General features: G+C 43.9%; 2 long non-coding RNA genes across 4 annotated transcripts; one reads left to right on the top strand and one right to left on the bottom strand.

Moving 5' to 3' along the window:
• Positions 1-23,764: 23,764 nt before the first annotated feature.
• Positions 23,765-30,768, top strand: LOC133257425 (uncharacterized). Its single transcript, XR_009739548.1, has 3 exons — positions 23,765-24,022; positions 26,123-26,261; positions 29,296-30,768. It is a non-coding gene; the product is annotated as an uncharacterized LOC133257425 (long non-coding RNA).
• On the bottom strand, positions 28,137-70,915 carry LOC133257426 (uncharacterized). Of its 3 annotated transcripts, XR_009739550.1 has the most exons (5): positions 64,011-70,915; positions 39,992-44,383; positions 37,801-38,037; positions 34,703-36,789; positions 30,795-31,893 (listed from the first exon to the last, which is right to left on the bottom strand). It is a non-coding gene; the product is annotated as an uncharacterized LOC133257426 (long non-coding RNA). The 3 variants fall into 3 exon arrangements; XR_009739551.1 differs by lacking the exons at positions 39,992-44,383; positions 64,011-70,915 and adding an exon at positions 28,137-28,526 and having other exon boundaries at positions 31,743-31,893; positions 37,801-39,981; XR_009739549.1 differs by lacking the exons at positions 39,992-44,383; positions 64,011-70,915 and having other exon boundaries at positions 30,781-31,893; positions 37,801-39,981.
• Between the last annotated feature and the right edge of the window lie 1,174 nt (positions 70,916-72,089).

Here is a 72,089-nt window from a genome sequence, read left to right as displayed (position 1 = left end):
TATTGTTATTATTATATTATTTTTACTGTCCATCCTTCTTTCACAGACAAAGAGACTGAGATTTTGAGATGTGAAATCCCCCTCCCAGATATATGCAGGTTCTTTCTTTCCTCTGTTGAAGTCATTCAATCAATCACTGGATGTTCTTGATCATTTTTCCATCTGTGGCTCATTCTGAGAAGGGCACAATACTTAGGTTTTGTGTCTAACTGACTTGATTTCCCATTCAGCAGGCACCAATCAGAACGATCAACTGAGAGGACAATTGAATTCATTTGTAAATAACAGAAACAAAAACTGACCTAATTTACATTGTTGAGTCAGGCTCCAGGGCGCCCAGCTCTGCTTAAAGGGAGCTAAGTTTGCCAATGGGCTTTGTTTCACGTGGACATCATCTATTCATTTACTGATTCAACAGGACATTATGCACATATACTGTAATGTTATATGCCTAACACAGGGCTTAACTTTGAAGGAACCCAGAAAAGTGGAGAACATTAATGAGGGTTGAGTTCTTACATTCACCTCATTATATTCACATGTATGACCTCATTTTATCCTCGTTTTATTTTAAGCTGGGCTCAACTTTGGGAGATATGAGTCTTCCTGGTTTTGTTTATTTGTCTTCACTGATGAGTAGGTTGTAAAAGGGCAGGCTGCTGCCCTCCTGTCTCATGATTACACGAATGGAAAGTGGAAACATTGGCATAAGTGTTCAATTGCTGCCCTGGACGAGCAGTGAGGGGTGGGAGATGCAGGCGGGTCAGGGGACCAAGCACCCAAGAAAGTGGTGAGAAGAGGGCAGTGCAGAATTGTATAGATCCATAAAGCCAGATTCACAAGAACCAGCCCCTTTGGAGGGCCAGAGAGGTCCAGGAACTAGCCCGATTCATCCTGCACGTGAGTAGCAAAGGCAGAGCAGAGCAACCGCAGACACCGATAGGATGCACTTCCTCTGGCTAATGCCCTAACATCCCTCCAGCCAAAGGCAGCTGTACCCTGCCCTGTATCTGTACCCTGAAGACAGAGGAACAGACCTCTGGCTGAAGAGTAAGCTCTGAGTCGGAAAAGAAAAAGGCCTTGAGTCCCAGCCCTGCTGTGGGCTCTTAGGTAAGCAACTTGCCCATCCTCTAGAGCAAGGCTAAGCATGCTGGCTTTGCAAAACTTGCCCGAGGAAATGATGGCATGACTATAGACAATAAATCGCTCAGCGCAGTGCCCAGGACATCCTAGGTCTGGTACCTCCTCACCTCAATCACGGATGGTATTCTTAGGGAGTTCTGGAAATGAAATTTCTGCTTTATGAAGAATTCAGCTATTATTACCTCTCTCTCTGAAGAAAGCCATCATCTTTGATCTGAGGCTGACAAAGAGGCCACAATGAGAAGGACTAATCACAGAACACATGCAGTGAGTGCCCCTCTTTAGCCCACACACTGTTGTTGGAGCCATGATGTGACAAGCAGCGTGGGCCCAAACCTAGGGTACCTGTTGGCAATGGTTGCCCATAGCAACAGCCAGCTGGAGGAGGGGAGCTGTGAGGATGGAAGTCACTTATTGTGTCCATGTTTGGTTTTCTTCATAAATTCTTTTGTTCTTTATATGTATACAAGTGAAGAAAGGTGTAGTTGAAAGTGGGGGAAGTCACATGGGGAGCAGTGGTGGGGGGGTATTTCCTGTTTGTGCTAATTGTAATGAATAACTTCTAAAAAACAAAAACGTCCAGCTGGAAACTGCTCATGCCATTTGTTTGCGAATATGGGTGTAAGGAGTGAAGAGCCTTGTTTCGTTTCACCCCAAGTCAGGCTATTCCTTTCCAGAGGATAGTTCTGGGATTCTCTGAGCCTTCAGGAAGGTGAACTTGGAGAGAAGCAAAGCTGAAACAAGGAAGATGGAAGAAGCTCGTTCCCAGTCCTGTGCTGTGCTTAGCCGCTCAGTCCTGTCAGACTCTTTGGACTCCATGGACCGTAGCCCTCCAGGCTCCTCTTTCCCAGCCCAGTAACAATTAAATTATAAGTGTTCATTGGCCTAATTATTCAACAGGAATGTATTTTAGTATATGGCATGTGGTAAGAATTCATTGTAATTAGAGAAAAATTCTTAGCCACATTTCTAAGCCTATCTTATTGAATAACACATCCCTTTTCTGGGTTTATTATATCCTTGATTACATACTAGAGTCTTCTATGCAGCAGGAGTCATTTGACTGCTATACTTTTTTGTGCCCTACCTTTTATAGCCAGTTTTGTGCAGCTACTCTTTAATTTTGTAGCTGTATAACACATTATTGCATATGATAAAGTCCTACATTTTGCACTTGCTTTCCAATTTCTGTCCTGCTCTTGTTAATTTTTTAAGATGAAATTCAGAAACTTTGCCTTTTAAAAACTCTAGAATTTCAATATAAATTGTAAGTCTATAAATTAACCTGAAAAGATTGATGTTTTTGCATCACTTACTACTATATTATTGCTGCATTGTGGGTCTCAATCACCTGATGCTCTCTTCTCTCTAGTACTCTGAGCAGTATCCATTCCTGGCTGTTGTTATATAGTTGCTAGGTCACGTTCGAGTCTTTATGACTCCATGGACTATAGCCCCCCAGGCTCCTCTGTCCAAGAATACCAGAGTGGGTTGCCATGCCATGCCCTCCTCCAGGGGATTTTCCCAACTCAGGGATCAAACCTGCATCTCCTGCTTGGTAGGCAGGTACTTTACCACTAAGTCACCTGGGCAGTCCATCCATTCCTCTTATCCTTCTCCAAATCAGTGCTCAGTATCTAACCCCATGGCTCTCATTCAGTAAGTGGTCATTACATATGAGACAAGAGAGCTCCAGGAATACGACTTTTCTGGCCATAGTTCTACTAGAGTCCATATGTCTAGAATTGTCTAACCCCATAATCCATGATCATTTTAAAACTGTGCGTATTTTTTTCAGTGTGAGTTGATTGATTTTATTTACCCTGAGGAAAAAGTATGAACATATCAAAGTTTCAAGAAAATTATCCAGAAGCACCTCCCTCTCCCCGCCCCAGAATATCACACATAGCACAGATAACACACGGCACATTGCAGCCATAAAAGCTCTTACTATGGCTGCTTTTTATATTTGTGAGTGGATTAGTTCTGAATCCATAAAAAACTTTTGAATGAAATTTCATAGATACATTATATTTATCTGAACCCAATAGTTCAGAAACTGACATGGGGAATTCTTACTCCAGCACACTAAATTCCAATGATATTTAACAATTTAGATGACCAAGCAAATAGCATTGTGCTAACCAAGACCTACCTGGAAGCCATATCCATTTTCCTGGAGCCTCAGTTTCTTCAATAGGAAATGCTGAGATTGGATCCAAAAATTTTCACTGAAGTATCTCAGGCCAGTTATTTCTCCAGAGCTGTTTCCACACCTATGCGTGTGTGCCTGCCTGCACACTCAGTCGCATCTGACTCTTGGCAGCCCCATGAACTGTAGCCCGCCAGGCTCCTCTGTCCAAACGGTTATCCAGGGCAAGAATACTGGAGTGGGTTACCATTTCCTCCTCCAGGGGATCTTCTCTGACCCAGGGATCGAACCCACGTGCCCTGCATTGCAGGCAGATTCTTTTATCACTGCACCACTTGGGAAGCCTCCCTCACCTATGAACTGAAGTTAATCTCTAAGGGGATCTTCCAACTCCAGCATTGATGAAATTATATCTAAAGCTCGGGCAGAGCCCTCAGGGGACCTCCCACTTCCTGTCCTGGTGGCAGCTGCGTAGAGATAAACCCAACATCGCAACAATCCACAAAGACATGCCAAATCTCAGGGCCACCCAAACAAAACCCAGAACAATTCGAAGTCACTTCTTAGTTTTGAAGACAGTCTCAGACTGACATTGTATTTTCCTTGTTAAAAGAAAAAAGAATACATATGTAAATCACAAAAGCCAAATGGCTTATTATTGTCAAGAAAACAAAGATGGAATGATGCTGAAGCTGAAGCTCTAATAATTTGGGCCACCTGATGCAAAGAACTGACTCATTGGAAAAGACCCTGATGCAGGAAACGATTGAGTGCAGGAGAAGGGGGTAACAGAGGATGAGATGTTTGGATGGCATCACCAACTCAATGGACATGAATCTGAGCAAATTCCGGGAAACGGTGAAGGACAGGGAAGCCTGGTGTGCTGCAATCCATGGGGTCACAAAGAGTCGGACATGACTTAGCAACTAAACAAGTTATCTGAATCCACACAGGTGAAGGAGAAATACACATGGCGCTACCTCTCTCTCTCTGCCATCCCTTTCTGCTTCAATAGGCACTGAAGTACAAGTGGTACTGCACACACTGAGTGCCTACTGTGTGCAGACCTGGAGATTGTAGAGACAAAGATGAACCATCCCCCGAGCACTCCTGCCCCCCGAGCAGACTGGCAGTTGAGATGGAACTGAAATTCAAAGTAGATGGTGAGAGAGATTTACACAGTTCAGGGTCATGGGAGGTGCAGGCTCTTTGGGAGCAGAGGTTAGAGTGATTACCTATACCTGGAAATTTTTTAAAAGGATACAGGGATTTACCAGAAGGCAGGGGTAGAAGGAAAAAGTCATGTCAGGCAGAGTGTATGATATGAGTAAGTGCACAGTAAACTTTCCTGTAAAGAGGCAATTCTGGTTAAGCATGTCAAAAAGGATTTCCATTCTCAGAAAAGGATTGAGTTATCTTTGTAATGATCAAATATCAAGGCAATCATAGTACCTATTAAATGATCACCATCCTTATGTGGATTTGAATTGAATCTTACACTTTATTCAAAACACTTTGGGACATATAGGTTCAGGGGGAGCAAAGATCACAGGCTAGGAATTCTTTCCACCCCTTACCAGCCCCGTGATTATGGTCGAGTTAACCTCTCTGACTCCATTTATTTACTGCTCAGTAGGAATGAGCCAGAGGATGCTTCCCTGGTTGCTCAGCAGTAAAGAATCTGCCTGCAATGCAGGAGACACGGGTTCGATCCCTGGGTCAGGAAGATCCCCTGGAGAAGGAAACAGCAAGCCACTCCAGGATTCTTGCCTGGGAAATCCCATGGACAGAGAAGCCTGGTGGGCTACAGTTCATGGGGTCGCAAAGAGTCAGATATGACTTAGCAACTAAACAACAACAAAGGAATGACCCAAAGCATCCATTTAAGGGCTGCTGTCAAGGTCACGGGTGATGTAGAGTCAGAGGACAGTATGTGGCCCACCATGGAGGCAGTCCCACGCCTTCATACAATACACGACACACAGCGTGAGCAGGACAAAGCGCCAATGCCAATTTCAGAGACATATCAGCAGGTTATGGCTAAAAGATCTCCATCCAAATGCTGCCTGAGCTCCGCTCCTTACTATAGAACAGTCAATTTCACCGCCTTCTACAGCAGCACTGCTTTCCCAAGGAGATTATTCTTCAATTGATTTCACAGTCCTCCCTGGTATATAACCCTCCTGGCAGTGACAGCAAGCAAGCTCTTATAAAGACATTGGACATTACCATCAAATGAAACTGTATCATTTGTATCCAAAGGTGAAATAAGCACAGTTTTGAGTAGCGGAAAAAATGGAGCCCCCAGAAGAAAGCTACAGTCAGCTGGAACTATAGCCTTTAATTGTCTGGAAAGGTGAGCAGCATTCTTTAAAATGAAACACTAAATAGTTACTATCATCCATAGGAGCATAGTCCCTCAGGCAAAGTCCCCAAGACAAAGATGTGCGTGTTTATTATTTATGACAGAAAACATCAGAGCTTGTGGTTGACACCTCTTTTCTTCTCTTAGTTTACTCTTGCTGATAGATATCTTAAAAATTGTCATGGTGTTTCCTGGGTGTAGGGGACACTGGAGTGAGTGAGTGATACTCACTTAGTCGTGTCCAACTCTTAGCGACCCCATGGACTGTAGCCCGCCAGGCTCCTGTCCATGGAATTCTCCAGGCAAGAATACTGGAGTGGGTTGCCAATTACTTCTTCAGGGGAGAGGACACTGGGGTATGCTATTAATATATATATATATACACTGGCCCCAGAGGGAAGAAAGCTTTTCCAGCAGAGACTGGTTCACTCTCCTTAAGGGTTTATGATTTGGACAATAGATTATAACAACAGCAGGTCTGTATGTTTGCAGGGATCAGCACTTTGGACTTTGATGGTGTTGAGTATTGTGTGCTTGAGTTAGTCTCTCAGTCGTGTCTGACTCCCCAACCCAGTGGACTACAGTCCACCAGGCTCCTCTGTCCATGGAATTCTCCAGAATACTAGAGTCGGTTGCCATTTCCTTCTCCAGATGTTGGTTATTATTGATCATATATTTCTTAATTTTTTTTTCTAAATTGAGTTGCTCACGTCTCCTCATTATCTGTACTGTGAGCTCCCAAAGGGTGGGAGCTATGTCTTATTTTATTTTTCAGGATCTTTTTTTTCTTTTTTCCCTTCTTTTAATCTTCTCAGCAAACCAATGGATAGGTGCCGATACTGTCCCCATTTTACAGATGAAGAAATTCAAGCTCTAGAGGCAGTCAGCTAGTAAGTGGAATACACTGCACCAGGTCTCCTTGACTGCCAACCTCTGAATTTTTATTGGTTCTTCTGCTGAGAATATTCTTTTTCTGCACATCTACCCAGTTGCTACTTCTTATCCTCCGGGACACAATTCCAAAGATATTTCTTCAGAAGTGGAGGATGTGGACCTGGACCAACCTGCTAAGGCAAAGCCAAGTTTCCCCTTCCAAGTTATCCAGTCACTCAGTCATGTCCTACTCTTTGCGACCCCAAGGACTGCAGCACACCATGCTTCCCCATCCTTCACCATCTCCTGGAGCTTGCTCAAATTCCTGTTCATTGAATTGGTGATGCCATCCAACCATCTTGTCCTCTGTCATCCCCTTCTCCTCCTGCTTTAGTTTCCTGGTCTCATCTGTATGCAGTATCACCTTATTCATTTGGGGATTTATCTCCCATCACAGGAATCAAATCTCTATCTGCAGAAAGACTCCATCTCATTTTTTGCTAACCCAGGTGCCTCGATCAGGTGAGATACACTACGAGGGTCTGATAAATCCTCAAAGATTGACCACCTCTGTTTGCTGCTCCAGGAGATCTCTTTTCTTTTTGCAGCAAGACTTTTGTCTCCTGGGCTTCAAGGATCCATGTGGTATAAAGGGACCTGAAGAGGTTGCAAAGTTAAAGCCTCAGCTTCTTTGACGCAGAGGAAACTGGCTCTGATTTTCTCATCCTCCGAAGATGAAAATTACAACTCTGCTCAAGAACGTGTCCTATTGTCTCACTGCCGTGCCAGGAAATTCTTCTGCAGATCTGACCTAAATTTGTCCAGCTGTGGCTGAAGCTGACTTTGTCCTGGGTGGTCCTCAGTGGGGGCAGCTGATGAAAGAGCTCTTTGTGTCAAGTGACACATCAGCCCCCTCAGACCCTGAGAAGGAGGATGGGCTTAATGCACAGTTACAGCCTAATGGAGTTATCCAGCTCCAGGGAGGCAGCCAGAAGGTTGTCGACAAGGCCCCCAGAGGCAATCTGGGGAGAGCTGAACTTGGCTCCAGCTCTCTGCCTATACGCTGGGTGACCTGGGCTAAGTTATTAACCTCCAGGAGATTCCTTTGGTCCTTAGAAACATGCATCTTAACACCTACCTGACAGGTATGTGAGATGACGGAGGGGAGTGGTCGGTTGTTTCTTCATTTATTTAAAAGAGGCTACTAACTCATACCCGGAGAAGGGCATGGCAACCCACTCCAGTAGTCTTGCCTGGAGAATTCCATGGACAGAGGAGCCTGGTGGGCTACAGTCCACGGGGTTGCAAAGAGTCGGACACGACTGAAGCACTAACTCATAAGGGCAATGAGTCCAGAAAAAAAAAAAAAAACAAACCTCTCCAAGTTTGCTGAGCAAATTAAAGGTCCTGTTCAGAACATCTCTGTCTTCAAAGTCACGACATTATTTTTGTGATTCTCCCTCACCCCTCATACAGGTTTCAAGCTCCCTTTGGCATTTTCAAAACAATAAGAGGAGAGGGTTTTGTTAAATAGAGGGAGGACTTTAAAGCAAGATCACTGTCAAGCCACTGGCAGCTGCGCCCAGGACTGCAGGCTCTGGGGCTACCTGGCTGACACCTGTCGGGCTCCTTCCATCTCCCAACAAACCCAGAGCTCCACTAGCTGAACTTGCCTCAAGTCCTCTCGTCCCCATGGCTCCATGGAAACTGACAGCGTGGGAGCTGATGATGCAAAGGATCCAAATGGGCAAGGCTTCAAATGTGGGCTGTCTTGGCCTCCGTTGTGGGTTTATGCAGTCATTTCAGATCCTTCCAGCAGCTAAGCACCCTCAGCTGTGACTGGCATTGTCACTGTTTCTGTCAAAAATACACACACTTTTCAACATTTCTCCCTACAGGCAACAGACGCAGAATAAATCCTTAGTGCCAGAAGGCACCTTAGCATGTCATACAGATGGGGAATCTGAGGCAGGGAGCGATCGGCTCCTTGATTTTATGACAGGGTGGGGCCAGATCCCAGATCCCTGATGTCCAGCTCTGAATCCTCCCCACAACACTGCACTCAGGCCACTAGATGAATCTGACTCAGCAAATCTCAAAGGACTATTGTACTTCCCTGCTTCCCTTTAGTTTGGAATCACGGAATTCTTGAACCGTTGGATTCTAGCCCTTGGTGTGGCATTTTCCTAAAGGCTCATTTATTACCTGTTGCTAATACCCTGTGTTTTAAGAGTGCGGGCTCTAGGGACCATTGACAGGGTTTGTAATCTGGTCATAACACTTACCTGCTGTGTGTCCGTAGGTGAACTACTTCATCTTTTCTGCCCCAATGTCCTCATCTACAAAATAGTGATAATAACCATAATTGCCCTCATAAAGTTGATGTATTAGATGAGTTACTAGACATTCAATGGTTAGAATGCCCAGCTTTAGTAAGCTCTGAGTAAATGTTAACTACCGTTTCTATTCTCTAGATAAGGAAACTGAGATGCCCAGAGGCAATGTCAGAAGGTGAATTAATGAAAATGCAGAAATTAGCATCAGGCTTTCCGATTCCGGCTGCCATGCCTTTTCCTCCATACCAAATAAATTGAAAGAATCACAAACCAACTGTCAAGGAGAGAAATGGTTTACACTCTTTTGTGCCCAGTTTCGCTGTTGTGCAGCAGGAGAACTAACACCCAGAAAGAAGTACTCCTGGCTGTTCACTCTGAACTTAAGCACTTTCCAGAAGTGGCACCTGAAATTTTGTGTTTTGAATATTCATTTTCACAAAGCCAAATCAAAGCAGATTCATAGAAAGATGTTTGAGAGTCACTGGATTAGAGTATTCCACCCTGGCTTAGAATACTCGGTTGACTAGATTTGTATCTCTAGACTAGAAATATATAAATGGTCTTATTTTTACCTCTTTAATACATATATTTGTTTACAAATTATATACTCCCAACTACTGTACTCAAAATGTCCTGTTCATTATTGAACTGAAACAAAAAAAGAGTAAAAATGTCAAAAAGGAGGGTGTACAAGATCAACGTAAGTGAAAGTTCCAGTATCATCATTCCATTAATAATGGGTCATCTTGAGCATCGCCTGGCTGAGCGTGGCCTGTTTTTCCAGACTACAGCTCTACAAACAAGATATTGCTTGTTACAAGGCCCCAAGGAGCACATAATCAAACCCCTGCTTCCCAGTCTCCTGACCTATTCCATCATTTCCGAATGCGCAATTGTGAAGGAGAACCTGCCATGTTACCCTCATCGTTCTGGCTTCTCCAACTGAAGGAATCACCAGACTGGTCACTGGGACCCAGTGTGACTTGGGGAAGCTCTGCAAACCCCCCACTCCCTGTGGCTTCCCCCAGGGAGCGGCACTAATCTAATTGGTCACACATTGAGTCACATCTGCAAGTGGGTAGGTCACTGTGCCTGCAAAGGTCAGACACATGGGCGTGGTTCTTCCTGCTTTGTCCACATCTAGCTAGAGGGGAAACTGACCTCAGGACAGAACAACCCTATGCCCTTGGCCCTTCTTTCTTTAATTCCAGATATTCAGACTTACCTTTTGAGATTTAAAGGCGTTTATCTTCAGCCAGAGTTAACTTGAGCTCTGACTAGAGCTGTACCCAGCAGAGCGGACCCTGCATCTTGACAGAGGCACTTGGCTGTGCCCCCTGGGTAGCTGACTCAGGGAGACTTTGCTTCCAGTCCCACCATCAGTCCTTCCCTTTGCATCATCCAGAAGGATCTCTGCTACTGCGTATTCTATATCCACCGCAGAACAGCCCGATTCCAGTAACATTTTCCTAGTATACTTTTTGCCAGGCATCTTAAGTTCCAGACTTGGCTAGTACAAATTCTGCTGGCTTTGAGTCAGATAATGTGGGTTTCACCACTGAATGCTTGGGTGACCCTGGGTAAGTCAATTGATCTAACTGGGTCAATGTTCTCATCTGTGAAATGAAGATGCTAATAACCTCCCTGCCTACCTCATTTGACTGGTATGTGAGATGAATGTGTAAATGTGTTTTGTAAATAATCCCTTCCAAATGAAAGGGATATGAGGCCACCAATGGGCGGCGGGGGTTGGGGGGGTGCGAAATAACACCACGACTTTTGTTTTTAATGCAATGCAATCTGAAACTCTGGGCTTTTTCTCTTTAAACAAATCCTTGTTGGAATGAACATATTAAGAAAATTTGGTAAAGACTTTGAGAGAGAGGGAAATTTGATATTAGGAGAAATCATGCACTCTTCATTTTGTGGTAAACATATTCTGAACTCCTATTTGATGTCACACATGCTCTGTGAAGTACTGGAGGAAGAAAGGGGAGTGAGACAAGGTTCTGGCCCTCAGTGAGCTCACAATCTAACAGGAGAAAGAGAGAGATAACTGTGAAATCCCAGTCCAGGGTGCTAATTTCTGTGATGGAGTGTGAACCCAGAGCTGGTGAGAGTAAACAGCAAGACCACCAAACTTTGCCTGTGATGAGCGAGGACTCACCTGAAATAGACACTGACACACCCAGAGGAGTAAGCCGAACTAAAGGCGGGGAGGGGAGAGTCTGAATAGATGGCAGGGCAGTGTGAATTTGAGATAAGAGAAGGTGTTGCACCTCTCAGGGGTCCTGCGTGGCCATGGCACCTTCTGCACGTGGATCATCCAGAGGGAGGTTAAGAGGGATGGGGAGCAGTGGAAGACTGAACCTGAGAAGGGACATGCTATTGATCTGTGTTCTAGAAAGACTATTTTGGAGATTTCTTAAATTAATGATGTACTGGTCTAAGATCGAGGCAGGGTTTCCCAAATTATGAGATTCATTCAGGGAGAACGTGCTAAATTCAGATTCCTGGACTCCGTGTCTTCTAACCTGAGTCAAGAGATGCATCTTTTGGAGATGCTCACAGGTGCTTCAGGTGAAGCTGCTATTAACTGAAGTTGACTTCATGGTGGCCCCTGAAATGACATGTCTGTATCCTGAACCCCTGGCCCACAAATGTTGCCTTATTTGAAGAAAGGATCATTGCACCTCATCCTGCATTATATGGGTGGGCCCTAAATGCAGCTACATATATCTGAAAGACAGAAGATCAGGAGGATGTGATGTAACCTTGACAGCAGAGATTGGAGTGATAGAGCACAAGGCAAGGACCGCCTAGTCCACCTGCAACAAGGACTGTGTCCCCTCAAACATTCCCACAGCCTAAGGTCCTGCTGGCTCCCTGATCTTACACTCTGGCCTCTGGAGTTCTGATCGAATTCATTTCCAGTCTTTTAAAACACTCAGCTTGTGGGCATTTGTTCCAGCAGCCCTGGGAAACTGATATTTCAACTAGTATCAATTTCGTTTTCTTAGTTTCATGAAGGAGGGAAAAATGTGGCCCAGACTGAGAAAAAAACCTAATAAACTGTTAGAGTTTGTTGAGAAAGAACATAGCAAACTATATCACTAAAACAGAACTTCAGTCTGAGCTACAGTGCAAGCCTGACCTAGGCTGAGCTTTGTGTTGTTTCAGTTTGGGCCGCACGGCATGCAGAATCTTCCCCGACCAGGGATCGAACCCTTGCCCTCTGCCCTGGGAATGCAGAGTGTTAACCACTGGACCACCAGGGAAGTCCAAGGCTAAGCTTTGAACAGAGCACTCCTCTCCCTTCCCCTCCACCCTGCGCCTCAGTCCTATGTGTCCTGCTTTTTGTCTATGGGCCCGAAAGTGGCTAAGCGGGTGGACAACCTTAAATCCAAACCAACCTATTTTGGTCTTGCTGGAAGCCACACTCACCAATGTTCAGGGGGAAACTCCCGGTTATTGTATGAAAACAGACCTCGGGGACACAGTGGGCTGACTGGACAGCTTCATCAGTGCTGGGACTTGAAGCCATCAAAGGTGTGGAACAGGTCAGAAACCACGTCACTGAGTCACTGGGGATCTTTTGGACAATCATCAAGGACTGTCTCCATTCATTATGTTAGGTTACTTGAGAAAAAATTTCCTAAATGGGCTATGTGTGTGTGTGTGTTTGTATCACTGTGTTTCTGCTTCTGGGTGTAGTTCTCTGTGTGTGTACCTGGGTATGTGTGTGTGTTTGTGTCTCTGTGTGTGTGTGTGTGTGTGTGTGTGTTTGCCTCCCTGTATCCATGTGTCATTTGAGCTCAGTCCCTTCCTGGGAGCCATATGTTTCAGAAGCACCTTTCATGATGCTAAAGACATTTCCTGAGCACCTAGTATAGCTCTGTTGAAGGCAGTGAAGACACAGAAGTAAATTACACTCCATATCTTCCCTGAAAAATGTTCACATTTCTCTAGTGGGAAGAGACACAATGCCATGTAAACATGGAGGAAAGCAACTCTGGATCCAGCCAACCCTCCATTCAGGCTCTGCCTTTCAATGGAGGGATTATTAGCACACTTCCTAAGCCCTGGAAGCTTTAGATACGTAAAATGAAAATAATAATAAGGAGATCAGCCTTGGGTTTTCTTTGGAAGGAATGATGCTAAAGCTGAAACTCCAGTACTTTGGCCACCTCATGCGAAGAGTTGACTCATTGGAAAAGACTCTGATGCTGGAAGGGACTGGGGGCAGGAGGAGAAGGGGACAACAGAGGATGAGATGGCTGGATGGCATCACTGACTCAATGGACGTGAGTCTGAGTGAATTCCGGGAGTTGGTGATGGACAGGGAGGCCTGACGTGCTGCGATTCATGGGGTCGCAAAGAGTCGGACACAACTGAGCGACTGAACTGAACTGAACTTGGTTAAGGTCGTTGAAAGAATGTCACGAGTCAATATAGAGCCTGTGAAGTGGTGTCTGCTACATCCTGCTGCTGCTGCTGCTCTGTGCGACCCCAGAGACGGCAGCCCACCAGGCTCCACCATCCCTGGGATTCTCCAGGCAAGAACACTGGAGTGGGTTGCCATTTCCTTCTCCAAGGCATGAAAGGGAAAAGGGAAAGTGGCACGACTCTTAGAGACACCATGGACTGCAGCCTACTAGAGTCCTCCGTCCATGGGATTTTCCAGGCAAGAGTACTGGAGTGGGTTGCCAGTGCCTTCTCCTCATAAAAGCACAGTGAACACGAATTAAGCAGTTGAAGAATTAAGGTATTACTCCTCATCTCAGGAAGGAGCCATTACACTGAAGAAAAGTTCCTAAAAACTGATTTTTATCTTGTTTAGGGTTAAAGCATGAATAGAAGAATAAATGAAGCATATTAAAAACAATTTAAACCCAGCTTTTAAATAACACTCCCCTGGTGAATTCCACGTCTTACTTTTTGCTTAAAAAAAAAACAAAAACATACTATCACATTTCTGAATGACACAGATTACTCATCACACACATGGGTTATGTTGTGGTGCCATTGGTGGAGGGGCTTTCAGCCATTTGATACTTGTGAAGCATCCCTGACGACACAGCTCTTACACAGGCCACATCTCCTCTAATTTGATCATAATATTCTTCTTTATCCCTTTTAACCAGGGCTCAAAAAGTGTTTTATTTTGTCTAATCTTCATCCACATAACAGTATCAGGAAGCAAGTTCCATCGTCCTCATTTTAAGGAATAGAAATCCACCGAAAGAGATGAAAGTAACTCAACCAAGTATCCACAGCTAAGAAATGGTAGATCGAAGCTCAGTCTATTTGACTCAAAATCCAATCTCTCCGCACCAAAGCCTCTTCCATTTATGTTCATCTGTTTATTCACTGAACAAATATTTATTGGATCCAGCTGTGGGGACCAAGCTGGATGCTGATGCTTACCTTCTGTGGTCTTCTTGCATCTTTCACGCTTTTCAGTCCTCATTTTACCTCCTGTGATTTAGCAGATTGTCTCCTCTTTCAGATTCCTGAACTTGAACCCTGGAGGCACACCATCTTGCTCTTCAACAGCATCTCCTATAACTAGGTTTCCAGTTGCCACCCAATCCTGGTACCTTTTCTCTGAATAATCTACTCTTCAAGCTCCTGCAGAGCACAGTGCTCAGATTCACATGCACTCATCCACAGTCTTGGAGACCGATACAGACCCAAGCAACCTGTTGCTGCCTCAGTCTGGGGCAACGGTCCCTAACTCAGGCCAAGAAGATACCAGGAAGATGGATTTTTAGTCTAAAGTGGCCTTCTTCTTCTGTCTCCAGTTACCTCCCTGACACTCATGGGGCCCCACAGGGAGAATGAGGCATATCGAAACGGAGGAGACTCATCAGATGTGAAATTCATTCCCAGCTTCGGAACCCACAGACCTCTGAATGTTTTTTCCATCAGCTCAGTGCACTGAGTTGCAGATTCCACAGTCTACCATATTATTAGAACTTTCTCCAAACATTTCAGTAAATCTCAATGGACTGCTCTTCTGAAAAGCCCAAATGCTCATGGCAGAGGTGTTTAATCATGGCACTCCATGTTTTTAAATGAGGCGAGTGAAAGTAAGTATTCCATAATTCATGGTGTGCACCCTTTCAGAAAACTTTTTTATTAAGAATTTGATGAATAGTCTAATCATACTGCATATACAGATGACTCAGAATAGAAGATACATGGCAGGAAAAAAAGTTCAGAATATTTTCAGAGGCCTTTTCCCCATCTAGAATGAGATGGCCTGGGACTCAGATTGAAAAGGCAGGCTGTGGACACTCATTTATTGCCCTCAGGGAGAAGAGTGTTTAGAAACCTGAATGGGTCTGTTCAGCTAGTTACTTTCCTAGTGTAAGAGAGGCTGGCACATCACAGTGGGTAGGCGGTCCAGTCCCGGAGGGGCTCCAGGCTCTGCCACTCTGAGCTCACCCAAAGGGTTGAGTTTAACTGCACCTCAGTTTCTAATCTTACAGTTGTGAGGATTCAGTCAGACAATACCTGCAGAATTCCATCTTCATGTCAATTGCTCCATAAACGGCAGCTGCTTGTAGGTTCAACATTAACTGAATTATCTAGGCAGAAATTATCTAGGCACTTTCCACTTTTAAAGAAAAATAGGTCACTCTAGATCTCCTCCAGAGTAACAAAAGAAAAAGCTACACAACAAGAAAATGTAGGATAATCCAACAGACACTGAACTGGGAACCAGAAGACCTGGGAGTTGCCAGATGTAGCAAATTCTTATGTGATTCAGAGATAATCATTAACTTTCTCCTGGATGCCATTTTCCTCACCAGAAAATGTTGCAGCCGGAATCCATTATGTCTACTCGGTCTTCCAATGAGATACCAAAGAACTACTTGAAGGGACATTTCTTGCACACACCTGGAGCCCAGATTTTGCACTAAGTTGTAGTTTGTTTCTATGACTATGTCATCCAGTCACTGACTCTTCGTTCAAAGTCCAAACAAAACTTTAAAAATATCATTCAACAAAAGATTTAACTAGATACAGAATCTAGGTCCATCTTGAACCTGAGCAATCAAGGAGAGATTAGTTTTCCAGATAACAATTTGTTCTCTACTATAAGCAAGTTCTTCCTGTACAGATCATCCCTGACATTGGCCATCGCTTTGCAACTAACAAAGCAGCTCAGACGGTAAAGCGTCTGCCCGCAGTGCAGGAGACCCAGGTTTAATCCCTGGGTTGGGAAGATCCCCTGGAGAAGGAAACGGCAACCCACTCCAGTACTCTTGCCTGGAAAATTCCATGGACTGAGAAGCCTGGTAGGCTACAGTCCACGGGGCCGCAAGGAGTCAGACACAACTGAGTAACTTAACTTTCTAACTTTGCAACTAACAAAATGCTGCCAATCACATATGGTGTCCATGGTCAGGGTGTCCATGGTCACACTGCTGGTAGAGATTAGACCAGGATGGAACCCACGCCCTCCAGGAGACAAAACTTTTCTTCTTTCCATGTATTTAGTTGCTGCTGATGACATAGCCCTAGCAACATCATAACACCATCCATGTTTTGATGGCATGAATTGAGAAGAGGCACACAAGCTTGCACTCAATGTCTATTATTTAATAAGCGACAATAACAATTTGTCTTTGAAGGGAATAACTTCATTTTACTTTCCCAGCACTTGGGTGACACTTCCAGAATTTTAATGAACAAATAAAAGATAAAAATCAATTCCTTAATTTGGGAGTGGAAGTCCAGAGAGAGAAAGCCAGGTGACCAGAGTCGCTCTGGCAGTAGTGCCAGGCCAGGATTCACTTCCAGATGCCTCACTGTGAGGACAATGTTTAACCAAATCTCTTTTTTAAAGTTTTCTTCAGTTACATTAAGTGGTATGAAATGTATCTTGTATAAGGACCTGGACAGTTTTAAATTATTAAATTTTATAATATAAATAAAATATGTGTGGCAGAAGCTCAAAATCACCGTGTGTGTAGTCTGGGAAGAAGGTAGTGGAGTATGACAGAAAACTGAGTTTGCATAAGCTGGAAAGTTTCCTATGTTTGTGCTGTGCTGTGATGCTGGGTCCACGGTGGAACGTGTGGCATTCCCTGCTGTGCTCACTAGTTCATCTCTCTTCTAGGCTGTAGGCTCATCTCCGTATGTTTTTGTTTCCTTTAGCATAACTGCTCCACTTGTGCAGTTGTCCCCTTCCTGGTGAGACCCCAGAGGTCACTCACTATAGTGATGTCAAGACAAGGGCATCTTGTGTAAATTGGACAGAGGCAAGAGAGGGCACAAACCACTACCTCTGTGTGATGTTTGCCATGCCCGCTTCTCATCCCGGCTCAGGAGGCTGGCCCTGAGAATTTTAATAGCATGGGGAAATAAGATGTGTCCTGGTAGCAGCTAGAGAGAGGGCTTCCCTGGTGGCTCTGGGGTAAAGAATCCACCTGCCAAAGCAGGAGATGCAGGTTTGATCCCTAGACTAGGAAGTTCCTCGGAGAAAGAAATAGCAACCCACTCCAGTATTCTTGCCTGGAAAATCCCATGGGCAAAGGAGCCTGGCAGGCTACAGCCCATGGGGTCACAAAGAGTCAGATGTGATTTAGTGATTGATCGAGTGAGTGAGCATCTAGAGAAGGAATGCCAGCTGCTGCATCTCCCAGAGGAACATCAGAATGAGAGAAGAGGGAATATTTTTTTGACACCTGGAACTCACCCCAAAGGGAGGCTGAAATATTTGGGGGCCGAGGTGAAAGAGGAAATGAAATTGACCAGTTTCGCCTAGCCTGACCATCTATCCTGTCCAGAAATAATGACAACATTCCAGAGATGAATTTGTCCCCAGAGACCTGTTTAATACCTTCATTTCCTTTGCCGAGAGAAGAAAAAGGAAATACCTAAGGTCACCTGGTGAATCTATGGCAGTTAGGTCCAGTCCCATTTTCTCAGAGTGCTCATAACTGATTCAAATCTGCCAAAATGAAGCCAATAACAGGGTATCAGGTCTTCAGAGTGAAGTATTTAATGCATTATAGAGTTAAGCTTTCTATTTCCTTCTATCTTTAACAAAATTGGCAAATTGCAGTCACATGTATGGACTTGTGGGCTTCCCTGCTGGCTCAGTGCTAAAGAATCTGCCTACAATGCAGGAGACCAAGGCTCGATCCCTGGGTGGGAAAGGGTCGCTGGAGGAGGGCATGGCAACCCACTCCAGTATTCTTGCCTGGAGAATTCCATGGACAGAGGAGCCTGGCGGGTTATAGTCCAAAGGGTTGCAGAGTCAGATACAACTGAAGCGATTAAGCAGCAGCAGCATGTGGACACGCATGCATGGTCTACCATGTTGATTTAAAATAAAAATAATAATAATCAACTAGAACCTACTGTATAACACAGGAAACTTTGCTCAATGTATGTGGAAGCCTGGATGAGAGGCAGTTTGAGGGAGAACGAGTACATGAATATGTATGGTTGAGTCCTTTTGCTGTCCATGTGAAGCTATCATAACATTGTTAATTGGCTATACTCCAACACAAAACAAAAAATTTAACAAAAAAAAGAAAAGAGGGTGACAGTATACACAAGCCACATGAAGTCCCATACCTGTTTGTCTACTCCATTCTATGCCATCCTCTATCTTCCTCACCTCCTTTTCCCCAACTACACTCCCTAAATGGCTTTCCTGATTTAATGATGCTACCCCATTTCTCTTATTTTGAACCTTGATGTCTACCAACAGTGATTCTGTTAGTTCAATTTTTTTTATCCAGACCCCAAAACTCCAGAACCTACTCACTGAAGAGAATCAACAACTCTGATCTGGGCAGGACTACATTAAACTGGAGTCATTACATCCCTTTCTCCAGGGGATTTTCACTACCCATTTAAAAGAGTAAAATGATTCTCTTTTATGTGACTCATAAAAGAGAATCACAGCAGTAACCAGGAAATTCGGACTCTGGCCCCACTGCTTTCTTTGGTAAACCTTCTATCTTAATCTATGTTTTCTTCATCTGTTAAAGGAGGCAGGGAAACTTGAATTTTTGCTTCAATATTGGATGAATTTATGAATTGGAGGAGATCAGACAGGTAAAGAAAGGCTTTTCTGAATTAATGATGTCTCCTGTAAAACCCATCACAAAGAAATTAACTCCCTGAGGGAGAATTATTTAGCTAAGCAAATGCTGTGTAAATATGAGAAATGGCATTGATTTTCTTAACGTCACAAACTGTAAGCTAATTTATTAAAAAAAAAAAAAGAAAAAATGAATCATCCTTGTTTACTGGGAGTCATTTCTCTTGTGATGTTTTTGTTTGTTTTTTTTTCCCTTCCTCTGAATAGAGTATTCCAGGACTGGAATATTCTGGAGAACTATTGAAGAAACTCATTCTGCCATTGGAAGAACAGATGAAGGAGAATATTGTCCTGGACTCTCAATCCCATTTGATGCCTACTTTTTCATTGTTTATGCATCCTGTATATCTCAAAATAAGAGATGACACTCTTTTTGTCTAAATAAACCTGGCCTCTTAACTCTGGATGCCCATCCTGTCATTAAGTATCTACCTCTCTTACTAAATGGGCTCTCTTGGTGGCTCAGATGGTAAAGAATCTGCCTGAAATGCAGGAGATGGTGGTTTGACCCCTGGGTCAGGAAGATCCTTTGGTGAAGGGAATGGCTACCCACTCCAGTATTCTTGCCTGGAGAATCCCATGGACAGAGAAGCCTGGTGGGCCACAGACTTAACACTCAGATTCTTTGCGACCTCATAGACTAGCCTGCCAGGCTCTTCCATCTATGGGATTTCTTAGGCAAGAATACTGGAGTAGGTTGCCATTCCCTTCTCCAGGGGATTTTCACTACCCAGGGATCAAACCTGCATCTCCTATGGTTCCTGTATTGGCAGGCAGATTCTTTACCACTGCCACCTGGGAAGCCCCAAACTTCTTTAATACCTGTGTTTTAATGGATTCCTCTTGAATCCTCCCTCCCACTTTGTAAGAAACCCCAGACAATCTCTTCAACCTGCAATAGACCAACTCTCTCCTTTATTCATTTACAAACACCTATATAAAAAAGGGGGCCTCATTCTTTTGCAGCAGGGACCTCCTCCCCCTGCCTTGTATCTGGCTCCTTTCATCTCTTCCCTGGACTCAGCACAACCCCTGGCTCATGATCCAGCCTCCAGACCTGTTGCCGACCACCTCTTCTCCCTTCTCCACAGCACAGTGTGAAATGTAGCTGCCTTGGGTCCCTCCCTGCATAACAGCCCTAGTGTCTCCTCATTGTCTCCCAAAGCCCACACTTCTTGGCCTCCATCATCCGACTGGACACTACCTAGCAGATTCTTCCTCTGAACGCATGTGCACCTCTGTGAATTGGCACCTACCTTTCCTACTTCAGGGAGGACATGTCTGGGAAGCCTTGTTAGTGGCCCTCATGTGGTTTAATTCCTGATGGGCAGCTTGAGCTCACCTTCCACCAACATCTTTCCTCGTGGACTGGGGGTGTCCAGAGCGTCCTCGGGAAAGCATAGCTGACTCCAGCAGACCTCTCTAACCTCTCCCCCTACCTCCAACCGCATATCAAAGAAAAGCTGAATAAATGTTTGGAAGAGTCAACTTAGTATAAGCATCAACTTTCCAAAACTGATCTAGAAGTTTAATATAATTCCTATCAAAATTCCAGCAAAGTTTTTGTAGATATAGACAAACTTACTCTGAAGTTTACATGTAAAAGAATAAGCCCCAAGATAGTTAAAGCAATCTTGAACAAGACCAGTAAAGTGGAGGGATCACTTTTCCCAATTGGCAGGTTTACAATATAGTTATATTGTATATATATATATAGCAAAGCAGTACAGAATTCATGATACAGATCAATAAAACAGAACAGAGAACCCAGAAATAGACTCACACCAAGAGAATTGACTGATTTTTGACACAGGTATAAAAGCAAGTCAATGAAAGAGGTAGACTTTTCCGTAAATAAATGGTGCTGAAGCAATTGGACATCCATAGGCAGGAAGCAGACGAATGAGTGAATAAATGAATAAAACTTGATATAATCTAGCTTAAGGGATTGAGCTCCTTGAAAAATAGAAATCATTTCTGATTAATCTCTGGGACCTAGCACAGCATCTGGAACATGCAGACACTCTATGGATAGTGAATGAATGGATGATTTGTCAATGCTTGTGTTAAGTAGTACAGAAGTGGCCCAAGTACGCATTTGAGATGCTTCTCCTGGGGAAGAACCATCTGCACTGAATTTCAGAGCTGTACAGGGTTTGTCTTGAGATAAACTCTAAGACAGGCAGTCTGTTCCGTGGAAAGAACGCTGACATCAGATAATTTTGGAGAAAGCTCAGATCTGAGTTTGAGCACCAGCTTAGTAAGGTACTCACCAATGCTTTTCACTCTGGAACAGTTATCAACTATCTCTGGACCTCAAATTCTTCATCTATAAAGTGTGAAAGAAAATATTTACCTCAAAGTTTATATAAGGATTCATGTTCATATTAAGCACAAACAGTGCCCAGATATAAAAGACTAAAAAAAATTATCTCTATCCATTCAATGATCTTAAAAAGTGTTAAATCAGAATCTGTCTTTATAAAAGGATGTAAATTGTTGAGAAAAATTAAATAGTAGTAAGTTGAAGTAGTCTTACTTTTGGTTTTAGCTAAACAGCTTTTTCTGGTCTTACTCAGAAATGCCCCCAGTAAGAATTCTCAATTCATAACCAAAATCATAGCTATTATCACTTGGATTTCTCTAAATATTTCCTACTCAAGCAACCACAGCCAATAGCCAGTAACACATGGATGAATGACACTTTTCATTTATCCCAAGCCAACTCTGTTTGGAACTGTTTAAACGAAAATAGATTCCTTCTGTTCATGGGGTTCTTGCAGCAAGACTACTGGAGTGGTTTGCCATTTTCTCCTCCGGGGACCATGTTTTGTCAGAATTCTCCACTATGACCCATCCGTCTTGGGTGGCCCTGTAGGGCATGGCTCATAGCTTCATTGAGTTATGCAAGCCTCTTCACTATGACAAGACAAGGCTGTGATCCATGAGGGGGTAATGGTTAAGGAACATCCCTGGGTTAACAGCCAAATATGTTAACCAATTTTGCCACAGAGACACTTTGAATTGTGCTGCTAAAGAATTGCCAACATCCAATGGATCATCAAATTGCCAACATCCCTTGGATCATTGGAAAAGCAAGAGCGTTCCAGAAAAACATTTACTTCTGCTTTATTGACTACGCCAAAGCCTTTGACTGTGTGGATCACAAGAAACTGTGGAAAATTCTGAAAGAGATGGGAATACCAGACCACCTGACCTGCCTCCTGAGGAATCTGTACACAGGTCAAGAAGCAACAGTTAGAACTGGACATGGAACAACAGACTGGTTCCAAATAGGGAAGGGAGCACATCAAGGCTTTATACAGTCATCCTGCTTATTTAACGTCTATGTACAGTACATCATGTGAAATATTGGGCTGGATGAAACACAAGCTGGAATCAAGATTGCTGGGAGAAATATCAATAACCTCAGATATGCAGAAGACACCACCCTTATGGCAGAAAGTGAAGAACTAAAGAACCTCTTGACGAAAGTGAAAGAGAAGAGTGAAAAAGCTGGCTTAAAACTCAACATTCAGAAAAGTAAGATTACGGCATCTGGTCCCATCACTTCATGGCAAATAGATGGGGAAATAATGGAAACAGTGAAAGACTATTTTCTTGGGCTCCAAAATCACTACAGATGGTGACTGAAGCCGTGAAATTAAAAGCCGCTTACTCCTTGAAAGAAAAGCAGTGACCAACCTAGACAGCATATTAAAAAGCAGAGACATTATTTTGCTAACAAAGGTCCATTCAGTCAAAGTTATGGTTTTTCCAACAGTTGTATACAGCAGTCATGTATGGATGTGAGATTTGGACTATAAAGAAAGCTGAATGCCAAAGAATTGATGCTTTTAAACTGTGGTGTTGGAGAAGACTCTTGAAAGTCCCTTGGACTGCAAGGAGATCCAACCCATCAATTCTAAAGGCAATCAACCCTGACTATTCATTGCAAGGACTGATGCTGAAACTGAAGCTCCAATACTTTGGCCACCTGATTCGAAAAACTGACTCATTTGAAAAGACCCTGATGCTGGGAAAGATTGAAGCAGGACGAGAAGGGGATGACAGAGGATGAAACGGTTGGATGGCATCACCGACTCGATGGACATGTGTTTGAGTAAACTCCGGGAGTTGGTGATGGACAGGGAAGCCTGGCGAGCTCCAGTCCATGGGGTTGCAAAGAGTTGGACACGACTGAGCGACTGAACTGAACTGAACTGTATTCTCTGAATTTTTAACTATTTTAAAATCTTCATCTTTGTCTTCCCTTCAAGCCCATGTGTTCAGGGACCAACTTTGCAGCACTGAGTGAAGTCACCTATAGTCCCCAAGAAAACCTGGTAAATCCTAATGTTCAGAGATGAAAGAAGAAAATGAGCCCTGAATTCCTTTGTCATTAAAATTTCTTCCTTGTCGACTGAGTTTCTGTGGATTTGAATGAATTATCTAAGAATCAGTGTTAGCGTTTAATTGGAAGACAGAGGAAGCCACAAGGAGTCTGACAAGAAAGGGCAGACAAAATAGGAATGTCTCTAGGCATTGAAAAGTTTGACAGGCGAGAAGAGTTTGTGATTTGCAAAGCAGCTGGAGAACATGAGTCAGCAGGAGATAACTAAAAAAAGTTAAATAATTAAGCTTACATAATAGCTATCTGATTGACTATCTAGATGTGGTTTTAATTAACACTTTTAACCTCTCTTTGTTGGTAACTATATATTATCCAATCTAAAAGTGGAGAACTTTCATTATTACCAAAAATCATTCATCTACAGAGTGTTGGGGGATTTATTTCCAAACTTAGCAAAGGAGCTACTGTCCTTCCAACTCCCTTCCCTCTCTCCTCCTCCCCACACAAACTCCCTTACAATTAGTTCTCTGAGTGGAAATTGAGGACTTGGCTCCTCCTTTCATCATTTTCTGTAGGTAAAGTGGAAGACTTAGTCCATCAGTCCTGTCTGACTCTCTGCGACCTCATGGACCGTAACTTGCAAGGCTCCTCTGTCCATGGGATTCTCCAGGTAAGGCTCCTCTGTCCATGGGATTCTTCAGGTAAGGGATGGGTTGCCATCCCTTCTCCAGGAGATCTTCTCCACCCAGAGATCAATCCAGGTCTCCTGCCCTGCAGACAGATTCTTTACCATCTGAGTCACCAGAGAAACCTTTCTATGTGTAAATTGGGATGTAATGATACGAAGAACTAAATTCTTGAGCAGGTTTACTGGATGGGGGCCCTTTCCTGGACAGAGTAGGGGGTGGAGTCGGCAAAGTTTAAGAAGATTTAGTCTTCCCACCTTTGAGGAGTTCTGAGCTATGTTTAAGATAGATCAATAAATAAATGTCCCTGGTGATGAAGAAAGTAAAAGATCTGCAAAGGAGGACAGAAAATTTTTCCAAGTTTGGGACAGAGTAGTTGGAGAGAAAGGCAAGGAAGAGATACTGGGGTTGGTGCTAAAAGCTCAGCCTATGGGCACCAGTGCTGAATTGAATCTTGTACACAGAGTTTGGGGTGAAGTACAAAAGAGTAACTTTATTGCTTTGCCAGGCAAAGCAGATCACAGAGGGGCACAGTGACCCTCAAAACTGCTGCAGTCCTTTAATCTGGTTTCAGATAGTCTCTCTGAAACCAGAGACTGAGTCTTCAGTGCTGTGCACAGACTTTCTCTGATTGTGGGGAGCAGGGGATCCCCCCTAGTTGTTGTGGGCAGGGTTTTCATTATGGTGACTTCTCTTGCTGCAGAACATGGGCTGTAGGGCTCAAAGCTTCAGTAGTTGCAGCACACAGGCTCAGTAGTTGTGCCTCATGGGCCCTAGAGCTCGGGCTCAATAGTCATGGTGCTCTGAGGCTTAGTTGCATATGGAATCTTCCCTGACCAGGGATTGAACTCATGTCCCCTGCATTGGCAGGCAGACTCTCAACCTCTGGACCACCAGGGAAATCTAGGTCTCAGTCTTTTGATGAGTTTCTCTGGTTCTTTTAATTTGGCCCTAGATAGTCTGCTCTGAAATGATGAATGCTAATGTCACGCGAGTGTATGTTCCTCGGTTCTTTGTCTCGTCACAACAAAGAATTGGAGCGATGGACATTAAAGCCCTCGGCGCGTCACAGCTGTAGGGTCTTGAACAAACCGTGTTATAGCTCTTAGGCAAATCAGTGTTACAGCTCTATTTTATTTAGAAGATAGCAGGAGAATCCATCCTTGAAGTGTGAGGGCGTGCCAACCCAAAGACTCGAAGAGAAGAGAGTGGAGGAGTGCGCGGGAAAGGAGAGAGAGTGAGAGAGAGAGATAGGGCACACGCACGCGGTGTGTGGGGGCGGGGGGAGAGAGCGCATGCAGGCGGGAGAGAGAGAAAGAGAGAAAGCGCTTTGGCTCTTCCTTTTACATGCTTTTTCCTCCACCTGGGCCTGCCCAATGCAAATTGGGCTTAGCCAGAAGTGCTATTTGTTCTACCTGAAGTCTTCACTCTGGTCCTTGGACCTTCCTTTGACCTTCCTTGTCTTTTAGCCACTGCCATTTTGGACTCCTTTTCCCTATTCTACCTACCTAACACTAACATCTTCCATTTGTAGAGGATATTAGTTCTGTAAAGAGCGCAAAGGTATTGTATCGTGTATCCCTTGAGGTAGAACCAGGACTCTCCCCCAAGGCTGCACTTTTGTTTCTTGGCTGCTCCCCCGTAGTCTCTGCATCCCCTCCCTTCCCTAATTAATAATTGTTGAAAGGGCTTGCATACCCAGGAGCCCCACTGGATTCATCTCGGTTTCAAGGTTGAGTCCTGAGGACCCTGCAGAAAGGGTACCTACCATGCAGCATGAGAGAAGAACTATAAAGTTATGTTACTCCAAAGCTAAATTCAAATCCTGCCCCAGGATACAATTTTAGTGGACAAACTATGTTAGAAAGGATAGCTATGAGCAAAAAAAAAAAAAATGTTAGAGGGAAAATAAAATATAAACCTAAATGATAGTAAAGAAAGAAACTGCTACAGCCATCTGCCTGAAGTGGGAGCAGGGGTGCGGGATATTAACCTTGACTGGGACCTTGAGGGTTGGATAGAATTTTAAAGTGAGAAAAAGTAGTGTTTGGAGGGCAATGATAAAAAAGTTTGGTTTTGCTTAGGCCAGAGTGTGGGAAGAGATAAGCTAAGCCTGAGGGCAGAAGACCTTGAATACTAAGCCAAGGAATTTGTATTTTACTTGCTGAATTTTTACAATGCTGCATCCAGCGTGTCCTTAAGTCAGTACATCCAAATACAAAGGTATGTTTTTATTTTCTTTTTATTTTCCTTATCCAAGGAACCCATAGTAAGATCTTCAGATCTATTGCTGTCTGTTTAAATAGGTAGACATACTTTCTAACCTCTTCCTATACTTTTTCTCAATATAATTGCTAATAGTGACTCCTTTCTCTCTCAAAAATGGGTTGAATGATAAATTACTTGGACATCCTACTTACCTGCTACAATTTGCACTTAGTCCCATCTGGAAATGTAATGGAAATGTAATTCATTAAGTCTTTGGCAGGTGGAAATTTGCAGCTCTCTCTGCTGTTTTCACTTTGCTTGTGTCGACTTAAAAAGTATTCACAACCTAAAAGCTGAGAGTTGTTTTATGCAGTGGGAATTTTTAGGACTTTAAGCCCTGGAGAAAGCATCTCAAGTGATCCCAAGAGAACTGCTCTGAGGAGGTGAGAGGAGGAGCCAGGTTATATAGAAGTTTTGCAACAAAGGGCAGGTAGATTTTTTGTAAATTAAAGAAAACCAGATATCCCAAGTTAAGGAATTTTGCACTTTTTTTGTGTGTGTGAAAAAGTGAAAGTGTTAGTCGCCCAGTCATGCCCAACTGTTTGCAACCCCATGGACTGTGTAGCCTGCCAGGCTCCTCTGTCCATGCAATTCTCCAGGCAAGAATACTTGAGTGGATAGCCACCCCAGGGAATCTTCCTGGCCCAGGGATCAAGCCTAGGTCACCTGCATTGCAGGCAGATTCTTTACCATCTGAGCCAAAAGGGAAGCCTGTGTATGGAAAGATGCAAGAGTCTGAGCTCACTGAAATCGTTCCTTTGATGCGCATCTCAGCTATCCGAGGCCAGTGTCCGGTTTTCACATCCTGAGCTCCTCAGGACTCACCACTCCCTCGTGGAGGGCTGCAGTAGCTATTGTCTGTTTACTGAAGTGGCAGGAAATAGTCCCATTCCTCACCTGCTTTCAGGTTAGACTTGTTTGTCTTGATGCCTCCCTGCTGCCTTCTCTCCTTCAGGTTTAACGTCTGACCAGCTTTCTTCCTTGGGCTTTAGACCCATTTGTCCTGGAAAAGACTCCTTTGACAGCCAGAGCTTACTCAGTGGACCTCCATCCTGGCTGTGCATTTGGGATTAAATGTCCCAACAGGCAGGCTAAGCACTAACCAGGAGAATTCCACACAAGGAAATTTTTCTAAAAACAATCTGATTTTTGGTGGTTTTTATAAAATATTTATCCCATCAACCCACTTGAATTCGTTAATATTTTACAGCTTCATTTTTGGTTTTTGTTTTAATTTCAGATGAGGTCATGATAGCTTTTGCCATGCATAAGGCCTCTAAAAGTCTCCCCTTCCCCTTGCTCTAGCCCATCCTCAATGCTCTTGATCCCCTGTATATAGGGTGGGACCTGGACTGGTCCTGGCATTTGGTACTAAACGGGTAAAGCTAGCAAAGACATCAGTGAGGCCAAAGGAATACTAGATCCCCCCTGGGAAGAGTTGAATCTGGGGGATGTTTGTAAGCTTGCTCAAGGCCAGGAGAGGTGAGGTTTGATAGAGCTGTAAGTAAGGGCTGGTGTTCCACATGGGGAGCAGAATGAAAGCACCACCTGCTTTGGGAATCAGGATTTCTCAGGCAAAGGATTCCGTATCCTACCTTGGTCTCACCCTCTCTCCTCCTGCAGGACCCAGATAGAGTCCTGGTCCTCAGCCCACACCTGTCCTGTCTATGAGTCTAAGACCCTTTTGTCTTCTCTTCTGTGGGTTTTCTTAGAGGACAAGGCCCTTCCACCATAAATACTCAGCACTGTCACCAGCAGTGGTGCCCTGTAACTTTGGTTTTACCTCTTCCAGCATCTCCTCTTTACCAAGGAAGATGAAGGAGAGGAGATATTGTCATTCACCATATGCTGGGAGTTGTAGCCTCTATACTAGACACTTTACATCACCACCAATATTTAATTCTTATAACAAATAATGTCTAGAAGGTGATGGCAATGATCTCTTATTTTATTTTATTTTATTTTTTTCTCATAGCCCCGCCATGGCCGGGTCGAGCTGCAGCTCCGCCATCTTGGGCCGCCGCCGCCGCTTGCTGCCCGCGCGCCGCCGGGCCGGCCCATCTCTCGGCAGGGCGATCTCTTATTTTAGATGAGAAACTGAGGCTTCAAGTGTTTTTCAGAAATTGCTCAAAGAATCGATGAGAGTGGGATTCCAATGGCAGCTTTCTAATATAATGTGCTGACTCCTAGAGCTGTTCTGGAAGGTGCTGGAAAGTGCTACTGGAAACAGAAATGTTAAGTCATAATTGATTCCTGCCCCCCCAGGAAATGATAGTCCAGTGAGGCAGGCAAGCACACAGAAATCCACCCCAACTGGAGTAGGGTACCAGGAGAATAGACCACATAACCTCTCAGAATTCAACTCAAATATCCCATTTCCTGAGAGCCACTCCACAAAGATTCTAATCAAAGAACTATTATGTGTCTTATGCTAAAGTGCTCTATACTCTAATCAGACCACATATTTTAGCAATTTAATGTACTAGTAGAAAATAGTATTAGATGTAACATTAACAGGCTATGTTTTCATTCACTATATATTTATTCAAGGAGTAATCCTTGAATGTGTACTAAATTCTAGCTTCCTCCCTAGGTGTCAAGAATATAAATGCAAATATCATGTGAATCTTGACCTCCAGGGTCTTAGAATTGGTTTAATGACTTTGTAAGAGCACATTGTATAATTCTAACCATCTATAATCCTTTATTGGGGCTTCCCTGGTGACTTGGGGGTAAAGAATCCACCTGCCAATGAAGGACATGTGTGGTTCAATCCCTGGATTGGGAAGATCCCCCCAAGGAGGAATGGCAACCCATTCCAGTACTCTTGCCTGGAGAATTTCATGGACAGAGGAGCCTGGAGAGCTACAGTCCATGGGGTCACAAAGAGTTGGATAGAACTTAACATCTAAACAACAACAACAAATCCTGTTTCAGGGGGCTCTGGGCTGCATTTCTTAACTAGCTCATGGAATTCTCACTTTTCCAGGCATGTGGACGGTATGCAGAGAGTTCTCACCAACTGGGAATAATACTCCATTGCTGGATTAATTCAGTGGACACATGAGAATGAAGAAGGTCAAGGGAATCACCCTGTTGTCTGGAACATAACCACTGATGGGACTTTTCTTGGTATGCATTTGGGTAGGAAAGTGTAAACAAAAAAATAAGATGATGAATTTCATCTGCTATAACCAGGCTCTCCCTGAACGATGCATCACCCCTTACCACTCTCTCGCTGCTTCCCTTCCTGGCTTATGTGATAAGAGAACAGTTTACTGTGGACCTTGCAGGTGGATATCTGCATCTGAATCCCAGTTTTGCTACCAAGAAACAAGTTGCTTTATCTCTGTGAACCTCACTCACCATCTTCATCTATGGAATGGAAGTGATCATAATCCTGCAGCAATGCCCTTGCTTGGAACCATTAAAAAGTTAATTAAAGGGCCAGCCACCAATCTTGGACTTCCCTGGTGTTTCAGTGGTCAAGAATCCTCCTGCCACTTAAAAAACTGGAAACAGAACTGCCTTATGATCCAGCAATCCCACTGCTGAGCATACACACTGAGGAAACCAGAATTGAAAGAGACACATGTACCCCAATGTTCATCGCAGCACTGTTTAAAATAGCCAGGACGTGGAAGCAACCTAGATGTCCATCAGCAGATGAATGGATAAGAAAGCTGTGGTACATATACACAATGGAGTATTACTCAGCCATTAAAAAGAATACATTTGAATCAGTTCTAATGAGGTGGATGAAACTGGAACCTATTATACAGAGTGAAGTAAGCCAGAAAGAAAAACACCAATACAGTATACTAATGCATATATATTGGAGAAGGCAATGGCACCGCACTCCAGTACTTTTGCCTAGAAAATCCCATGGATGGAGGAGCCTGGTAGGCTGCAGTCCATGGGGTCGCTAGAGTTGGACACGACTGAGTGACTTCACTTTCACTTTTCACTTTCATGCATTGGAGAAGGAAATGGCAACCCACTCCAGTGTTCTTGCCTGGAGAATCCCAGGGACGGGGAAGCCTGGTGGGCTGCCGTCGATGGGTTGCAGAGTTGGACATGACTGAAGCGACTTAGCAGCAGCAATGCATATATATAGAATTTAGAAAGATGGTAACAATAACCCTGTATACGAGACAGCAAAAGAGACACTGATGTATGGAACAGTCTTTTGGACTCTGTGGGAGAGGGAGAGGGTGGGATGATTTGGGAGAACAGCATTGAAACATGTATAATATCATATATGAAATGAGTTGCCAGTCCAGGTTTGATGCACGATACTGGATGCTTGGGGCTGGTGCACTGGGACGACCCAGAGGGATGGTATGGGGAAGGAGGAGGGAGGTGGGTTCAGGATGGGGAACACATGTATATCTGTGGTGGATTCATTTTGATATATGGCAAAACCAAGCAATACTGTAAAGTTAAAAAATAAAAAAAATAAAAAAAAAAAAAAGAATCCTCCTGCCAGTGCAGAGGACATGGGTTCGATCAATCCCTGGTCTGGGAAGATTCCACATGCGGTGGAGCAACTAGGCCTGTGCGCCATAACTACTGAGCCTGCAGCTGCAATTCCTGAAACCCATGTGCCTAGAATCTGTGCTCCACAACAAGAGAAGTCACGACAATGAGAAGACCTCACACCCCGATGAAAAGTAGCCCCTGCTCTCCTAAACCCACTCCCAGCAACAAAGACCCAGCACAGCCAAAAATCCGGAAGTGCTAGCCACCAGTCTGAATATCACCTTTTCTATACAGGGCACTGGGGTCTTAGGTTACTAAGCACAGTTGAGACAAGCTGCCTTTGAGGCTTCGGTTTCTAAAATTTGGTAGAAAGAGCCTCACCTTGGGGCAATACAGTAGCCTCATTTTTGGTTTTCTCTTTGGTGAGCTCTTTGAGGGCATGACTAGCCTTTATCTTGTTTACTTTCCATTCTCAGAACATCTCTAGTGCCAACTGATACTCAGTAAATGATTGCTGATTAATAACTATATATTTGGGGGAAGCTCAAAGACAGCATGACTTTTTTGTACCAAAAAGCTTATTATTGAATCCACTTTATGTAAGACTCATGTTTCTTCAACTTATTTCTTTTTTTTTATTCTAATTTTTTTTTTCAATTGAAATGACTATTCTTGCTTGGAGAATCCCATGGACAGAGGAGCTTAGCAGTGTACAGTCCATAGGGTCCCAAAGGGTCAGACACAACTGAAGCGAATTAGCACATGTAGTTAATTTACAAAGCTGTGTTAGTTTCAGGTCAGTTGGTTCAGTTATACACATAAGGCTCTCTTTGTACAGTCAATATTTTCTCCACAAGAGTCTTTTTTTACTTAATTGAAGTTTCTCTCCTATCCCCTTCTTTTAAGCGAAGTTATCAAAAAAACAGATGGTTATGTGCATCCATAACCACATACCAACAATGCAAAGCAGTGACGTGACCCTAAGTGGGCAGAGTGGTAACTAGGAATGCAGGTCCTGTTACTTTATCTGGATTCAAGTCCTCACTCTGTAGTTGGGTGACTGGGCAGGTTGATTCACCTCTCTGAGTCTTGGTTTCCTCCTTCTCTGTAAAATAGAAATAGCAACACACAAAAAAGGAAATAATATAAATAATTAAAATGGTACCTACCCTTTGGAGGGCAGTTAAGGATGACAGTGTGAAAGTCACTATCCAGCTCACCCAGCAGCATCTGGCCTGTGGCTAGTGCTTTCCGAACTGTTACAGTGACAGCATCTCCCAAACACAGGAGACAACACAAGCCACCTCAGTCTCTGAAAGTCTTAGAACCCTGGATCCAGACCTGTCAGGTCATCTGATTTTGATGGGCACAGGCTGTGCCCAGTAGACGCTGCTTGCTGAAACGATGTTCCTGGAGACCTTCAAAGTCAGCATGTCTAAATTTGAACCCATAACTCTTAGAGGCCCTCTCTTGATCATCATCGTCATGTAGGTCACCCATGTCAGGAGCCTGTGAAGCTTCCTCACCTCCTTCCTCATGCTCTAAGCCACATCATTATCAAGGGCTGTCAAACTGCCCTTTTTATGACATCTAGGACTCAGCACCAGCTTTTAAATCCCTCTGCCTGACAGGCTTCCTAATCCTTCACGTTGGTGGCTGGTCCATCTCCAGACCTCTGATTGGGTACCATCAGAAAGCTGATCCTTCCCACACATAGCTGTGGAAAGAGTCATTCTCACAAACAAATAGGATAACGCCCCACTCTGCAAACCCTTCTTTGACCCCTGCCAGCTCCAGAAAAAACGTCACAATCCATCCCAGTGTGGGAACCTCCTGGCCTCACTAGCCTGCCTCTTCCCAACCTTTGCTCCAGCCCCCAGAGGACACCGCTGTGCTTATAACTGACTACACAGTCCTCTGCCTGAATGCCCTTCCTCTTTGGTCTTCCTAACAGAGTCCTGCTTTTTTGTCTGAAGGCTCTTTCGACTCTCACCTGCTCTGTGACTCTTCCCTAGGCCTGAGACTCTGATCCTATCTCTCTTGCCTCTGGTATTTAGGCATATCTCCTTTTGCTACCATAATTCCCCAAGCTGCAGCCCTTATCATCCAGTATGGTTATTGTGAATGGTCTTCCTGTCTCCCTGGTTACACTGTGAAACACACAGTAATTGCCAGGATGGGAGCACCATTCACCGAAGTCATACCACCCAGAATAGGGTTTAGAACAAAGCAAATGATCAAAAAATACTTAATAAATGAATGAGAATGATTACTGAATTAATCAAGTGTGAAGGTAAGGAATTAGAGGGCACACAGGAAACAGTCTGCTTGGGATGCTGTTAACCCAGAGGACTGTGGGGGTGGCTCCCCTACTCCCTGAAAGTCCTGGCACAAATGCCACCTTCTTAGTAAGGTGGTCACTGATCACTGAATTTAAACCCTCTCACTCTGCACTCCCCACCCCCTTTCCTCCTGCTTTTCTCTAAAGCCCTTGTCATCATGGAAAAGTGAGAATGAAAGTGTTAGTTGCTCAGTCATGTTCGACTCCTTGGGACTCCTAGCTCACCAGGCTTCTCTGTCCATGGAATTCTCCAGGCAAGAATACTGGAGTGGGTAGCCATTCCCTTCTCCAGGTGATCTTACCAACCCAGGCATTGAGCCCAGGTCTCCTGCATTGCAGGTAGACTCTTTACTTTCTGAGCAGGCAGGGATTTTGTTTGCTTTGCCTATTGCTATACCAAGAACAATGTCTGATGTACTTCAGGTACTCAGGGCACATTATACTGAAAATGAATGAATGAATGTCAAGCATTCATGACTCTTGTCGTAGCTGACAGGTTTGTTAGAAAAGGGAGTGATCATTTTAGCCTAAGGCTAACGACTCCTTTGAAGTTCAAGGTCCATAAAACCAATTTTAATAGATTCCATTTATCAAAAAAACAAAGAATATTCTTTTGATGATCTTATCTACTCATTAGATACTCATCTTATCTACTACTATCTCAGACTAAACCAATGGAAGGATCAAATATCATTGATATAAAATTCAAATATTAAACTAGTAATAATATCAAAGAGAATCAATAATAAGGCTAACACTTCACCGCTTTTACTATGGGCTAGGCTCTGTCTCAAGCATATGACATGTTTTATTTTGCTTTGCTATTTTTTTAATACTTATTTTTATCTATTTGGCTGTGCCGGGTCTTAGTTGCAGCACTTGAGATCTTCCATCTTCATTGAGGCATGAGGGATCTTTTAGTTGTGGCCTGTGGGGTCTAGTTCTGCAATCAGGGATCAAACCCAGACCCACTTCATTGGGAGCATAGAGTCTTAGCCACTGGATTACCAGGGAAGTCCCCATATGATATGCATTAACTCATTTAATCATCACTTTAACCCCATTAGTTAGTATTATTATTTTCCCATTTTACAAATCAGAGCACTGAGGTGTGGAGAGCTTAAGCAATTCTCTTGAGGTCACAGAGCTGCAGTGTGGGGAAATCCAGAGGTCATGGTGAAAAGTGAAAGTGAAAGTCATTCAGTCGTGACCAACTCTTTGTGACCCCATGGGCTATACAGTCCATGGAATTCTCCAGGCCAGAATACTGAAGTGCATAGCCTTTCCCTTCTCCAGGGGATCTTCCCAACCCAAGGATCACACCCAGATCTCCTGCATTGATTCTTTACCAACTGAGCTATCAATTAGTATTATTATTTCCCCATTTAACAAATCAGAGCGCTGAGTTGCAGAGAGGTTAAGCAATTCACTTGAGGTTACAGAGCTGCAGTGTGGGGAATCCAGAGGTCACGGTAGAACAGAAGAAATGCAACACAGCAAAGAGCTTGCATTCAAGCACTTAACCGAGTCACATGTTCAAGTAACCTCGTTTTCTAAACTTCGATAACCTCACCTGGAAAATGAGGAGGATGGTACATGTTCACGTGGTTGTTGAGAGGCTGACAGTCATTATATGAATACGTGAAAGTGCAGTCAAAACAAGAGCTTCTAGGGGGACTTCCCTGGTGGTCCAGTGGTTAAGACTCTGTGCCCCCAATGCAGGTGGCACAGGTTCAGTCCTTGGTCAGGGAACTAAGATTTCCCATGCTGAAGGCCTTGGCCAAAAACAAACAAACGAACACGACATGAGCTACTGTTACTCATTGGGTAACATATGATGTTAATATTTTTATCCCATTCAATGTTATGACACTATTATAATTACTACATGATTGCCTCCATCTCATTCCAGGAAATAAACGTTGCTCTAGTTGGCAATTCATTCATACATCCTGGGCATAAGTTGTTTTCACTTGTCTCTCGTGTCCCCAAGCAGCCTACAAGCTGAGTTGAGGTTCAGATCTTCTGGGAGGTAGAGATGGTCTCAGCCCACAGCCAGGCCAAACGTTACAGGATCTCCTCATTTTAAAAGCAAGAGAGTCTGGTTAGTTGACATCAAAGGTGTGAATTTAAAGACCTCTGCCACCTGATGAAGATTCTTTAGTGTTAAAACAAGTTCTGGGGCTTCCCTGGTGGCTCAGTGGTAAAGGATCTTCCTGCCAATGCCAGAGAAGTGGGTTCAATCCCTGATCCGGGAAGATCCCACATGCTGTGGAACAACTAAGCCCACGCACCACAACTACTGAGCCTGAGCTCTAGAGCCCACGAGCCACAACTACTGAAGACCGAGCACCCTAGAACCTGTGCTCTGCAACGAAAGGGGCCAGCGCCATGAGCAGCCCGAGCACCGCATCTGGAGAGTAGCCCCCGTTCGCTGGAACTAGAGAAAGCAGAAACAAAAAGCCAGCACAGGCTAAAAGAAAGAAAGAAAGAAAATTTAAAAACCAAGTTCTGCCTCGAGGCCTTTCTCCCCATCTGCCCTCTTTGGACACTGTTTTCCCCTTCTGTCTAGGAACCAGTTAGTTCTCACTGCTCACGCTGCCTCTTCAGAGAAGCACCCTCAGGCCTCCAGGGCAGAACGGACGCCCTGCTCCCTGCTCAGTCCATGCCCACACATCTCCACTGGCACTGCCACAGCCCTGATGCAGACATCAGTTGCATAAATGGAAAGTATCTGTCTCCACTAAAATATAAGTTGGATGAAGCCAGAGACCATCTCTATCTTTTTCAGCATTGGAACCCAGGGCCCTTTGTAACTACAACAGCTTGCCTGCAGAAGGTGCTCACTAAAATATTCTGAGTGAAAGAAAGCACCCATTAGCCACTTCGGGGAAGCCCCAAGCTCTCTGAGCCTTGGTTTCCACGTCTGTCAAAGAATCTGCTTGGCCATGGCGTGATTGCAGTGGATACTGCAGTGAGAGCTCTCATGGCACAAAAAGTGAACAAGCAAGCAGGGACTGAGGTGCCACAGTTTCTATCCAAAGCATTTTACGAGGTGAAAAATGGCCTCCAAGACAGAGTTACACACCAGACATTGTTATTTGGAGCAAAAGCAACCAGGAGGGAGAAAAGGACATATGTTGACTTGGAGGGCAGAAGGAATTCCAAGCTCTGCAGTATCTTTGGAATTCTTGGAGCCCTTTCAGCATGAATCGGGTTACACGGGAGATATATTTGGGTTTTACCATCCACTCAGGGGTGCTTCACGTTGGCCATGGAGATGAATCTTAACTTACTATAAATAGAATGAAGAGAGGTCTGTTGCTAAATTATTTATTGCACATTCCATCTTGCCTGAAGCAATGATGTTTTTAGGTTCCACAAAAGTAGCTGTGTATAGTCTGTAGTCATTACATAAAGGAAACTCTGACAGTTTAGATTATAAACCATAAATTATCTGTTCATCAGCTGGTGAAGAGCACACAGTGTGACTATTGTGTTAGTGCAGGAGACTAGAAATAGATATCTGCAGCTTCTCCCAAACACTCTGTCCACATTTGCCATAAAGATCCACTAATCAATGTTTGTTTTCCATCCTGTAGAATGAAAAGCAGAATTTCCTCTCCTTTACCTGATGGGTCCTGCGTGGCTTCCCAGGGCCTGTGGAGAGACAGCCAGGCTTAGAGGAATCTTCCCAACACAATACAGAATAAATTCCTTACAAAGCTTCACATTACAACAGATAGATTGAGAAAGCCCTTCACATTCCTCCCTTTAATTGCAATAGGTTTGAGGTTGAGGGAGATTTCTCAATAGGGAAACAACTCATATACCTCTTTCTCTCTTTTTTTTTTTTTTAATAAATGAAGGTATTTTCCTTTCTAGAAAGGCATTTTTCAGGCCCAAATTTTTATTCCTCTTTTTGTTTCTATCTCCTCCAATCTTTTCCTATAATCAGTTAATAATGATCATTCATTTGGTTATTCATTTAGCAAACATGTATTAATGCCTATCATGGGTTGAACTCACTATCTGTGTAGATAACGCCACTGGCCTTCCTCCAGCTCAGCCTGGGCACCTTGAGCCCCTTCTCCTGAAAGCCTTCTCTTCCTTCAGTGCTCTTATCCTTCAGATCTTAGCTCAGATTTTACCAACCTGGGGACTCTTTTTGATCATCAAGCTGCATTCCACCTCTTTGGTGTCCCCACACCCAATGTACACACTCCATGCTCTCATTTTCCTCTGTCCAACCTCTCCCAGAACTTCCTACATTTTGAATATATCTGGTGACATGTTCCCTACATGGAGTTACATATGCGGATGCATTTCAGCATCACATTAGGGGCTTCCCTGGTGGCTCAGACAGTAAAGAATCTGCCTGCAATGCAGAAGGCCTGGGTTTGATCCCTGGATTGGGAAGATCCCCTGGAGAAGGAAATGACAACCCACTCCAGTATTCTTGCCTAGAGAATCCCATGGACAGAGGAGCTTGATGGGCTATAGTCTATGGAGTCACAAAGAGTCAGACACAACTGAGCAACTAACACTTTTAGTTTTTCACTTTTCATCATCAGATCGATCATGATCGATATGTATTTGTTGAGCTACCAACCTGTTTGCAAACAGTCACAAAATCGAGAGTAGCTTCTGCAGTCGAAGTTTCTTACTCACCACGTAGTCATGTACTCCTCTCTGCAGCCCTTCTCAGAGTGGCTGTCCTCCAGGGCCCTCTCAGGGGGCCTGGGCTGCGTCCAACTTGAGACTCTGCCATCTTTTGGACTGAGTCAGCTGGCAGATGCAGAGCAGAACGTGTCTAGTGGACACCTCGGTCTGGAAGGGACGCACGTCTTGCTCATCCACCATCCTTTGGCCAGAATTAGTCACATGACTCATCAAGGGGAAGGGCAGCTGGAGAATAGAGGGGTGATCCTCTGTTATAAGTGGATGCAGCTAGGATCGGCCACAGGCACCTAAAAGGACGATGAGGATGCTGATGGGCAAAGACATGGGTGGGGAAGGCAAGCAAATAGCATGAGCAAGGGCTGGGGGAGGGAAACAAGAAATAATAATAACAAAACACTAATGATTTGGGGGCTTCCCTGGTGGCTCAGTAGTAAAGAATCCGCCTGTCAATGCGGGAGACACATGAGACACGGGTTTGATCCCTGGGTCAGGAAGATCCCCTGGAGAAGGAAATGGCAACCCACATCAGTATTCTTGCCTGGGAAACCCCATGGACAGAGGAGCCTGGTGGGCTACAGTCCATAGAGTCACAAAGAGTTGGACATGACTGAGTGACTGAAACATGCACACACAATGATTTGGGAGGAACTATAATAAATGAAGAGATATCTTATAGAGGCATCTAGTCCCTCAAGGATAATAGACTGAAGAAAGTTATGGATAGGTTGTTGAGTGGGCAGATAAATGGACAGATGGATTTGCACCTGTGGCTGAGGACCTGCGACATTCTTCTGTAGAGAGGTGCAAGGTTAACTGGGATGCCGGTCCTCCCAGCATCCTATACATCTCTCCCCACCCATCTTGAAGTGGACACATGAGGAACTACAGAAAGGCAGGAACCCCAAATGAAGGGATGAGAGGCTGGATGCCCCTTGAGAGTCTGGCCCTCCAGAGATGCTCTTAGGAAGCCTTTTGACTTTGCTTTCATTCATTTGTGAGTTAGTCTCTCATGTCATTATCTGCTGCCTCCAGCCTGACCACAGGATAGAGAAGTGAAGGGAAATAACAGGTGTACTCTACTCGCAGACAATGGCTTCTCAAAGCATGTGCACAGGCTAACAGGATAGAAGTTAAATTCTGAAAGCAAGGTAGAGCTTATCTGGACCCCCGTTCATGGAAATGATGAGGACTCTGAAACCCTGGGGTGGGGATGGGGTCCGCCACCCATGTGATAAGAGCAGAACAAGGACCCTTGTCTCTCCCAGCTGAAGTGTGTGCCAGGGAATCAGGCCTAAAATGAGAGAGTGAGCGAGTGTGTGAGCAGGTGCTGAGTGCTATGGGGAAAAGGGAAGGCTAAACAGGTGAAGGGGGACGAGAAATGCTGGGATGCTGGCAAGGCACAGAAGGCAAGGTGCAAGAGCTGGGTGACGCTGAGCCAAGTCTTGAAGGAGATGAGAGGTGAACCATGTAAACATCAAGGGAAGACACTATCGGGGTCAATGAGAGGCTCGAAGACAAGGTGTGACGTGGAGAATACATTTCAAAAAGATCACCTTGGCTGCTCGGTTGAGAATAGACCTTGAGAGGTAAGATGTGGGGAGACCATTTGAAGGTTATGGGAGTGACCTAGGCAAGAATGATGCACTAAATTCATAATCAAAACTATAATGCTCCAAGCAAAGGCTTGATAGATTGCCTACGTTATTCACTTATAAACTAAGCAGAGTAAATATTAAAACTTCTAATTCTATTTTTCAGATGATACAAAGAAAAACCAGAATTCAGACAAGGCAAGACCTTCCCCAATGTCACAAATGACATACCTAGGTGTAGTTAATGGCAGAGACACACTTCAGATTCTAACTTATCATTAATTAACACTAATCATTGTTAATAGTCGATTAACGATGTTGTGATAGTTTCAGGTGGACAGCAAAGGGACTCAGCCATACACATACATGCATCCATTCTTCTCCCGGGGGTAATTTTTTAAAGCATGGAGTAAGATATGAAGAGTCAGAAGAAAATAATAAAACTAGGAAAATTCATCAGACCAGAGAGTAGAAGAACAGATGGGGAGGAAGAGCAGGACCCTGATTCGGGCTCGTTTCTCTGTTCTCCATCTGAAACTCTCTCCTCCCCTTTTTCCTCACCTGTCTTCATCAGAGAGGGTCCTCACCCCGTCCCTCTTGCAGATTAGTAAAGTTGGTGAAAAGCTGATAAGCTCTGCAGACCCCTGGCCTTCCCTCTGCTAGAGCCTGCATTGCGCTGGGGTCGATGCTGCAGTTCCAGGCTCCTTTCTCAGCTGGCTTTGGGCTCTAATCCGCCGACGCGTATCCTGGAGGAGGGACAGGAATGCTAGGGGACGGGAATGCTGGGGTGTTTTCCCTCTCTGTCTTCGCTGCAGCCTTTCCAGCCCAGCTGGTGACCTCGCCCCTGGCCTTGGGCAAACTCACCTCACCCCACTGCCATCCAGTATCAGATGACACTGACTTTCCTTCTTGTGTGAATCTCTGGGTTGCTTTGTTCTATTTATTACTTATTTGGCTTCTCCAATGTAGCTAACACCCTAGATTAAATTCCTCCCATTTTAAACACCGAAAGTGACTTCTGTTTCTCTTGAATGACAGACAGACATCCTTTCCACCAACAGACAACCATGCAATCTCAAGTGTGCCATTTCAAAACCATAGGAGACAGGACTCCAGTTTTGAAGTACCTGCCTTAAGGATGAGTTCCACTGCAGATTGATAATGCTACCCGAAAAAATTCCCTTTGAATAGAAGTCAAACTGTTTGTAGTGAGAAAAGCAATTTTGAAAGAATGATCATCAGTGCCTTTAAAAGTTTTCACGATGAATTAAGACACATTATCATCCACAAATTTTCTAAAAGATTCATCAATATTTAATTTGCTTCTCCAAATCACATTAGGATTAACATTACAAAGCAAACAGGCTTTTGTTCTAAGGAAAAATGTATCAGGGCTATGCAGTGGTTTTATCTGACACCTCTGTTAGCATAATACAGTGGAAGGGAGTATATTTGTGTTTGTACTCACAACAGATTCTGTTTCTGAATTTCTGCCCTTGGCTACTTTTACAAACTAAGCATCATTTAACCAGCGGGAAGACACGGTACACAAAACTTTACAGCAGCAGGATATGTTCCCTAATATTTGGCTAATCTTTGGGTGATCTCAAGAGGAGCTAGTGGAAGAATGTTAAGAGTTAGCAGTGGGTATGTGAACCTCTCTTTTTATTACCTGGCTCAGCTAACACTTTGCAAGATGTCATGGCACAAGAATCTAATCATTGCCTCCAGAATCTCTTCACTGCTCTCTTCAGAACAAATCTGTGTCAGGTTCCTAAGTGCTAAGCTTGAATAGATCTGCTCTTAATAATTAATCCTTTCCTTAAAGTGCTTTGATTTTTCAGATTCGGCTGAGTATATATTTGGCAACTCTAAGCCTGTTGTGCCAAAACAAAATTGTAATGTTGATGGGGGGTGCTTAGCTGCTCAGTCGTGTCCGACTCTTTGAGACGCCATGGACTGTAGCCCGTCAGGCTCCTGTGTCCATGGAATTCTCCAGGCAAGAATACTGGAGGGGGTTGCCATTTCCTCCTCCAGGAGATCTTCCCAACCCAGGGATCAAACCCAGATCTCATGCATTACAGGAGGATTCTTTACCATCTGAGCCACCAGGGAAGCCCATTGGTGGGGGATCAGGTGTAAGATTCCAGGCCCCATGAGATTTTAGTGGAAGAAGCTCAGATGTGCTGTCTTAACCCTTGAAGAGAAGCTTGGCAGTCGTCACCTCCCCAGAAGAGGCATATTTAGCCTGAATTAAACACCCCTGCCTGCTGGTTCCCAAGCAACTGTCTTTGCTTGTTCTGTGTGTCTCTTTGTGTGCATATGTGTCTTTGTTTGAGCTGTTGCTTTCCTCACTTCACCCCTGTTACTCTGTATTCTTTTCTGAAGATTCAGCCATTGCCTCCTCCAGGAAGCCTTCTTTGATTCCTCTCCCACCCCCAACACCTCCCCACCAACACACACACACCCTGACCCCAGCTTTCCTGCAGCTCCTCTGCTTCCTTCTGCACATAATTCCAAGATGATCTCCTTGTGGGTCTGCAGCTACCTGCAGACTCCGAGTTCCTGCAGAGTATGGACTGTCTCTGGATGCGAGCATGTATACTCAACAGCTGCTCTGTCCCTGTTCCCTGAACACAGCTGAAGGGAGCTGACCAGAGCAGCTGATCATCTTTGAAGTCGAGATCGTGCCTCCAGCAAAACTGCAAAAGGCAGCAGCTCCTCCAGCTCGCGCTCCGTGACCATTTCAGGACACAGAGGAACATTCATCTCTCTCCTGTAAAACTGCCTGTGTACCGACGCCGCTTGCTTGCATTCTTCCTTTTCGTTTTGGCTTTCTTCCTGAGAGAATTACACAACCTCCTGTCCTCCTCCCCATGCTGCACCTCCAGCTCTGAAGCCCATGAATAAAGAAAGACAGCCGGGACTCCAGGATCCCGTTACAAATTCAATACATGCATACCTTTCCCGGGAGCCCTGCAGACTTGCATTTTCTTTAGAATGGCAAAGCTTAACAGGCCTCAGATAGGACTCAGAAACCTGAAAGGGCTTTATGAGGTCAGCCAGGGTTGTCTCATCCTAAATGGTAATGTAATGGATAACACGGGGCTTCCCAGATGGCTCGGTGGTGAAGAATCCGCCTGCCAATGCAGGAGACACAGGTTCAGTTTCTGGGTCTAGAAGATCCCTTGGAGAAAGAAATGGTAACCCGCTTCAGTATTCTTGCCTTGGAAATCCCATGGGCAGAAGAGCCTGGGGGGCTATAGTCCATGGGGTCGCAAAGAGTCGGACAAAGCACATGCGCGCGCACACACACACACACACACACAGAGTAGATAACACTCAGCCAGAACTAGGCCAGGAAAGCCTTCACTATTTGCTTCCTACAATGCCAGGCCAGTTATTATACTTCATGGCAGCTCGGCCTCTTCATTTCCAAAATAAGGTCAATGCCATGTAATTGCACAGTGCTTGGGAACGATTAATAACACAATGTTAACGCAGAATCGGGCACCTAATACCCCAAAATGGGTAGAAATGATAACAATAATAATATATTTTTATTCCAAACTGTTAAAGATCAAATTATAAATCTACCCCGCTCCACTCATATGTTGGAGGCCTAACTCCAGAATGTGACCTTATTTGGAGGGTCTTTACAGAGTTAATCAACTTAAAATGAGGTCACTAAAGTAGGCCCTGTGTGTGTTAGTCTCTTTGTGTTCCCATAGACTATAGCCCTCCGGTCTCCCCTGTCCATGGAATTCTCCATGCAAGAATACTGGAGTGGGTTGCCATTTCCTCCTCCAGGGAATCTTCCTGACCCAGGGATAGAATCCAGGTTTCCCGCAATGCAGGCGGATTCTTTACCATCTAAGCCCCCAGTGAAGTTAACCCAGTATAAATAGTGTCATTATAAAGAGAGGAAATTTGGACACAGGCATGGACAAAGGAGAACTCCGTGTGAAGAAGAAGGCAGTCTGGGGTGATACTTCTATAAGCTAAAGATGCTAATGAAGCCAGCAAAACCAGGTGGGAACATGGAACAGTGTCCCTCAGGGGCACAGAAAGAACCAACCCTGCTGACACAGTGATCTTGGACTTTCAGCCTCCAGAGCCGGGAGATGCTGATGAAATCCTGTTGCTTGAGCACCCAGTTTGTGATAGTTTACCTGCGCTGAAACTGAGAACAGAGACGTTCCACTGGAACGACAGCACAGCAAGGGAGGCAGAGCCGGACGACGCTGCAGTTAGTGTGAGTCTTTCTGGAATGAAAACCCTCATTGCTGTCTACAGGTAACATACTGGTTGCCATGGTCTCCATCCACACCCCGCATGTCCCCTTTCTCCAGCCCCTGTCCTGAGCCCCTTCCTCTGAACACTCAAGACACACCACCTCATTTTTCTTTGACACATTCTCCTCTCCTGCCTTGCACTTCAGTTAGGATGACAGACTTCCCAGGAGAGATCCTAATTTAACTGATCTAGGGTGGGGCTCAGAAAATCACACTTACTTTAAATGCTCTTAGAATGATCTTCATATGCAGGGGAGTGAGGATTCTGCCTTACCCCAGGCCCTGAGAGCAGGTCCACAGCCTCCTTCCCTGGTATCCACTGCATGCCATCCAATGGGTGTCCCAGTGGGTGGGAGATGAGTGGACTGAGTCCTAGGTAACAGCTAAATATACCTCTGCAATGCTCCGACCCCGTGGTACCCATTCATCAGTCATGTGCACTTGAACCATCAGGGAAGAGGCCTCACCGCCCACTGCTCATCCACGCTCCCTGTCACCCAGGCTTGATGCCACTCCAGGAGCTTCCTTGCCTTCAGAGATCAGAAATCACTTAGCTCCACACACTAGGGTAAGACCCACTGCACCTCCAGCAGTTCCCAGCCAGCAGCACTTCAGAAAAATCCCACAGGTCACTTTCATATCTCTTCAGAATGAGAACCTTCTGGTGTGGATAGACTGTCTTTTCTGAAATAACAACAATAATAACAAATCAATCAAGAGTCAAGCAAACAAACCCTCTCCCTGTTGAAAATAACTGAGTGTCTCCCCATGACTTTTTTTTTAATATCGACTATATTTCTTGTGCTGTACACTATGCCTTTGTAGCTTATTTTATTTTATTTATTTATTGGCTGCATCGCTTGGCATGTGAGATCTTAGTTCCCCTAGCGTGCTAAGTTGGTTCAGTTGTGTCCTAGTCTTTGCAATCCTATAGACTGTAGTGCAGTAGGCTCCTCTGTCCATGGGGTTCTCTAGGCAAGAATACTGGAGTGATTTGCCATGCCTGCCTTCAGAGGAATCTTCCCAACCCAGGGATCGAACTGGAGTGGCTTGCCATGGGGGGATCTTCCGACCCAGGCATCGAACCTGTGGCTCCTGCATTGGCAGGCAGATTCTTTACCACTGATCCACGGGGAAGCCCCTTAGTTCCCTGACCAGGAATCAAACTTGCACCCTTTGCTTTGGAAGTGTGGAGTCTTAACCAGTGAACCGCCAGGGGAGTCCGAACATCACCTGTTTTTAAAAGTTTAAACACGTTATGCGATCTGTCATGGCCTTTGCCATCCTCACTAGCAAAGAAGCTAATCCTTTTCCTTCTCCTGTTGTGTACATGCTGACGTGGGGATAGCTCTCTCTCCTGCAGCAGCCTTTGTCCTGCCTTAGGGCTTCTGCTCCTGTTTGTTCCTTCTGCCTGGACTGTGTCCTTCCCTGTGGACCCACTTGGACTACTTTATCAACACTTGGCTCAGGAATCTCCTTTCCTGAACCCTCCCCACTTAAAACTCTCCATCCGCACCCCACTCCCAGGCGGCCTGGGTCCTCTGGGCTCCTTTTGGCACTCTGGGTTTGTTCTGACAGCCCTTGTTCGTGACGATGTATTTATATGTTCACCCGCCACAATGGTCTGTGGTCCTGAGCACACAGACTGTCTCATTCAAGTCTTTGTCGCCAGCATTTAGCCCAGCATCTGGTACACATTAGATACCCAGCAAACATTTGTTGAACGAATGAGTAAATCACATTCATTGATATTTACGAGTGCTTCACAGTTTACAACAGGCTTCAAACGGCACATGGTATGAATAAAAGGGTAAGAAAGTTCACACGGCTCTAGTGGTCCTTCCTGTGAGGGCTCCTGCCAACCCTGACTCAATTTTAAACAAGCTACTCTTCTCCAAGGTCTGCAATGGAAGGACAGCTGTTGCGGGGCGGGGGGAGGCGGGGAGGGTGTTGGTTTTTAAACTTGGGCAAAGGAGGATGAGTTCAGATGTGCTGGGGCAGAGAGGGTGACCAACTTCCTTCCACTGCAGTGTGATTGACCCCATGACCTCAGCCACCCCCTCCTCCAAGCCAAATCCCGGAATTCTGCCATTTACAAGGAAAAGAAAGAAAGAAAGTCACTCAGTCGTGTCCAACTCTTTGTGACCCCATGGACTGTAGCTGACCAGGGTCCTCCGTCCATGGGATTTTCCAGACAAGAATACTGGAGTGGGTTGCCATTTCCTTCTCCAGGGAATCTTCCTGATCCAGGGATCAAACCTGGGTCTCCCACACTGCAGGCAGACTCTTTATTATCTGAGCCACCAGGGAAGCCCGTTGGCTTTACCAGGAAAGGTTAGCACAATTAGCAAATGTGCCTCTGGCCATGCAAAGGGACAGGTGGTGGTGTTCCTATCTGTGAGCACAGGCTCCTCTCCCAGATCAGTCATATCCTGAGCACAAAAGGCTGTTTCCTTCCAGTTTGTCCCACCCCAGAGCACTCAGGGGGGTTCAGTGTCCACCTTGAGTCTTGGCCCATCACCAAGACTTCTAGTGAAGTCATTTGGAAGAGGTGAGGGGTACCGAATTGGGAATCACACAGAAGGAGAACTGGGTTTCCCAGGTAGTGCTGGAAGTAAAGAGCCAGCCAGTCAATGCAGGTGACATAAGAAAGGAGGGTTCGATCCCTGGATCGGGAAGATCCCCTGGAAGAAGGCATGGCAACCCACTCCAGTATTCTTGCCTGGAGAATTCCATGGACAGGGGAGCTTGGTGAACTACAGTCCATGCGGTCACAGAACTGGACTCGATGGAAGCAACTTGGCATGCACGCACATGCACGCACAGGAGAACTGGCTTCAGGGCAGTTCCTGGACAGGGCCTCCTCGCCTGAGCCCCAGAGAGACTCCTGGACAAATAGGAGCCCAGCTCCTGAAACACCCCCAGCATGGCCCCCTCCCTCAAGCCCAGGGGGTGAGAGCATTAAAAGACACTACTCTCACCCACATTCTGCCTCCGGAATTGTTTTGGCCAGTTCTCGTCTGTCCATTTCACTCTTGCTTCGTCTCTTCTGCTTTCTTTCCAGATTTTGTCCTCTTTTGGCTCCAGTTCTTCCTCACCTTGTGTGGATCAACAACTCAGCTTCAAATTGGTCTTCTCAGCTTCAGCAGCCACCGCTCCACCCACTGCCCTCACCCAGCCTGCCTCCCACTTATGCCTCTAACAGCCGCAAGGCCACCCATATTCACCAGACTCTGCCTCCCGGTTTCACAGGTGAAAACCACGGTAGCAGGATGCCCAAACTCCACTGAACTTTGAGTTTTGTCTAATTTGTGCCAGTCCAACAAGGCCTCTGTCCAACGGGGAGATGTGTCTCTCTCTGAAGCTGTCGTTAGCCCAAGAGGTGGCATCAAGCCCAGGCTCACTGCCTAGCTCCAGTCAAAGCCAAGCTGATACCTTGTCTATGAAATTGGGCGGCTCCTTCTTTTATCTCTTGGAAAAACTGATCACTAAGAAGCTTACAACCAGATGGAACAACCTCCCACCCCCCAACTCCACCCTTTGCAAAGGAGTTAAACCTTTTTGTGTCTTGATCACTTACTTTACCCTGATCTCATTCTACTTGTTTTGCCTTACTCTGTTATGATTTGCTTCTGTCTAATTTTTGAATTCTCAAATCCTTAGGAAGGGGGATTAAAAATAAGCAAATCAATTAAATGGAATGATTAGACTCAATGGAGATTAGCCATAACATGATGACATTCTATATTCTCTAAGAAGTCTCTGAGATGAAAATTAATTGGGAACTTTGAAATGAATCAGATAACCAGACACATAAATGAATCCTGGAATCACAGATAGGCAGCCATGGAAGGGAATTTTGAGGTTTCCTAATCTAACATTTGGGGTTTCCCTGGTGGCTCAGTGGTAAAGAACCCACCTACCCATGTAGGTGACATGGGCTTGATCCCCTGAATCAGGTAGAGACCCTGGAGAAGGAAATGGCAACTCACTCCAGTATTCTTGCCTGGGAGATCCCATGGACAGAGGAGCTTAGCGGATAGGATCATGATGTGTCTGACATGACTTAGCATCTGAGCATGCAAACTAATATTTGCAATTTAAGGATGGGAATATAAAAACTAAATACCAGAAAAAACTCACCCAAAAGTCAGGAGTGAATGTACGTCAAAGAGTATATCCTTTATAAAGATAACATACTTTATTCAATAATCCATTTTTTAAAAAATCAAACTACTACTATTGGTTCCAAATAGGAAAAGGAGTACGTCAAGGCTGTATATTGTCACCCTGCTTATTTAACTTATATGGAGAGTACATCATGAGAAATGCTGGGGCTGGAGGAAGCACAAGTTGGAATCAAGATTGCCGGGAGAAATATCAATCACCTCAGATATGCAGATGACACCACCCTTATGGCAGAAAGTGAAGAAGAACTAAAGAGCCTCTTGATGAAAGTGAAAGAGGAGAGTGAAAAAGTTGGCCTAAAGCTCAACATTCAGAAAAGTAAGATCATGGCATCTGGTCCCATCACTTCATGGGAAATAGATGGGGAAACAGTGGAAACAGTGGCTGACTTTATTTTTCTGGGCTCCAAAATCACTGCAGATAGTGATTGCAGCCATGAAATTAAAAGACGCTTACTCCTTGGAAGGAAAGTTATGACCAACCTAGACAGCATATTAAGAAGCAGAGACATTACTTCGTCAACAATGGTTTTTCCAGAGGTCATGCATGGATGTGAGAGTTGGACTATAAAGAAAGGTGAGCGCCAAAGAATTGATGCTTTTGAATTGTGGTGTTGAAGAAGACTCTTGAAGAGTCCCTTGGACTGCAAAGAGATCCAACCAGTCCATCCTAAAAGAGACCAGTCCTGGGTGTTCATTGGAAGGACTGATGTTGAAGCTGAAGCTCCAATCCTTTGGCCACCTGATGCAAAGAGCTGGCTCACTGGAAAAGACCCTGATGCTGGGAAAGATTGAGGGCAAGAGAAGGGGACGGCAGAGGATGAGATGGTTGGATGGCATCACTGACTCAGTGGACATGGGTTTGGGTGGACTCTATGGACTCCAGGAGTTGGTGATGGACAGGGAGGCCTGGTGTGCTGTGGTTCATGGGGTCGCAAAGAGTCAGACACGACTGAGTGACTGAACTGACTGACTACTATGGAAAAGACGGTGTAGCAATGTGGCTTCAGACAGCCCTGACCCAAGATGTACGTTCCTCTCCATGCAATGTAGATCCTTGTACGCACTTCAGAGGGTTGTCCTAATGACCAAATGAGACCTGACCCGTGCAGCCTTCAGTGTAATTCATGCCATCTAGCCAAGCTAAGGAGTGTCAGGTATGTGTTTCCAGTGTCCGGGCTCTCAGCATGACATTCTTTGCCCTTGTGATGGAGCAGAAGAATCTAACATCCCAGCCATTGAGATACTGGGATTACAAGCTCTGAACTATTGCCCTCACTCCATCAGCTTCCAGTTACAAAGGGAGGTCTTGAGTGAATCACTGATTGGAAAACTCTTATGGTTACATAGTAGCAATTGTTCTTGGTCAGTTGCTAAGTCATGTCCAACTCTTTGCCACCCCATGGACTGCAGCATGCCAGGTTTCCCTGTCCTTCACCGTTTTCCTGAGCTTGCTCAAACTCATGTCCATTGGAGCTTTCCTGGTGGCTCAGTCAGTAAAGAATCCACCTGCAATGTGGGAGACCTCGGTTTGATCTCTGGCTTGGGAAGATCCCTTGGAGGGGGGCATGGCAAAACACTCCAGTGTTTTGCCTGGAGAATTCTGTGACCAGAGGAGCCTGGCGGTCTGCAGTCCATGGGGTCGGAAGGAGTTGGACATGACTGAGTGACTAAGCACAGCACACAGCACATGTCCATTGAGTCAGTGATGCCATCCAACCATCTCATCCTCTGTCACCTCCTTCTCCTTCTGCCCTCAATCCTTCCCATCATCAGGTTTTGGGTTTTTTCCCAATGAGTGGTGGCCAAAGCATTGGAGCTTTAGCTTCAGCATCAGTCAGTCCTTCCAATGCATACTCAAGGTTAATTTCCTTTAGGATTGACTGGTTTGATCTCCTTGCTGTCCAAGGGATTCTTGAGAGTCTTCTCCAATACCACAATTCAAAAGTATCAATTTGAATTGCGAATCTATTATAATAGTGGTTAACACAGGACAAATTTACTTTAAAAAAAAAAAAACATAAAGCTGGGACACACAACTTGGCTCTGTACTAGAGAATCAATGATTCCATTACAGAGAAAATCACACATCAGATTGGGCCTAATATGATCCTCCTGGTGCCAGCACAATGGATCAATATAGATGGATAAAATGTCCAATTTGCTGCAGTGATAGCTATGTATATTTCAGACAGAGTCACCAAACTATTAAAATCAGACAGCCTAGAGTTTGATTTTATTTTTCTTATTATCTTCAGATAACCTCCCATGCTAACTTAACCTACCAAAGACAAAAACGGTGCAAGTGTAAGGAAAAGAGAGTTTTTTCAATCCTTGTCGCCGTGAACCTTTGGTTTTGCCAGACCGTCTTCCTCACCTAGCTTTGGGTATTTCACCAGCTCTGGGCCAGAGAAGCTCTGGAACTCTATTTTTTTCCTACAGTGCCTGTTTGGGCAAGGCTTTGAATCTCCATGTTCTCATATTTAAAACAGGAAAAACAATATCCACCTTGCTAGGATGTTTGAGAGTCGGACAAAACTTACAGTTTCCAATACACGGTACAGTTTTCAATACAGCTCGTGTGTGCTGTATGGGCTCAGTCGGGTCCGACCCTTTGTGACCCTATGAACTTCTTTGTCCATGGGATTTTCCAGGCAAGAATACTGGAGCAGGTTGCCGTTTCCTCCTCCAAGAGATCTTCTAAACCCAGGAAGCAAGCCCGCATCTCTAGCATCTCTTGCATTGCTGGCAGATTCTTGACTGCTGAGCCACAGGGGAAACCCCGTAGCGGAAGCATAATAATAGTGGCTTATGCATCCTAGCCTCTTTCTCTTTGCCTGTAGAATTAGCTCTTCTAGAATGTGTTCATGTCTCTTCTCTATCTAAATCCCATTTACTTTACAAGATCAGATTAAGGCAATGCATCCTCCTGGATACACTCCTGGGAAGTGTATGGACACTTCCCAGTCCATACAGACCTGGCGCTTCGAATTTCTAGCACGTAATGTTAGAATTACCTACTTATAAGATTAGAGAAAGGTACTGGTATGTGACATTCAAGATGGCAGCAGGCTTGCCATCCATGTTTTATTTGTTCTCCCTACCCTTCTCCTGTTATTCTAGTCATGCTAGATCAGCCCACAGCCATACTACTTATAAATACTGTAATTAGTGTAAACTATGTTTTTTGAGAGGCAGATCTGTGTCTTATTCTCTGAAGTCCTAGAGTCTAGCACTGTTTCAGAATCATAGCAGAATCCCAGGTGCATAAATTTCCTAGGGCTGCATAACGAAGTAGCACAACTTGGGTGCCTAAAAGTCTATTCTTTCACTGTTTGGTTCAAGAGGCTAGAAGTATAATAAGGTGAGCCATGCTCTTTCCAAAGATCCCTTCAGGAAGGGCCTTTCCTTACTTCTTCCAGCTAGTAGCCCCAGGAATCCCTTGGCTTACAGCAGTATCACAGTCCTCTTTATCCCTATTGCCACGTGGCATTCTCTCTGTGTGCAAGCCTGAGTCCTCACAAGAATCATCTTTAACAACCTTATTTCTACAAATAGTCTCTAAGGCAACCCAGGCTTTTTCTAGCATGAATCTCAAAAGTCTTCAAGCTTCTACCCATTATTCATTTCAAAGCCATGTCCACAGTTTTAGGTATCTGTTACAGGGCACACTACTCTTGATTCCAAACTCTGAATCAGTCAGGATTCTTGAGAGAAAGAGAACCAACAGCATGTGTGTATCTGTCTGTCTCTCTGTATGTATGTGTCTGTAGATAGATAAATGATAGATGGATAAACAGATATATAAACAGATTTATTTTAAGGAATTGGTTCATGCAACTGTGGGGCTGGCAAGTCTAAAGTTTTCAGCACAGCCCAGCAGCCTGAACACTCAAGCAGGATTTCTAGGCTGCAGCTTTGAGGCAGAATTTCTATTCCTTCAAGAAACTTCAGTTTTTGCTCCTAAGGTCTTCAACTTATTAGATGAGGCCCACCCACACTATCAAAGGTGATCTTCTTTAAGTCCACTGATTAGAGATGTTAATCACATCTTCAAAATATCTTCACAGTAACATCTAGACTAGTGTTTGATCAAAGAACTGGCACCAAAACCTAATCAAGCAGTCACACAGACTTAACTATTGCATAGGGCTTGGAGTCCTGGTTAAGTTTTTACCTTTGTCATTAACTACTTGGAATCACTGCTAATTCATACTGCCTTTCGTTTACTCCACTGTAAAAGGGAAAAGTTTGGAGCAACTCCAGAAAATCCCATCAAGCTCTAAAATCTATACTTTATACAGTGTAGACTCCAGCTTGCCCTGAACTGCTCCCCTTCCTTCTGGACCTCCTCTGTCCATCAGTCATTGATTTCACTATCATTCCTGTCCACATTCCCTTTTCTAAACCCCCTCCCTCCTCTAAGCCTACTTCTTAGCTAACACTATAGCTAACACTCAGAGGCATGAGGTGGGGAGACTTGACATGGATCATAATAAACATGCCACTCTCAAGGAGCATTTCAGTGGGTAAAAGAATACACCTGCAATGCAGGAGATGCAGGTTTGATCCTTGGGTCAGGAAGATCCTTGGGTCAGTTGCATGGCAACTCACTCCAGTATTCTTGCCTGGAGAATCCCGTGGACAGAGGAGCCTGGTGAGCTACAGTCCATAGGGTTGCTAAGAGTGGGACGTGACTGACATGACATAGCACACATGCACTCTTGATGAAAAGAAAATTTATCTTGGTTAGTTATTTATTCAGTGGGATGAGAGGACAAATGCTGTCTCCTTGAATGATACAAAATAAGAGAACAAACCACTTTGTTAGGCCTAAGCTGGAAACAAACAGAAGACTATAGACACAACACAGTTCCAACCCCATGAGTCATTTGAATTACCTGATGAACAAATTGAGCAGATACAGGGCAATGGGCTATAATGTGCACACACAGATGCCACTTGAATCCTGTACATATGGCACCTTTTTTTACAGACATCTTATTTTCTTTAGCCCCAAAGTCTTCCTAATATTTCAGATTCACGCTGTGATTTTTTTTTTTTTAGCAGAATGAAATGACAGCAGCTCAGAGTTATATCAGTGATTATATTCTGCTCAGATGAGAATGATTATGAGTTCCAAGCTCCTAGGGAAACCTCTAGCAACCATCAGGAAAACAATTTCTTTGTGTAAAATAATTACATAGAGCATTTTTAGTGAAGAAGTTAAAAAAGAAGGCTGTGAGGTCTCTTGGATCTGAGGAATTTTGTCCCTGTCATCCATGAGCTAAAGGGTTAAGTCCCTAAAGCCTCAGGTTCAGTTCAGTTCAGTTCAGTCACTCAGCTGTGTCTGACTCTTTGCAGCCCCATGAACTGCAGCGTGCCAGGCCTCCCTGTCCATCACCAACTCCCAGAGTTTTCCCAACTCATGTCCATTGAGTTGGTGATGCTATCCAACCATCTCATCCTCTGTCATCCCCTTCTCCTCCTGCCCTCAATCTTTCCCAGCATCAGGGTCTTCTCAAATAAGTCAGCTCTTCGCATCAAGTGGCCAAAGTATTGGAGTTTCAGCTTCAACATCAGTCCTTCCAATGAACACCCAGGACTGATCTCCTTTAGGATGGACTGGTTGGATCTCCTTGCAGTCCAAGGGACTCACAAGAGTCTTCTCCAAATCACACTTCAAAAGCACCAATTCTTTGGCACTCAGCTTTCTTCACAGTCCAACTCTCACATCCATACATGACCACTGGAAAAACCATAACCTTGACTAGATGTACCTTCGTTGGCAAAGTAATGTCTCTGATTTTGAATATGCTATCTAGGTTGGTCATAACTTTCCTTCCAAGGAGTAAGCATCTTTTAATTTCATGGCTGCAATCACCATCTGTTGTGATTTTGGAGCCCCCCAAAATAAATTCTGACACTGTTTCCACTGTTTCCCCATCTATTTCCCATGAAGTGATGGGACCGGATGCCAAGATCTTTGTTTTCTGAATGTTGAGCTTTAAGCCAACTTTTTCACTCTCCACTTTCACTTTCATCAAGAGGCTTTTTAGTTCCTCTTCACTTTCTGCAATAAAGATGGTGTCATCTGCATATCTGAGGTTATTGATATTTCTCCCGGAAATCTTGATTCCAGCTTGTGCTTCATCCAACCCAGCATTTCTCATGATGTACTCTGCATAGAAGTTAAATAAACAGGGTGACAATATATAGCCTTGACATACTCCTTTTCCTATTTGGAACCAGTCTATTGTTCCATGTCCAGTTCTAACTGTTGCTTCCTGATCTGCACACAGGTTTCTTAAGAGGCACATCAGGTGGTCTGGTATTTCCATCTCTTTCAGAATTTTCCGCAGTTTATTGTGATCCACACAGTCAAAGGCTTTGGCAGAGTCAATAAGCAGAAATAAATGTTTTTCTGGAACTCTCTTGCTTTTTTGATGATCCAGTGGATGTTGGTAATTTGATCTCTGGTTCCTCTGCTTTTTCTAAAACCAGCTAAACCATCTGGAAGTTCGTGGTTCACGGATTGCTGAAGCCTGGCTTAGAGAATTTTGAGCATTACTTTACTAGCGTGTGAGATGAGTGCAATTGTGCGGTAGTTAGAGCATTCCTTGGCATTGCCTTTCTTTGGGATTGGAATGAAAACTGACCTTTTCCAGTCCTGTGGCCACTGCTGAGTTTTCCAAATTTGCTGGCATATTGAGTGCAGCACTTTCACAGCATCATCTTTCAGGATTTGGAATAGCTCAACGGGAATTGCATCACCTCCACTATCTTTGTTCCTAGTGATGCTTCCTAAGGCCCACTTGACTTCACATTCCAGGATGTCTGGCTCTAGGTAAGCAATCATACCATCGTGATTATCTGGGTCATGAAGATCTTTTTTGTACAGTTCTTCTGTGTATTCTTGCCACCTCTTCTTAATATCTCCTGCTTCTGTTAGGTCCATACCATTTCTGTCCTTTATTGAGCCCATCTTTGCATGAAATGTTCCCTTGGTATCTCTAATTTTCTTGAAGAGGTCTCTAGTCTTTCCCATTCTATTGTTTTCCTCTATTTCTTTGCATTGATTGCTGAGGAAGGCTTTCTTATCTCTCTTTGCTATTCTTTGGAACTCTGTAATCAAATGGGTATATCTTTCCTTTTCTCCTTTGCTTTTCACTTCTCTTGTTTCACAACTATTTGTAAGGCCTCCTCAGACAGCCATTTTGCTTTTTTGCATTTCCTTTTTCTTGGGGATGATCTTGATCCCTGTCTCCTGTACAATGTCACGAAACTCTGTCCATAGTTCATCAGACACTCTATCAGATCTAGTCCCTTAAATCTATTTCTCACTTCCACGGTATAATCATAAGGGATTTGATTTAGGCCATACCTGAATGGTCTAGTGGTTTTCCCTTCTTACTTCAATTTAAGTCTGAATTTGGCAATAAATAGTTCATGATCTCAGCCACAGTCAGCTCCTGGTCTTGTTTTTGCTGATTGTATAGAGCTTCTCCATCTTTGACTGCAAAGAATATAATCAATCTGATTTTGGTGTTGACCATCTGGTGAGGTCCATGTGTAGAATCTTCTCTTGTGTTGTTGGAAGAGGGTGTTTGCTATGACCAGTGGGTTCTCTTGGCAAAACTCCACTAGCCTTTGCCCTGCTTCATTCTGTACTCCAAGGCCAAATTTGCCTGTTACTCCAGGTGTTTCTTGACTTCCTACTTTTGCATTCCAGTCCCCTATAATGAAAAGGACATCCTTTTTGGGTGTTAGTTCTAAAAGGTCTTGTAGGTCTTCATAGAACTGTTCAACTCAGCTTCTTCAGCTTTACTGGTCAGGGCATAGACTTGGATTACCGTGATATTGAAGGATTTGCCTTGGAAATGAACAGAGATCATTCTGTCGTTTTTGAGCTTGCATTCAAGTACTGCATTTCAGACTCTTTTGTTGACTATGATGGCTACTCCATTTCTTCTAAGGGATTCCTGCCCATGGTAGTAGGTATAATGGTCATCTGAGTTAAATTCCCCCATTCTAGTCCATCTTAGTTTGCCGATTCCTAGAATTTTGATGTTCACTCTTGCCATCTCCTGTTTGACCATTTTCAATTTGCCTTGATTCATGGACTTAACATTCCAGGGTCCTATGCAATATTGCTCTTTACAGCATCAGACCCTGCTTCTATCACTAGTCACATCCACAACTGGGTGTCGTTTTTGCTTTGGCTCCATCCCTTCATTATTTCTCGAGTTATTTCTCCACTGATCTCCAATAACATATTGGGTACCTACCGACCTGGGGAGTTCATCTTTCAGTGTCCTATCTTTTTAAAAGCCTTTTCATAGTGTTCATGGGGTTCTCAAGGCAAGAATACTGAAGTGGTTTGCCATTCCCTTCTCCAGTGGACCACATTCTGTCAGACCTCTCCACCATGACCCGTCCATCTTGGGTGGCCCCACACGGCATGGCTTAGTTTCTTTGAGTTAGACAAGGCTGTGGTCCGTGTGATCAGATTGGCTAGTTGTCTGTGATTGTGGTTTCAGTCTGTCTGCCCTCTGATGCCCTCTCTCAGCGCCTACTGTCTTACTTGGGTTTCTCTTACCTTGGTCATGGGGTATCTCTTCACGGCTGCTCTAGCATAGAGCTCCTTACTTTGGACGTGGGGTATCTCCTCACGGCCGCCACTCCTGACCTTGGACAGAGGGTTGCTCCTCAAGGCCGCCACTCCTGACCTTGGATGTCAGCCTCAGGTTTCTTACTTTTAAATTAGAAATAATAATATATCCACCTTATATAATCGTGATGATTGAATGAGAAATACATCATCACATATATTGTAAAGTGTATCATGAAAAAATGGTGTGTAAGAAATATCCACAAAGTGAAAAGTGAAGTCTTAATTGAGGATCCCAGAGAGTCCCTAGGTGAGAGACTAAGTTGTTATTAAAACATGCTAAATTTCTCCTTTCTCCTTTCAAGAGTAGACCATCTGTCCACCCCTCCACCTAACACTGGCCGTGTGCCTTGCTTTGGACTCGGCCGGTCCCAGGGCAAAGACAGGAGAAACACGGATCACAGAAGCCATGGTGAGCTGATCCTAGATAACTCTTATAAGCATGTGGATGCCCATCAGACCCTCAGCTGACCACAGACAATGAGAACAAAGAGTTGTTGCTGTAGGCTACTGCGCTTGGGAGCAGTTTGTTAGGCAGTAATTTTGTGACATTAAGTAACTTATCTTCTCTCTCCATGGGGTGATCTTGTGTTTCAGTTTACCTGGAAGTGGTATGGTTTACACCTGCTTTTCAGTGTATCAATCTTTTTAACACTTTCTTAGATTTTTCCTTTTCTTTCTTTTTCTTCCTTTCTTCTTCTCTCCCTTCTTTTTATCCCTCCCTTCTCCCCTTGGGTGTCCAGCATTCTGGGCCCAGTAACCCCAAATGACCAATGCTCCCAGAGAAGGAAGCAGAAATCTGTCCCTGACAGCTTCTAATTTCTTTCTTTCTCTCTCTATCTCCGTGGTTTTTTTTTTTTTTGGACTTTTTGCCTTATCCCTTGAAACTTGCCTTTAACTGCGACTCTTAAGACTCCAAGGTTTGGGTCAAGAAGGTTCTCGTTAAATATTTTTAATGGCAATCTGCGATGGTGCAGTGTTTTGATGTTCTCATGAGGTCACAACTTGCATTCTTTTAAACGTCCTTAAACATCGTGGCTCACATTGACTTAGAAGAACCTCTATTCAGTAGTGAGAAATGCCAACAATATGCATTAAAAACAAGATGCTCTTTTGTGTCACAAGCCAAGAAAAGTTTTTAGAAAACTTACTTCAAGGCCATATCATTACCTATGTGCCAGCTACCAACTAAGTGGAAAGTGTTGAAGTCGTATCTCAAGTGACAATGCAGTGTTGTGCCTGTTCTTGATTATATAGGGCAAAAGTGATAAGTTTCAGGGACTTTCTGCAGCATGCAACTGTAGAAAGTCAGGGTGAAATGGTCACAAAGAGTTTTTGAGAAAGTTATAATTAGCTTCTGGTGCAAAGACCACCGTTTTCTCATTGTTCAAAGTGTATCTGATGCATCATGGCCAACAAACATGCTACAAAGCGTTGTCTAAAAATTGTGACTCATGTGTGGTACAAGAGTGTGCTTCTCTGCTGCATCTTTCTATTAGTCACGTCTATCATTATTGGAGGTGTAACTGTTAATGCTTCAGGGTTAATACCTTTTAAAAATCACTCAGAGGAGAATGCTGCGGTCAATTTAACGTGACAATACATGAGTTGTCATGCAGGGGTCTTTGAAAACTAGTATCTATTTTTTAGTGTATTTAGTTTAGTAGTTTAGTATCTATCTATCTATCTATATATATAGATACTCCCAGGAATTGTGCAGCTAAAATGGGGGCAATTTGAAGATCACATATCTGGTAGCAATCATTCATGTAGTTCTCAGGACATGACCTTCCAGATTCAACTTTGATATGTGTAAGCAGTGCAATTACCGTTCGTACCTGACTGTGACCCTTTTCATTTTAGATGACACTACTCCATGTATCATTTCCTTGAATTTACAGAGTCACCTGTGGGGAGGATAGAGCAAGGTCACAATTCTCCTAAGATTTCTATAGAAAAAATTGAAAAAGAGCCATATTTCCCCTTTTTAAGTTTTCTGCACCCCCATTTTATCCTAAGTATGATCTAATAGGAAAAACAGTATAAATGTTAGATTCCTTCTCTGCCCAAAGCTGTTGAAGTTCAAAGGAAAATGAAATTGTGCAAACTTGATCAATTGAAAGGAGGTTCCCTCAGGACAAAGTGTCATCTTCCATCCTCGGCTATGGATAGGGCAATGGGAAGTTTTAGAACAATGTTGGAAAATTAAACATCTAATTAACCTCTGTTAATATTTTCCATGTGCCAGTTACTGGGCTAAATATTTAATATATATATTTTAAAATTTTGTCTAATTGACAAATCTGTAGATAGTATTATTATTCTTATTTTACCAACGAAGAAACTGATTCACTGACTTGTCAAAGACTGCAGGTTAGAAAGTTGTGAAGTTATTCTTTTTGTTCTAGGCAACTGGTTCCAAAACCATGCTTTTATTCCCTCTGCCATATTGCATTTGATAATGTCTAAATCCAATACTATCTAAACCTTAAGGAATCATTTGAGACATTTACAGAGCTTTTACATTTGAGGCCAAAGTTTATTTGGATCCCTAAATGTCTAAGAAGTATTAAAAAAAAAAATTGAGAATAAAAGGAAGACAACAGTGAGACAGTCACATCACACATTCACACCCACTAATTAAAACAGTGAGGCAGTATTATAAGGTGCAAGGTAATAAAGATTACAGAAAACAACCCATCTTATCTATGAGTACTTAGTATATGATGAAGCTAATAATTCAAATCATCAGAGAAAGAATAAATTATTTCCAAAGTGAGGCAAAAACATTAGCCAAGAGAATAGAGTCATATTTCACAACATACAGGATTTTAAATTTTAAATTCTGGACACATTAAGTGTATATGTCATTTATTTAATACATATTTATGAAATATCACTATTACCTAATGCTATACGTAGCAAGCATTGACTCATATCCAAAATGAGTCTTATGTCAGTTTTGTCATTTCAATAAAACTGATTCTCTTTGAGTCTAATTTTTTCACTCACCAAACATTTACTGAGCACTTTCACTGGGCCATGCACTAGGATTGCAGTCAATCAGCACAGTCTCTGCCTTTATTTACCAACTCTGTTATTCTTCCATGTTTCCCATAGTACCCAGTTTCATCTTCAGAGTTTTGGATAGTCACTATGGCCGAGAACTTTACTGTATTAAAGCACATAGAAGAAAAAAAAAAGATGAAAAGGAGAAAGAGGAGATGGAGGAGATGGAGAAGGAAGAGAAAGGGAAAGAAGAAAGAAAAGAAGGAAGAAAGGGAGGGAAGAGGGAGAAAGGAAGGAAGGAAGAGAGGAAGGAAGACTATTGATTAACTGCTGCATTTAGAAGTATATTCTAGTTGTACAGGTACACAAACAAATTACTTCACTACAATGTGATAGATGCTAAAAATGATATAATGACTGGCTGCTAACGATGTACAGAGGAAGAGCGTTTAGCTGGATGTAGGGATCCCAGGAAGATTTTCTGAAAATCATGATGCCGGAGCAGGGTTCTGAAGGCCAACAGAAGTCAACCATTGGAAGAAAAGAATAGGTACAGATTGAATAAGTACATACTGAATTGACTGAATAAGTAATAAATGATTGATTGAATGGATCAATAAGTAAGAGGATGGAGGAATCAAAAATGTCTGTAAGTTCTGACCTCTCGACTTTTAATTAGCCATTGGAGAAAAGAGATAGAAACAGAGGGATCCAATTATTCTCCCAGAACAAATCTAAAGAGAACTTCTCTGTTAGAACGCTTTTGGCTGCATGTAGCAGAATATACAGAGAAGGCAATGGCACCCCACTCGAGTAGTCTTGCTTGGAAACTCCCATGGACGGAGGAGCCTGGTGGGCTCCAGTCCATGGGGTGACTAAGAGTCGGGCACGACTGAGCGACTTCACTTTCACTTTTCACTTTCATGCATTGGAGAAGGAAATGGCAACCCACTCCAGTGTTCTTGCCTGGAGAATCCCAGGGATGGGGGAGCCTGGTGGGCTGCTATCTATGGGGTCGCACAGAGTCAGACACGACTGAAGTGACTTAGCAGCAGCAGAATATAGGACAAAACAAGGCATACATAGTAAATGAATCTCTAAGGATGCAAATTCTTAAGACAGAAATTTGGGTTGTTTCACTGGTCAGTTACACATCAGGCCTCTGGGCAATGTCTCTCTAGTTGTCTTGTATAAAAACAACAATCCTGGTGTGTGTTTCCTCCATTCTCACACTACTCCACCACACTACTCACTTCTGACACTACATGCATGGAAAAATCCACACATCAAACAATTCTGTGACAGAAGTATTAAAACTTGACATTTTTTACCTGGAACTACTGAAGACAGTGTCAAGGGATCCATCCCACGAGATTACACTCTTCCTACTACATACACACACACACACACTTCAGACACCAATTACAAGGCCACGTTGTTATCTGTGCTTCTGATCAATACTCTACAAATTAGAGGTTCCCACAAGCCCCTCTCAAGGATTGATTAACTTGTTAGTGTGGCTCACAGAATTCAGGAAACCAGTCTACTCACTAGATTTGTTGTTGTTCAGTCTCAAAGTCATGTCTGACTCTTTTCAACCCCACAGACTGCAGCATACCAAGCCTCTCTGTCCGTCACTATCTCCCGGAGTTTGCCTAAGTTCATGTCCATTGAGTCAGTGATGCTATCCAACCATCTCATCCTCTGCCACCCTCTTCTCCTTTTGCTTTCAATCTTTTCGAGCATCAGGGTCTTTTCCACTGAGTCGGCTATTTGCATCAGATGGCCAAAGTATTGGAGCTTCAGCTTTCTAGATTACCATTTTATAGCAAAAGATATTAAAAGCTACTAATAAACAGGTGGGAGAAGAGATATGTAGGGTGGGGACTAGAAGAGTCCTGAGCACAGGAGTTTCTGTCCTCACGAACCCTGGGGTACATCACTCTCCAAATACAAGATTGCCTTCTGGTTTAACCTGGAAGCTCTCTGAAATGTCCTTTTGGGGTTTTATTTGGCAGCTTCATTACATAGACATAATCGATGAAGTCATTGGCCAGTGATGACTGAACTCAATCTCCAGCCCCTCTCCTTTCCCTGGGGGTTAGAGGATGCGGCTGAAATTCCCAATCCTCTAGTCAAAGTTGGTTCCCCTGGCACCAGTCCCTATCCTTAGAGGCTTTCCAAAAGTCACTTCATTATCATAAACTCAGGTATATGAAAGGGACTTGCTATATGCAACAAAAGACATTCATTTCACAGCTATTATGCAGTTTCAGCAACCGAGAACCAAAAGAAACATTCTAACAAAAAATACCTGTCATTCCATTAGGCCTGACTGTATCACATGACCCTGCTTAGCTACAATTAAGCCTTGAGAAAAAAAAGCATCTGGCATTTCAGTCTGTTTAGAGGGAATTGGATTTGACCATCATAGAAGAAGTGTGTTAGGTGAATACTAAAGAATTGCCAGCACGTACCTGTGGTACCCTCTATATCCCAATAAGACACATACGTACATCAGTTCCTAAATATGAATAGTAAGGGATAATCATTTAGATGTGTTCTGTAACTAATACTATGTCTTATGTTCTCTTAGGCACAGGATTGGTCTCATAATAAAAGAAGTGACTTTCTGTTAAAGGGAATATAGATAGCAATGCAGAAAACATCTTTTCTCGTCACTGGTCTTCCACCTATGTCAACTTTGAGGAAATCAATGCTTCCACTATAAAGATGGTGCTGAGAGCAAGTGAACATCGATTACATGCTGGGCTCTTTACCAGGAACGTGACACACATCAACTCATTCATTTCTCACACTGACCCTATGAAGCAGCATTAGACCGGAACTGAGGCTCACTGGGTCAACTTTTGTCTCAAGTCAGAGAGCTGAGTGCCGGTAGAGCTGAGTGCCGGTAGAGCTGAGTGTCCATCCATGGCTCATTAAAGAGCATCCTTCTGTAAGAACATCCACCTGTCAGGAGGTGATTCCACATGTATCTAAATATGCTAGACATTCTTCAGACACAACTGAGCGACTGAACTGAACTGAACTGAACTGAGACATTCTTCTTTTGCAAGCACTCCTGCTGGGAATCTCAGCACTGAGGAAAGCAGGAGATGTCTCCTTAAGGGCCCCTCTTCCCAGATGGCTCAGTGGTAAGGAATTTGCCTGCCAATGCAGGAGCCTCGGGAGATGCAGGTTCCATAACTCCATAGACAGAGGAGCCTGGTCAGCTACAATTCATGGGGTCACAGAGTTGGACACAACTGAGCAACTGAGTGCACACTCACTCACTTATTCACTTTTTATATCATGGGGTCTCACATTGTGGTCCATCTTCCTAGTTCAGGATATTTACACAGCTTGTGCAATGATAACCATCAATCATACTTGAAACAACTATGAGAACAAAAAATACCAAGGGTTTGCCTGAGCTCTGCAGAACCTTTCATCTGAAAGATTATGTAATTTGTTTTGAACCTACACATTCATTACTCATTCAGCAGATATTAACAGAGCATGCCCTGGACATTTATAGATGTTTATAAATGTGGATCTGTGATCAGCCTTTAATTTACCAAATATTTCCTGATTTTCTACTATGTGCCAGATGTGGTGATAGATTCTGATAGGTTCAAAAAAAAAAAAAATCAACAAAACCTGGTCCCTGCCCTCAGAAATTCTGTGACTTGAGAATCATTCTTCAATCACTCCAGAAAAATAAATTAAAAATGTGTGCTCTGCCCTTTTCCCTAATGTGAGAGCATAATCACATGTATAAAGTCATAGAATATGTGCTGGTATTTCTGTTTTCACCCACTCCAGCTGCATTCTTCAGGCTTCTTTGCACTGTTCCAACCCCTGTGGCCTGTTGGATCTGAATTCCTTTGCCTGATGGCACCCAGTTGGGTTTGGCCAATGAGACTCACCAGTGGGAAACTAGAGCGGGAAGGGGATAAGACACAGCATAAGTCATTTCTTTTCTATTCCCTCTTGAGTCACCACTGTGTGTGTAGGAGGGACTGTGTCTGCTGGGGACTACGGCTCCCACTGGTGGCCTCCTCTAGACCCCTGGGTGGGTTCCTCCAGGGTTCCAACTCTCAATAGGCTCCAGTAATACTGTTTTTCCTTTGCATCCTTTCTGCCGTGGGAGTGACAATGGCTTCCGGACTTTATGGGTCTCTGGGTGCCTTATTCTTTCTTATTTATTCTCTTAACCTGGCACAGACAGCTGTAAAGAGTCTCTGTGTTAACATTTCCTCATTTGAAACATCTGGGGTAAACGCTGTTTCTTACTGGGACCCTAGCTAATCGGAATATCAAAGCTGACCACATTTTAGGAATCATCTAATCTCCTTTCCATTTTACAGGGACAGAAATCAGGTCCAGACAGCATGGCACTTGAATGAGCTTGCCCACGGGAAGAATAAAACCAGCTCACCTGCCTATCCTGGCTTCTGTGACAACGCATCCCAGACCACCTCCTGGCCTTGTTTCCTCTGAAGGGGTGATCTTCCAAGTTTTGGACAGTGTTCCCTTCTGCCAGTGTTGAGTCCTGCAAGCTAAGGACATGAATGAACTGAGTCATCTCCACAGAGCTTCATTAATTTCAAGGCAATTTAAGATTTCTGAGTCATAGGTTTCAGCCACTTAGACTTTCCCAGCCGGTACTGCATTTGCCCACACACATTTTTCTTTCAAGATCACATCTGGGTCTAGCTGTGTGGCTTGCCCACTCTTTATCAGTTTCAGAGAGAATCCAGCCTCATAGAGTGATCTGTGCTGGGCTATGCCTTTTCCAATTGCCGTGTGCAGTGGAGTTTGCACAAGGACTTAATGGAATTAGCCGTCTATAGCTTGATCCAGACTCTAACCACCAGAGACACGCACATTTCCACATTCTATAGCCAACACCATATTTCACCCAGCCTCCCAAGGAAACTCAGTTCTACCATATGGTGACTCCACTCTCTGAATAATACTTAGCAACTCGATGAACAAAGAATGAATCATATCTTAGCCATCTTGGCCAAATATTGTTTCATATAGCCACGGCATTAGTAATATATATATTTTCTTTCTTTTTTTTTTTTTTTAAAAGAGGACTTCCTGCAATGCCCACTGGAAATGAAGAACTAGACCTCACTGGAGGGAGACTGTACCATCAAAGTGTTCTCGCTCATTAGAGATCTTCAATTCCATATTACGTTGTGTGTATGATACATTCAGCATGTCTGCTTTTTCTTTTCCTTCAGAGCAGCTGCTGGGATTGAGCAACAGTCTCCCGGGGTAACACAGCAGGGAATCCTGGGGCATTTCCCAGACGCAGAAAACAAAGGATGTGTATCCATGGGGAGGTTTAGGCTGGAGCCTTTCCCTACCATCAGGGAGAATTCACAGTCTCAGGATCTGGGGAGGAATCTTAGCAAACCTCTGTGTGTGTGGTGGGGAGTGGGGAGGGGGTGGTGGGGGAAGGGTGGTGGTGTGGTTAGGTGATCTCAAGAAAGTCACTTTCTTTTTTAAAATTTTTCATTTTGTGGTTAGGTGATCTTTTTTGTTTTTAATTTATTTATTTTAATTAGAGGCTAATTACTTTACAATATTGTATTGGTTTTGCCATACATCAACATGAATACCCCACGGGTATACATGTGTTCCCAATCCTGAACCCCCCTCCCACCTCCCTCCCCATACCATCCCTCTGGGTCATCCCAGTGCACCAGCCCCAAGCTTCCTGTATTTCTCATCAAACCTGGACTGGCGATTCATTTCTTATATGATATTATACATGTTTCAATGCCATTCTCCCAAATCATCCCCCACCTCCCTCTCCCACAGAGTCCAAAAGACTGTTCTATACATCTGTGTCTCTTTTGCTGTCTTGCATACGGGGTTATAGTTACCATCTTTCTATATTCCATATATATGCGTTAGTATACTGTATTGGTGTTTTTCTTTCTGGCTTACTTCACTCTGTATAATCGGCTCCAGTTTCAACCACCGTTAGGTGATCTTAAGAAAGTCACTTTCTTTTTTTAAATTTTTTATTTTGTATTGGGGTATTTTTTTTTTTTTTTGCTTTTGTTTAGTCGCTCAGTCATGTCTGACTCCACGATCCTTATGGACTATATAGCCCATCAGGCTTCTCTGTCCATGGGATTTTTCAGGCAAGAATACTGGAGTGGGTTGCCATTTTCTCCTCCATGGGGTCTTCCTGACCCAGAGATCGAATGTACATCTCCTGTTTGTGTCTTATATTGCTGGCGGATTCTTTACAGGCTGAGACATCCGGGTAGAACTGATTAACAATGTTATGACAGTTTCCGGCGAACAGAGAAGGGACTCAGCCATACATATACATGTATCCATTCTCCCTCAGAGGCCCCTGCCATCCAGGCTGCCACATAACATTTAGCCGAGTTCCATATGCTACACAGTAGGTCTTTGTTGGTTATCCATTTTAAATATAGCAGTGTGTATATATCCATGCCAAATTCCCTAACCATCCCTTCCCCCCAACTTTCCCCCCTGCAATTCTCTAAGTCTGTGAGTCTGAAAATCACTTTTCTTTCTGAGACATAATAAAGAATAAAGAACCTTTGACAAACATTTGATAAACTGGAAGACAACAGGCAAAGGCTACCTCAACCATTTATAATGTGCAAGCACTGTTAGAGCCTTTTAGGTACTAAAATAGATAACCAACAGGGACCCATTGTATAGCACAAAGAACAATATTCAGTATTTTGTAATAACCTATACGGAGAAAGAATCAGAAAAGAATATAGATAAAAAACTGAATCACTTTGCTGTACATCTGAAACTAACACAATATTGTCAATCAACTATACTTCAATTAAAAAATGTAATCAGAAACAGCAGTAAGAGTCAGATACAATCCATTATTTCAATGAACTAACCAGTTGAAAATAGGAATATGCAGGGATTATTTTAATGAAATATGGCTCAGCTAAGATAGAGCTTTGCACAGTGGAGAGTCAGCTTAATCTGAGAATTCCTGAAAAAGCTGGTGCCCAAGATGAATCTTGCCAAGATTTATGGAGATGACAAAGGGATTCCAGACAGTCAAGAGCCTGAGTTGTAATTACTGGAGAATAGAGTGCATCACACAGAGTGGCCGGAAACAAGGCTACATTAATAACTATGAAGAAATATTTGTTATAATTTTACTACAAGCACTGCTGTGTGGGTGCTTGGTCACTTCGTCCTGTCCAGCTCTTTGAGACCCCCATGGATGCCTCTGTCTATGGGATTGTCCAGCCTAGAATACTGGAGTGGGTTGCCATTTCCTCTTCCAGGGAATCTTCCCAACCCAGGGACTGAAGCTGCGTCTCCCAAGTCTCCTCCACTGGCAGGTGGACTCTTTACCACTGTGCCACCTGGGAAGCCCACCAGCACTGGTGGTTTTTGAAAATCAAGAGAGGAATTTCCTGGAGAGCCCTCATGCTGTGGTAGTGCCTTTCCTCACATCCATGGCAACACTTGGGCTCATCTTCATGGGAAGTAGTTTGCTGTTAAGTGCTGATCTTAGAATTAAAGGAAAGGAACCATCCTAATCCATTGTTGTCTGGATGGAATTGCATTTTCTCATCAGGCACCCAGCGCTGTGACAAGAACAGAACAAAAGAGAAAGGAGAAGGTGCGGCCCTTCCCCTTGGGGAGCTCCGGATCCATTGAGAAAAGTCATGCTCACCTCATATAATCATGGCAGATTAATCTTAATTCATTGTACAGTCATCATCCCATGTTTCCATGCCCATCAGGAAAGAGGATCTTCCCTTAGCCAGATGCATCAGAAGGAGGGCTTGGGAGTCATTCAACCTGTGTTTATTACGTATCATCTGACAATAGGAATTATTTTACTCCTCTGGGAAAGACTTCCTAGAGGAGCTGGCTAGCTGACCCAGAAAGATGACTATACTACCTCATTCCAATTTTCTATTATACTGCTGCTGCTGCTAAGTTGCTTCAGTCGTGTCCGACTCCTAGCAACCCCATGGACTGCAGCCTACCAGGCTCCTCCGTCCATGGGATTGTCCAGGCAAGAGTACTGGAGTGGGGTGCCATTGCCTTCTCCTTCTATTATATTACTGAACAAAAAACTGACCTGATACTTAATGGTGGAAAACAACTACCGCATTATTACATTATGATTTTGTGTGGCAGTAATTTGGGCAGCTGGCATAACTGTGTTCATTCAGTGGTATTCTGTTGGCTACTGGTCTGGTCTGGAGAGATCAAGATGGCTTTCATTCTCCTGCCTGGAGCTTTGCTAAGGTTTGGCTACACTGAGCCCCTCTCCCTTTCCATGTCATCATGTGAGTCTTTCTGTGGGTTTTCTCCAGGAGGGTAGTTGACTGGATTTATTGTACGGCAGCTCAGACCTCCAAGAGACTAAGAAGGAAGCTTTCAGCCTTCTCAAAGGCAAGACCTAAAACTGAGTCTGCATCACGTCCACAATTCTTTATTAGTCCAAACAATCCCACACAAGTTTATATTCAGTGGCAGGGCACTGGAACCCACCTCCTATTGGGAGGAGTGTCAAGACTCTGTAGCAGTAGTAGCGTTAGTAACTCAGTCGTGTCCAGCTCTTTGTGACCCCATTGACTGTAGACCGCCAGGCTCCTCTTGAATTCTCCAGGCAAGAATACTGGTGTGCGTTGCCATACCCTTCTCCAGGGGAATCTTCCCAACCCAGGGATTGAACCGAGGTCTCCTCCCTTGCAGGCAGATTCTTTACCGTCCGAGCTACCAGGGAAGCCCCCTCTACAAGACTCTGTGTCCATCTTTAGTTTGGTACATTTACCCCTCACTAAGGTCACTTCATGTGTGTGATGCAATCTTGGTGATTTACGGCCCAAGTAAACATGAGATAGGAAAAAGAAAAGCAACCTCAGATGAGGAAATAAGGCTGTGTATGAGAGACATCTGTCATTATACTATGAGTTCATTAAACTATGATCAACTATGCTCTGCTCCAGACCTATTTATGGTGCTAGAAACATGGAAAGTGATCCATCAACAGAACTCAGTTAACTGACAGGCAATGTTTTTTTACTACATTTCTAGTTATATGAGTGACTTTCTCACACTGAACCTTCCAGGAAAGGTGCCAGGGGAATCTTATTGCAAAACTAGCAATTTATTGGGTTGACAAAGAGAACATTCAGTTAAGGAGATTTTGCAGAACACAATGGGATAATTCTAGTTGTGAAATGTGGACTTAAAAAGGAATCATTTAGAAACATCCAAGAAGCATTTGAAGGTTGGATGACAAGATGTAGCCTCTTCCATTCAAACACAGACTGAGGGTCAAGGGTGGGCCCGGAAGTCCAGGCAGATGTGGGACAGTTTCAGGTCTCCCTGCCCGACTCCAAAGGTCCATCACACCAGGCTTCTAAGAGACTGATCCAGAAAACAGTGGTAACACCCACCATGCATCCATCACTGTTCCAGCACAGTGGTTATAGTTCAGTTCAGTTCAGTCACTCAGTCGTGTCTGACTCTTTGCAACCCTATGGACTGCAGCATGCCAGGCCTCCCTGTCCATCACCAACTCATGGAGCTTACTCAAATTCATGTCCATCGAGTTGGTGAAGTCATCCAATTATCTCATCCTCTGTCATCCCCTTCTCCTCCTGCCTTCAATCTTTCCCAACATTAGGGTCTTTTCCAATGAGTCAGTTCTTCGCATCAGGTGGCCAAAATATTGGAGTTTCAGCTTCAGCATCAGTCCTTCCAGTGAATATTCAGGACTGATTTCCTTTAGGATGGATTGGTTCGATCTCCTTGCAATCCAAGGGACTCTCAAGAGTCTTCTCCAACACCATAGTTCAAAAGCATCAGTTCTTCGGTGCTCATCTTTCTTTATAGTCTGACTCTCAAATCTGTAAATGACTACTGGAAAAACCATAGCCTTGACTAGATGGACCTTTGTTGGCAAAGTAATGTCTCTGCTTTTTAATATGCTGTCTGTTGATTATAGCTTTTCTTCCAAGGAAGAAGTGTCTTTTAATTTCATGGCTGCAGTTATCATCTGCAGTGATTTTGGAGCCCAAGAAAATAAAGTCTCTAACTGTTTCCATTGTTTCCCCATCTATTTGCCATGAAGTGGTGGGACCGGATGCCATGATCTTAGTTTTCTGAATGTTGAGTTTTAAGCCAACTTTTTCACTGTCCTTTTTCACTTTCATCAAGACGCTCTTTAGTTCTTCTTCACTTTCTGCCGTAAGGGTGGTGTCATCTGCCTGTCTGAGGTCATTGATATTTCTCCCAGCAATCTTGATTCCAGCTTGTGCTTCATCCAGCCTGGTATTCTCATGATGTACTCTGCATATAAGTTAAATAAGCAGGGTGACAATATACAGCCTTGATGTACTCCTTTCCAGATCTGGAACCAGTCTGTTCCATGTCCAGTTCTAACTGTTACTTCTTGACCTGCATGCAGATATCTCAGGAGGCAGGTCAGGTGGTCTGGTATTCCCATCTCTTTAAGAATTTTCCACTGTTTGTTTTAATCCACACAGTCAAAGACTTCAGCGTAGTAACTGTAGTTATAGAGGGAAATTCAAACATGGCATTATATCTCCAGGGCCTCCAAGTCTCCAGATGGAAGCATTCTCTACCCACCCCTAGATTCCAGGGGAATGCTTGGGCATCTCAAGGTAGATCAAGATGGCAGGGGGCAGAGAGGATGAGATTGCCATTGCCCAGCCATGGAGCCACCATGCCAGAGGGAAGAATTCTTGAAGAATACCAGAAGTTGTATATATTCTCTCAACGTAGGCCTGCAGCAGCTAGCTTCCACCCCTTCCTACTAAACAGAATTATATTTACCCCAAGAATCTGGCATCCTACCCTAGAGAACAGAAAGGCAGACAGCTTCTAAAAAGGCTCCTAATAATTCCTGGTCTTCGCACCTGGTGGAATCCTCTCTTGTTCTGTGGGATGGCCTTGGTGACTTGCTCTTAACAAGCAGACTATGGCAAAATGATGTCACTTCCAGGATTAGGCTACAAAAGACTTGGACATTTGTCTGGCTTGTCCTCTCTCTGGGTCTTCTCTGGTGTTTGCTCTAATCAAGCAAGATGCCATGCTGTCAGCTGCCCTTTGGAGAAGCTCATGTGATTCAGACTGGAGGGTGGTTTCCAGTCAACATCCAGGGAGGAAATGAGACCTTCAGCCCAACAGCATTCAAGGACTTGAATCCTATCAATACCTAAAGGAGTGACCTTGGAAGCTGAAGCTTTGGGGGGCAATTTGTTATGCAGCAATGGTTGAATAATACAAGTATATAAAAAAGAAGTGTATATATATATATATATATATATATATACACACATATATATATATATATACAGATATATATATATATATATATCTCTTCCTATTACACCATGTGATTTCTGGATAATGAGGATCTTTCATCTTGAGGCTAGGGCAACATCTGGTCAGTGGCATGAAGTCCTAGCACTTAGCTCAGCAGTCACATTCCCCCACTGTCTGACAGTAACCTTGTCTCCCAGTTGTCCTCTGTATCCATAGGGGATTGGTTCCAAGACACCTCCCCAACTGCCCTTCAGATACCAAAATCCACAGATGTTCCATATATACATATAGTTTTTTTAAATTTGCATATAACCTATGAACATCTTCCTGTATACTTTAAATCATCTTTAGATTACTTGAAATACCTAATACAATGCACATGCTATGCAAATAGTTGCTGATGCCGGCAAATTCAAATTTTGCTTATTGGATTTTCTGTATTTTTTTTTCTCAATTATTTTTGATCCACAGGTGATTGAGTCCATGCATGTGGAACCTGTGGATATGGAGGGCTAACTGTACTGTGGTCAGGGCTAGTCCTCACTACCTCCAGGCCCTACACAGAGCTTCATTCACCTGTCCGCAGTTCTCACCACACCCTACAAGATCTGTACTATGACGGTGCCATTTTAAGGAAGCAGAAACTGAGGTTTAGGGATATTCCGGAATTGACTGAAGGTCACAGAACTACTGAACTTCAGAAAAAGTGCACCATATACACTTTCCTGACCTCTTGAATATGATTGGTTGACTTTTGTATCTCACTCTCTTCTAGATGCAGTTCCAGAGTCTGTCATGGGTCAAGGGCTGTGGTCTCTGAACAACTGTGTGATTTAGAAAGCAGCTTACTTCCCTGTAGCAAAATAGCCTAAAACCATATTTGCTAGCAGACTCTTTTATTATGCAAATGAAGATAATGAAGACTGAGGCTTGATGCTTACCTCATATTTAGAACAAGGGACTGTATTTCTTCAACACTCCTCCAGTTTACACCCCACCCAGGATCATACACCATCCCTCAGGTCCACACGTACAGATGGACCCATTTTCTAAAGTGTTGGGTTCATGGCTAGGAGTTACCTATTCAGTGAAGAACAAGTCTCAATCTTTCTGAGTTTTGGAACAAAATGTAAAAGATATAAAATTTCATGTTCTTCCAAGGGATACAAAT

The sequence above is a fragment of the Bos javanicus genome, chromosome 11, assembly GCF_032452875.1.
Source record: "Bos javanicus breed banteng chromosome 11, ARS-OSU_banteng_1.0, whole genome shotgun sequence".
In the NCBI taxonomy this organism is placed as follows: domain Eukaryota; kingdom Metazoa; phylum Chordata; class Mammalia; order Artiodactyla; family Bovidae; genus Bos; species Bos javanicus.
Note: the sequence above shows the minus strand (reverse complement) of the source record. Positions and strands in the feature narration are given on the sequence as shown.